The sequence below is a fragment of the Amblyomma maculatum genome, chromosome 11, assembly GCF_055883805.1.
Source record: "Amblyomma maculatum isolate TAMU_Amacu chromosome 11, ASM5588380v1, whole genome shotgun sequence".
In the NCBI taxonomy this organism is placed as follows: domain Eukaryota; kingdom Metazoa; phylum Arthropoda; class Arachnida; order Ixodida; family Ixodidae; genus Amblyomma; species Amblyomma maculatum.
Window position 1 is genome coordinate 3,438,513 of NC_139354.1, and position 72,089 is coordinate 3,510,601.

A 72,089-nucleotide genomic window follows, 5' to 3' on the forward strand; every position below is an offset into this window, starting at 1 on the left:
CAATCTGCGCCGCTTTTTTATTTAAATTTGGCAAGTACACCATGCACAAAAGCGATCTGAATGAGTGCGGGCGAGGTCCGACAACATAGTTTCCGGTAAATACATTAGGCGGCGTGAGAGAACAGAAAAATTTAAACAAAATGAAGCCGACGCGTCTAGTGCCACAGCAGCAGCAAAGCCCAGACTTTTTCTATTTTCTGCAGCGCAGGTTCTACAGTGCTCTCAAATCTTTTTAATATGAGTCATGTATAAGCACGCTCTAGTAAACAGTTCAATTTTGTACATTCATTTCTTGTACGTTATTTTCATTCATCATAATAGCCTAACCTGCGTGACTGAAATTTGCATTTGCCAAATGCCTTGTGACACCCTTTCGAGAGTTCATTACAAGGCATCAGTTGAGAGCGAATTTCATCAAATAAAAGTTTCCAATGAAGGATGTTTTGAAGAGAGTGTAGCGAAGCGTCAACTCCACTGCCAACGGACTTCATCAGCTTTTGCTCAAATAATTGTAAGCGATATGTGCAGTGTGTGAATCGGATTCGTTTGCTGTCGGTTAGGTTGTCGAGAAGGGCCATGGTCGGGGACACACGTGTGCAGCCATCTGAGGAAGTCGCGAAACGGGCTCGATTTGCATGGCTGGCATGGCTGAGGGGCTCGCATTCAGACGCGCCTCTCTACAAACGAACTTGATTTTATCTTTGTACATGTTTTCTTCTTACTTCCATGTCTCCGCGGTTTGCCAACAGTTATGGCCTCCACGAGCGAGATTTATCGTTTATTCACGGACCAGCGCAGATGGCCCCCTTCTGAATTTTCTTTTTCATTTTGAAACGGCAGAAAGTAGAGCATCCGAGAGCGGGAACCACGCCGCTGTGATCGTTTGAGCTACAAGAGGCGCACGTAAAGACGTAATTAGCGATGGCGGACGCTATAGCATTACGACGTAATCGAAGCTTTACACCGCCGCGATGGCTCACTGGTTATGGCGCTCGACTGCTTACCCCAACGACGCGATCGAGTTCGATTCCGTCCACGGCGGCCGCTTTTCGATGGAGCAGTGGCCCCGTGCGCTGTGCGATGTCAGTGCACGTTAACGTTAACTTCTCGTAGTTAATTTCTATGCCAAGTCGAACTTGCTACCTTTGCAAAAGACCCAAGTAAGAAGTACGCGTACTCAGTTATGGCTCTTTTTTTTTTGTGTGTGTGTGTGTGTGTGTGTGTGTGTGTGTGTGTGTGTGTGTGTGTGTGTGTGTGTGTGTGTGTGTGTGTGTGTGTGTGTGTGTGTGTGTGTGTGTGTGTGTGTGTGTGTGTGTGTGTGTGTGTGTGTGTGTGTGTGTGTGTGTGTGTGTGTGTGTGTGTGTGTGTGTGTGTGTGTGTGTGTGTGTGTGTGTGTGTGTGTGTGTGTGTGTGTGTGTGTGTGTGTGTGTGTGTGTGTGTGTGTGTGTGTGTGTGTGTGTGTGTGTGTGTGTGTGTGTGTGTGTGTGTGTGTGTGTGTGTGTGTGTGTGTGTGTGTGTGTGTGTGTGTGTGTGTGTGTGTGTGTGTGTGTGTGTGTGTGTGTGTGTGTGTGTGTGTGTGTGTGTGTGTGTGTGTGTGTGTGTGTGTGTGTGTGTGTGTGTGTGTGTGTGTGTGTGTGTGTGTGTGTGTGTGTGTGTGTGTGTGTGTGTGTGTGTGTGTGTGTGTGTGTGTGTGTGTGTGTGTGTGTGTGTGTGTGTGTGTGTGTGTGTGTGTGTGTGTGTGTGTGTGTGTGTGTGTGTGTGTGTGTGTGTGTGTGTGTGTGTGTGTGTGTGTGTGTGTGTGTGTGTGTGTGTGTGTGTGTGTGTGTGTGTGTGTGTGTGTGTGTGTGTGTGTGTGTGTGTGTGTGTGTGTGTGTGTGTGTGTGTGTGTGTGTGTGTGTGTGTGTGTGTGTGTGTGTGTGTGTGTGTGTGTGTGTGTGTGTGTGTGTGTGTGTGTGTGTGTGTGTGTGTGTCATGCGTTCCAGCTTTGAAGTTGTTCGCGATCTCGACATTCTAGCCAATATGAAATCACCACACATCACTTATTTGTATTTCTTCCAACTCTGAAGATTCTGCAACTGTCCCTTTTAAGTAGCCAACCATCCCGATATAGTAATACAGCGAGTATTAAGTTTACATGCCTCATCCATTCTGCACCTTAATATACTCGAGGCTCCCACTTGACTAGTCTTTTATTTCACCCCTCTCTCGTTATTATAATCGTAATCTCCATCTTCGTCATGATATTTGTAAGCTTGAACTGTACTTGATAAGTGTTACATAAAACCGACTTTATGAGAATGGTCAGTACGATAGGATACATAAAATGGCTGAGGGCAATTGCGAAGTACGGGATGATGGTACAACTTGTGAAACAATGCGAGACGAGATGCTTTTCGACGAAGTGACAGCTATGAAAGAGAAGACTAGATTTCATACTGCTTATGCTTGCTGTGCGGTTATAATTATTTAGAATAAAATGCATCGAGTTAGTTTGGACCACCTCAAGAGCAGTAATATGGCCGTCATAAGAAGGATCCCAAACTGGAGTTGCATACTCCAGTTTGGAGCGAATTAGTGTTTCATAACGTAGAACTTTCGAAGAAAGTAGAGCGTAATGCGTAATAGAAAGTAATGTGTAACAATTCATTACACGTAATGAACTATTATTTCCTATTTGGGGCTGTGTTATCCCTTAGCGTATTCTGATATGCTTTGGAGAAGCAATAGCCGCTTCGAAAGCCCTCAAATGAGCTGCGGGACCAAACAAGTTGGCCTAGGCAGTTGAATGTAAATACGCACCATTATCAGCAGAGCAGCGTGTTCCACATTGCGCTCTAAGGGCTTCTCAAATATTTCAAATTCATCCCTGTCTCGTGCAAGTCGCAGCTATTACGCCCTAACAAATTTAAATAGTACTGCAGCACTGAATTCCGGCAGTTCTTAACGCCCCTTTCATGTGTCAGGTTAATATCACTATTACTGTCGAATTCTCTGGCGCTCCGTTACCGCCATTTATGAATATAGCCGAGCACAAAGCAGGATACGCTGCATTTGCCATATTGGCTACGGAATCGGGTAAGCTCCGCGGGAAAAGAACTTAACTGAAATGTTAAGTTACAAAAATTGGGTGGTACTAAATAGATAAGACAACGTACACTCAAGAGTCGGCGTGGAAGAGCTCATGGAGGTGTTAGCCTCAGTTGAAGTCTCGAGCTGGCTGTAATATGGTCCCGCAGAGACCAAGCACATGCGCAGGGAGCTTTTGCAAAGTGCGTGGTAGCGCAGCGAAATGCACAACAAACACACAGGATCATTTATATCTCTAAATAAAAATCGAGGGAGAAGGCAAAATGCAATAGGCGCGTGAGAAAAGTCGGACCTCGTTATATTTCAATCAATAATAGCAATCGACTTAAACAATTCCAACCAATTGCATCCTTTTGGAAAAGTACATCTCAAACTCTGAAAGCTTTGTATGCAGAGAGACCACGAACGCGTTTTGCATGGTAATCTGGGCCACCCTGTTGGGGTCCACTAATCAATTCTGCTTTCTCACGACCAAGTAGGGAGTCAGAATGCAGTGAGCGACTGATAGCAACCACTGATACAGACATTTCTGGACGTCCCGTGAGAAGCCGAAGACCTATGCGTTGAAACGTCCGGTTCCTGAGGGAACTCTTCTGAGCATCGCGGTCACTGAGCAAGACTGCGTAGACTGGGGTTCTCATTGGCATCTACAGCGGGTGGTGTGCGTACCCGCTTTCAAGCGTGCTTTATTTCAAATCGCGGTTTGCGAATTACGACAGTACTGCAGTAATTACCATCGCGGAATGACCCATGGAGCTTAATGAATAATATTCCTTGCCATACTAAGGTATTTGCAAAAATGAATTCATATGCTGGTGGTGACACCTACACGTCCCTGCTTGTGAAGCGACACGTATTATAACCCACATTGAAAGGCCAAAAAATTAAGAGAATGTTTTCATTGATCCAAACATAGGAAGAAAAAAAACTCGTCATCCCCAAACGCTCAGTAGAAACCGTAGGAATATTTTAAAATGCTAAAATTATTTTTGTGCGAAAGACCAGTAAATATAACTGTAAGGCTAATCAAGTGACAGGGCGCACGGTTTCTAAAATGCGCGCTAAAAGGGCACAGCACACTGCGTCAAAGTCCAGGCAGAAGCGATTGAAGTGAGAGATTTCGAGGCTACAGATATGTAGCGAAAGAAGTTCACTCCAATTTCAAGGCCTATTCGGTGATGAAGTCTAAACGAATAGACGCGCGAACACGCGCAAAGCCCACGCTGCGACGTTGTGTACTCTTGCGTCATGAATTACCATTGGCAACCTTTGCTACATTCGGCTAAGCCTACCGACATAACGCGCCATGTTAACACATCGGAACGCTTCGGCGAACTCCGACATGTTGGGCAGTGAAAGCATGCACTTCCACACTGGTATAAGCTGCGCCATAGCTAGGGTGCCTCGATGCTGCACCATAGACCCCTGTGGTTTTTATTGAACTAGAGAAGACTGTAATGCAGGAAGATGCGCATCGACTCTGGTCTGTAAGTGATAAACACGTCGTGCGGCTGGGCGAGCTCCCGGGACTTGAGTTTGAGTAATTAGAAGGCAAGCCGCAGTCCGTGCACGAGAGCCATATTGGTCGGCAGCTTCTGCAGCTCCTGCAGTGCGCGCAGTACTCGTCGCGACTTTGTGACCTGCTGGAGCATGACAGCAGCAGTGGTGGCATGCATTTGAAAATAATCCGCAGCATTTAATCACTATGATGCTTCTTTCACTTCCCTACCTTCAACTCCTTCATGGCACCCAGCCGAAGAGAAGGGATGCAGTAACTGAGAAGATCAAATTTTTATGGTGCATCACTAACCAATTATAGGATTGTAGAAATAGCGCCATCTTTCGAAAGCACTGTGTACTGCATAACGCGCAGCGCTGATAGGAAAGGAAATCAAGGGGCTCATGGCAAATCATCCTTGCTGAAGCGTCTTTTTGAAATCTGATAGATTTGTTTTTGCTCAAAGTTTATATATCGCATCAGTGTTCATATTCTCCATAATTCTATTCCAGTTCTTCATTTGTGCCAATGAGTGCTGCTGTTTTAAGACATCTGCAGTAGGTGGCGCTACCATACTGTTGTCACTATCGAGGCACCCTAGTTGCCACACGCACCACGGCAGGGACGTGCGACTCTTCGCAGAGTTCTTCATTATCAGCTACGAAAAGCACGTTCAGAGTCGCTGCATCTCTATCAGCCAGCTTGTTTTTACCTTATGCATAACTTAAACCTAGTAGTTGAGCCGCCGGTTCTCTCTTGTGACAGCTGACAGTGCTCAACAAGATCTTGTTCTATTTGGTGCCACAAGTTTTTTGGTTATCTGCCAGGTTAAATAATGGGTCACTATGCGCGTCAAAATTGAAACAGGTGCGTGGATATTCAGGAGGGTATAAACCGCGGCTATTATATGTTTCATTAATTCGAAAGCATTAGTAGGGTATGTAGGCCAGGTCGCGTCTACAGAACGTGTCCGCAGCCGTTGTGTCGTTCTCAGAAGAGTTAGAGTCAAGCATATGGTTCTGGTAGATCGAGGATGATGTGATGATGCTGCGGAAAAAAAGTTATGTCAATAGAATGATTGGTTCATTAATTAGAGCGAAAATGTAAAAGTAAAATCAATCTGACGTCGAAATAGCCATGCGACGATCCTAATGTCGACGATCAAGGGACGTGACGTTAAGCGAGCCGGAAGTAGATGTGTTTCTGACTTAAAGAGCCAAATTAATGCGTTATAATGATCAGAAGAGTGTGATGAGTATCAAATAATAAAAAAAAAAACCCGAGAGCCCTGCAGAATTTAAAATGCTTAAGCTTGCGCGTTGCTGTGTTGTCTGCGAGACGTGCCAGCGAGATTCCGTGAGTGACAAATACCGCGCCTTAACATTCCAGTAACCCAATTATAGACTGCCGGTTAACTTTTGTGTGTTCAACGGAACGCTGATTGTGTTTTACAAGGGGCGCGCGATGTGCCGGGTGCAGCAGCAACGCTGTCTTTCGCATTTCTCCAGTGCAGATTCTGCAGTGCTCTCAGAATTCTTTTATGGGGGGTTGGTTCTGCAAATGTTCTGCATGCCTGCACTTGCTGCACTAAAAACTGTTTGCGAAATGTATCTGGTTTGAAATATCAATCAATCAATCAATCAATCAATCAATCAATCAATCAATCAATCAATCAATCAATCAATCAATCAATCAATCAATCAATCAATCAATCAACGGATTTTATCTTTCCAGAAAACAATTATCGTATGAGCCTATGCAAAATGAAACGAAACTTTGGTAACCTTGACTCTGAAATCGAATAGAATTTTTTACTGCAATATTAGTGCGAGTCCTAAATTCACTCTTCTTTATTTGTTGATTTGAGGACACTGCAGGCTAATACATTCCCACTACTCTTTAGATGCTAAAAAATGAAATCTATACATGCCGTGCAGCAAGAAAAAAAAGTAGAAAAGTATGGTAAATGTCTCTGAAACGCTGTGCTGAAATTAGAAGCTTGAAAAATTTATCCAGTCGGAGATGGTGCGAGGGGAAAAAGCACACATAAAGAAGTGTTTTTTTTTTTTTTTCGCGGCAGAAACATTAGATGCAAGTGACGCTCTCTGATATATGTTGTGTTCGCCTAGTATTCGAAGACAGAAGGAAGTTATGTTTCGTGATATTTAATTTTTGTGGCTTAACCTTACAGAGAAATGGAGTGGGATTTATCGTACGGCGCATTGATCGAAGCGAAATTATGCTATCAGCTTTTAGCATTATATGAGGACCAAACTTATTGTACGTGTAGAAAACTAACCTACCTGTTATGCCCAATGTGCGTGCGAGAGAATTTGTATTTTTTGTTTGAAGATCGCAAATAACAAAGGCGTACCCAAGCTTATTTTGGACGGAAGTATTATACTTGTATATCTAAAAATTTAATGTTGGAGAGGAGCTACTTAGTTTTCTTTTTACGAAGTGCAATGCTGTAAATACGATAGAGAAAATTTGTTTGATGTGCGAGGTACAGTTCAACTGAATAATATGGGTTAACCCTAAATATTTGTTCTAACAGTTCTTGAATGCAGCAGCATTGAAGAGAGCATACAATGCGGGACATCTTGAGGATCCCTTTCCGCATATATGCTCTTTCCACCTCATTTAATTGTTAATTAAATAATGTGTCTTTGTTATCTCACACGTCTCCATTAGCATAATCAGGTATAAACTAGACCAATTACGTTAAAGACCCCCGCCATAGATACCTACAAATCCCCGCTTTATTTAAGGTGTATGCACGAGACTGTTTGGCTAAGAAGTGGCGTGTCCTCTTCCTCGCCCAAGGTTCCTGGAAGATCAGATTTGACTCTCACTTACCCTAAACCTGCGTTGATAGCGCCTGTCATGCCATATGAGATCGTGACGTCACATAACCTATCGAGCAACCATCTTTTTGGCCATGTCCTGTACCAACTACGAACTGCCAGAACCATGCATGTGATGTTTTGCTCAATATGCTGAGAAGCCTGACAACGCCGACAGCACTGACCACAACTTCCTGAAGACGGCACTCTTGCAGAGTGTGGTCGAAAGCGTTAATATGTCTTTTTTCGTCACCCTCAATACACGCGCTCATAGGATATCCCGTAACTCCCACCCTAATGCAGTCGTTTTTCATCAGAACAGCCAACGACTGGAATGACCTTCTATCCGAAGTGGCAACCATCATCAATCCACTTCACTTCAAATCTGCCATCGAAGATCATCTGTATTCACATTAATATTATTTTGTCAGCCCACTCCTCATGTAATGTCCTTCGTGGACCTTAGAGGAATAATAAATAAATAAACTCCAGGTTGGTTGATTGGTTGGTTTGTGGGGTTTAACGTCCCAAAGCGACTCAGGCTATGAGAGACGCCGTAGTGGAGGACTCCGGAAATTTTGACCACCTGGGGTTCTTTAACGTGCACTGACATCGCACTGCACACGGGCACCTTGCTTTTCGCCTCCATCGAAAAGCAGCCGCCGAGGCCGGGATTCGATCCCGCGTCACTGGGAGCAGTAGTCGAGCGCCGTAACCACTGCGCCACACAGCGGGGTAAATAAACTACAGTTTTCGCGGTTTTGAATCTCATACCCCACTCCATACTCCAGTTAAAAATAGCCGTCAAAATGTTCTGGATTATGTCCTGAAAGTTCGTTTCCTTGTCCGGTTAAGCAATGTCATCATTCCTTTCTTCTGTGAACTCTTATTGTGATGCACACAAAGTATACAACAGGATAAGAGCACTCAAATGATATAGCACCCTCCCAACACCCCGTGTCAGCACTAGTGGTGATTCTCTTGAACATTAAGGAGACACAGTAGGGTAGCACTGCATACATATTCAACTCAGCGCACTATACAGATTCCTTTTTGCGGCACAAGGTAACTGAGGATAGGAAGCCTATATGGGATAAAAGACCGTGCACAGGAGGGTACAACAGCCCTTTCACCATGCAGGAGCTGAAGATTGCACTAGGCATATGTGGGAACACAGCACCAGGTCCTGGCAGGATTACATATGGAATGCTCAGGCACCTGCATGTTGACACGCTTGAAACCCTACTTTGCCTCTATAATAAAATATGGGCCACAGGACGCTTTCCTAAAGCATGGAAGGAAGCGATCATTATCCCGATATTAAAACCCGGAAGAGAACCCACTCTTGCTGCCAGTTATCGGCATATTGCTCTAACTAGCTGTTTATGCAAACTTTTTGCAAAAATTGTCAATCATCGCCTTCTACATTTCCTTGAATACAATGGTCTTCTTCATCAAAACCAAGCTGGTTTTAGAGCTGAGCGGTCAACAGCTGATCAGCTCATTGCATTTGAGTCGTATGCAAGGGATGCTTTTGTACACAAACAGTGTTTATCTTTTTCGATCTTGAAAAAGCATATGATGCCCCTTGGCGCTATGGTATCATGCCCGACCTCTTCTCTCTTGGTATCATAGGGAACATGTTGAATACAATACGAAGTTACTTGTCTGAACGGACCTTCAAAGTTCGTGTTGGTAATGCACACTCAAAGCAGTACATACAGGAAAATGGTGTCCCTCAAGGCGGTGTTCTCAGTTACACACTTTTCATAGTCAAAATAAACTTTGTAAAAAGCGTGCTGCCAAATACCATTTCTTGCTCTGTTTATGTTGATGACATCCAGATAAACTTCAAATCTTGCAACTTGGCCATCTGTGAAAGACAGATTCAGCTAGGTGTTGACAAATTGTCCAGGTGGGCTGATGGCAATGGGTTTAAATTTAACTCTGGAAAAAGTGTTTGCGCACTTTTCTCTAAGCAGGGTGGCATCAGACCTGACCCCAACATTACACTGAATGGTCAGAGCCTTGTCTTTAAAAAGGAACATAAATTTCTTGGCGTAGTTGTTGACGAAAAACTTTCCTTCATTGCCCACATAAAACAGTTACGACTGAAGTGTCTCAAAGCAATGAATCTGCTAAATATTCTCTCTCACCTTTCATGGGGCACAGACCGCGACTGCCTTCTGAGCCTTCTGAATAGTGTAGTTCTATTACGCATTGACTATGGCTCGATGGTCTATGGGTCCGCATCATCCTCTGCTCTAAAATTGCTTGATCCCGTGCAGCACCTCGGCCTTCGCCTCGCCACGGGCGCTTTTCGAACTAGCCCAATTGTTAGTCTTTGTGTCGAGGCGTACCGATGGTCACTGCAACGAAGAAGAGAATTTACTCTTGTAACTTATGCTATGAAGGCACTATGCCAACTGGATCATCCATGTCGCCGGCTGCTGCTTGACAAAACTAGCACAGCCTTTTTCTAAAAAAAAAAAAAAACCCTCTGACACCACCACATCCAATCAGAGTTGCCACGCATATTGAACATTTGGGCGTTCTGGCTACCAGTCTTCATACAACTTCCATAAAAAACTTAATTCCTCCTTGGGAAATGCACGCTGTCAGTAGCGACCTGTCGTTTCTTCAAGTGGGGAAACATGCATCCCCTATTGCCATACAGCACCACTTCATATGTCACTTCAGGCGAAGTACACTTGTGATGAATATTACACTGATGCTTCAGTCTGCTCAAGTGTCCTGTGCAGCACATGGACCGCAATTTTCACTTTTAAAAACACTGAACAGACATACAAGTATATTTACCGCTGAATGCCATGGAACCCTACTAGCTGTGAGACATCTTATTGAAAACGAAGTACGTACAGCGGTAATCTATACAGACTTCCTCAGCCTTTTAACCTCTATATCTTCTTCGAAATGGCATATGAACCTAGTCCTAAATTCTCTCTTTTACAACCTAGTGTCTGCCCATAAATTAGAGCTTAAAATTACGCTATGTTGGGTACCAGGCCACCGTTGTATATCAGGCAACGAGTTTGTTGATAGGCTTGCTGCGTCAGCTGCCCTTCGAAATGACACAGAATTCACAAGATAACTTATCATGACCTAAAGCCACACATAAAAACATGATTCGGCAACAATGACAAGAGGAATGGGACGCAGCAACAGAAAATAAACTACACACAATAAAGCCAAGGATAGGCAGGTACACCACAGAAAAACGAGATAGATTTAAAGCAGTAGCTCTGAGCAGGCTGAGAATTGGTCACACATACATAACATATACATATATTTTAACAAACTCTCTTGCACCACTGTTTGAGATGTGGTGATCGGCTTACTGTAATTTATGTTTTAATTATATGTGCACAACTCGAACCAGAAAGGAGACGTCATTTTTCCTCCTTGTACACTTCTTAAATACCTGCACACCCATCCATTTTTATTGGGGACAACCCAATGTTTCCTTTAAAACGTGTGTTTAAATTCTTATCACAAGTAGGCTTTTTACATGGAATTTCTTATCGACGTGGGTCTCAGCCCGTTCCTCCTTGAGAGGACGAATGAGATCTTTTAAAGCATCTACATATACTTTTTTTAATTTTTTTCCGGCTCATTATACATCGCAAATGAATTCTAGGCCCTATACACCACTGTTCGTTATCCCTTCATGGAACATCACAACTAGCACATTACATCAACTTGAGTACACCGTTAACCTTGTGTTTGGCGTTCTTTGGCCTGAGACGCCCTTGCGCCATTAAAATCCATCATCATCATCATCATCATCAACAACAACATCATATATATATATATATATATATATATATATATATATATATATATATATATATATATATATATATATATATATGTCGACAAGTAACTTTGAGGCTGCAAAATTATTCAGAATGTACGGTTAGTCATTTACGTAAATAATAAACAAGAGAGCTCACCAGCCCACTTCGCTGCGAAAAACTAGCTCTTTCGAAACGGTGCCGTTCGTACCAAGAAACTATTTAATTTGGTGAGGGACCCTACAAAGGTCTTGGTGAAGTGAAAGAGCAGCAGGTACACCTGGTGCGAGATGTCAAGGACAGATAATATTTTATGAAATATTGTCGGCACTTGAGTACTATGATTGAAATTCCCTTTTAAACGTCATGCTGGCATGATAGCAAACATTTATCATTGAGAATATCTCTGACGAAGTCCGACATTATATATTGTAAATATTCAGAAGGAATACTCATTGCTGATATAGTCAAGTAATGCGGCACAATAGACTGACTTCCGGATATATATATAGTCACTACTTGCGCTACTTTTCTGTCACCTGATTGCGCACTTTAGCATAAAGAAACTGTGCACATTTTCACTAGAAATACACACCTACATCCAGAGTACATCTTGTAAAATAGTGCTGGTCATATAAGTAGGTTCGCCGCTTCGTTTGCTGTCCTGTATGTACAGCAATAACAACACACCTTCAGCTAAAAAAAAATAAAAGGATTTCCAGGATCTTTACTAAGTTTTGGCTTCCTTAGAGCCCTTTATAAACTGAACACGGTTTAGATATAGTAATTGAACGAATCACTGATCTAGCGATCATCAACCAATATGCTTTCGCTTGCACTTTATCAATTGGTTTCCTTGCATGATCAAACGATGCCAAAATTTGCTAAGATTTTGTAGAAAAATGAACAAAGTGTAGCTTTATATTTGTGATTATTTGCAGTAGTTACCTTTAATCACAACTAATGTTTCACATTGTGAACTTAGGCCTTTTCTCCTGTTTTTCCATGTCCATTTTGGAGCTTACTAAATTACGGTAAAATTCATTATGATTGTGCGCAGAGTGGACTATTGATTGCGAGTTTTCTATCTGTCCGAATCAATGTTCCATCACACGTAACAGATCTGCACGAAAATGCAATCAGAAAGCAACACTGCGGACAATTGTAGCACCTTAGAGTACTAATTCACAATGTGTAGATACAGGGTTCTTTCACGGTCGCTGAAATATCGGTGAATGGACGTTTTCGAGTTTAGCTGTTCACGGGATGATGTCATCGTGGCAGCATAATTCACACAAGAACTTAGAGACCAGCAGTCAAATAGTGCACAAACTGGGCCACCACGGTTAATTTATGACAAAGTAATTGCGATTTGATCGTATTGGTTATGTAAGCGCAAATGACAAGCGGAAGTTGGCCTATACATGTAGGATAGCCTGCATTAATCAAAATGGCCTATGTGAATGCAGCGTTTAGGAGTTTAGAAGCAATCTCAACATAATGGTGTTGTCATATGAGTGCCCGATTTCGCAACAAAAATCACTTTCTGGGCATCGATTTTTGTCCACGTGTCCTAGAGCTTACGCTACGCCTTAATTCCAAACAAAATAGTGTCAATTCAATCTTTCCATTTCGATTAGGGCGACAAGAGCTTTTGGTCGGCTAAATGTATGAGTCTTAAATAATTTTTCCTTCGCAAAATGTATTTTAAGGCAGGACAAGTGTGCACATCAAAAGAGCGCGATCAGCGCCTATGGAGAACAAAATATATTTAGAGTTCTCGTATGATTCGGAACCGAAATTGGTTCCTGCCTCAGAATTGTTCCCGAGAGCTGTTATTTGCTTAAACCAAGGCAAACGTGTTTGGAATTAGCGCTAATCTAACTGGTCCTTATAAAACATCGCAAGCAGACCTCGCCACTTTTATAAATGAAGCAGTAAAGAGAAATTGAATTTCGATTTCATCCAGAAATTGCTGCAATTCTAACATCGACGGCATCAATTTAACGGAATGTTAAACTTCTTTATACAAAAGAATGAAGAAATTAAATGCAGGTGCGATATCGCCGGCTGATTCCGGAAGAAGGTTATGATAAGTAGACTCACAGTTTTTTGGCGCCGACCTCGGAGGCTACCGTAGATCGCGATTCACTTCAAAATATTAGTACAATGTGGTTTTTAGGGCAGATTTCACAAATTTGAAATGAGTGCAATTGATATTTTCCTGTTTAATTTCCCCAGCATTGAATAAAGACTTGTTGCCGGACAAACACCAACATGTTGATGTTTTCCGTATGCATACTAAGAAGAAGCTATGAATGAATACTTTTCAAAGCAAAAAATTGGATGGAGTTGCTTGGAGTATTTTATTGTTAGGGAAGACCTTCTGTACATATGTCTCTAAGTGCCTTGTGAGGTGGGGAAGGGACGCAACTAGCCAGATTAAGCTCATGTGCGTTGTTTTGCTCCAGCATGAGTGCCATTTGTTTACACGCCCGATACAGCCTCTATCGGTGTGAGCTTTATCGCCTCTGAAACATGAAAGGCACACGTGAACGATCAGCTGCTCGATTGCACTGCATGCCTTTCGCAATATTTTAGTCCGCTATCGAATGCATTACCAGCGCATCTAAAATGAAAAAGCCTTTGCCTTTAGTGTGTTACGCAAACACACAACACGATTGAGCACATAAATAGACGGTGAGGACACATTGTGAGCACAAAGAGAAAGAGAACCACTAGTCTTTGTATTCACTCGGGCATGCTCCGTGTGAACAGTCGGCTTGGCAACTAGCCTTGACCTACACTTTACTTCTATATTCGGCTGGCTGGCAAGAAACTGACAATAGGTGTAATCGTAAGCATAGCATGAAAATGCGCTTTTTATTTCTGCAAAAAACTTTCATACGCACAAGAATGGAGCCAGTCAATGAACGAAAAACAAGTCGTTTGCGATGTTTGGTCTTTCTAAGTGGCTCATACTATGGGGGATACCGTGGAAAAATATCTGCATAATTAAGACTATGGGGAGCTACTCAACGTGTAGCGACATCGCACAGCATACGGGCGCCTTGTGCTTGACCTTCATCGTAAGACAGCCGCCGAGGCCGACAGCGACAGAAAAAAGTAAATGAAACTGGGAAAGGAAATGTGATCTTCGTCCTTATAACGATATGACTTGAGTCCCGTGACAGCGTTCGTGGCTTCCTTCTGCGGCTTCCCCTCGCAGGTATTCGTTCAAGTGCGTGAACTATGCTACTCACATCACCTCTCGTGGCCTTTAATTTGTGCTTCTCGTTCCGCACGTGGCCATTAGCATACATTTGTAAGCTTCGAAACATTTTGTGAAAGATCACCCAAATTGGCATAGAAGCAGGTTTACCTTTAGTGGCTACTCTACGGCAAATTGGCTACTTTAGAACCCGGTATGGCAATGAAAAATTGAGTTTGGCTTTCTGGCTACTTCGCGGCTACTTTGAATTTATCTTAGGGCGAATTTACTAGCCACTTTTTAGTAATAGGAGATACTATACTATGCAAACAAAGACAACCCATTGCTCCCAAACTTTGCGATCGTGGTAGGCAATACACGTGCGTCGTCCTCGCCAGCGGTGATGATGTGCTTTAAGAGAATCTTGACCTCACCTAGGGGGCTATCATAATCTCATGGTACTAGTTTTAAAACACGTACGCTTGTTGGCTTCGTGCTCGAGGTGGACGCGGTACCTCATCTGGGGAGCATAGTAAATCCAAAATACTTGCTCCGTAAGGATCACGCATGCTAAGACCAGTGACGGATCTAAGTGGTTGCCAAGGGTGGCAACCACTTTTTCTGGCACTACAAAATTTTGTCGCGCCAGAAAAAGAAATATGCCTTGCGCTTCGTGATGAGGATGTTGTTTCATATTTTGGCGCAGCCATTACTTTGACCCATCTCGAATATGTGAAGCTCTCATCGTTGTCGTTTGCTCATTCATGCTTACGAAGAGTCACGTGCACAAAGGCGAAATGACTACCCTACAGCGATGCAATAGATCAGACATATTTCAATTTGCAGCATGCAACGGCATCGCACTAAGACACTTGCGGCCATTTGCTACAGTTGGCCCAACGCGTAATGAAAGCTTTACCATTTTGTCCTTTCGTTTCTACCCTCAGCGTGTGTCCTTTTGTGTAAACTTGACAAATCAACTAGTTGCACAGAAAGCTGCACTTCCTTATAGCAGTTCTATGAATAAAATTTGATCTATGTTTAAAAGAAAACAAAGCCTGCTACAAATTTGGAGCCGAAGTCAAATTACGTAGACTTTTGGCTGCGTTTAACTTGAATGCCGGCTCCTTATATTACCTGCCCAACGCGAACCCTGAAGAAGCTCTGCTTTAACCAAAACAAGTTAACGTGTCTGCGCGGTTTTGGGCTAGCTTGTCTTGCTCGGGATTAAAGAGACAGGGCGGGAGTATGCGCATGCCATCTCCCTCCTCAAAGGATTTATTGGACTTGGCTGCACCTGCCAATTCGGCTACATCACGTGGCCACGTGACGGCACACAACACGACGAGCAGTAAGTGCCTGGCCATGTCACCTGCCACCTACCACCTGCCACTTACCACCTGCCACTTACCACCTGCCATAACATTACGCTGCTTTTGAAGCGAAAACATCACTACACCATATATCAGCCAAGGGCAACCTGGCAGGCCGCTTGACCTTCAACGAGCCACAGTGTGGCTATATATCTTATTCATGAAACACGCTGTTGTGTACTATATCACTTGACCTTTGACGCTAACCAACTGACCTTCGTCACTAGATACAGCATTACGTGTTACCTCTTGCAGTTGACAGCGTCATTTATTTCATTGTCTGGTGCAAATACGTTGCTGCAAAACCATGTCTGGCCATGTGTAAACCTAAGCCTAATCAAAGACAAACCAAGCAAAACAACGCTTTCGCTTAGCATAACTAGGTTTAGCATGGTCCTTTTGTCACTCTCAAAGTCAACACCAGCCAATAAGAGACACAACACAGGAAGGAGACACGACCATGGTGTGTCCCTTGATGGCTGATGTTTTATTTGAGATGTGAACAAGCTAGCTAAGATACGGGTCATCCTGTAGAACTTTTCTCCCAACGACGTAACCGACAGCGCGCCGGCGCTGCATCTGGTGGAGAATGGGGCCTCTAAAGCGATTACATTAATTCGGTTATCCTCCGACGCAAAGAGAAATGTGACGCGAGTGTCGCAGAATGGTAATTTCCCTCTTGGACTTAGCTATACTGCTCCTAGCTTTGTCCCTTAACCTGTTAATCTCCCCCAGTGGCTGCAGCTCTTAAACGGATATAATCGGAGAAAGGGTGCTCAGGGATGCTTCCCTCTGTTTGCGGCCGGGGTATCGAAATATCCAACCGAGAAATCAGTGCGCTTGGAAAACAGCGCATCTGCAGTGCTAAGTGCCGTGCAAGTCCGAATACTGCTATGCACATGTGGATGGCCTAAGCTTACGATGCATAGCAATGATTTGCTTTTAAAGAGACATGAGGACAACTTCATAGCAGAGAAACGATGGCCACGCCGAGAATCCACTGTGTTCTCTCCGGCTGATCAGCCTGGGCTGCATTTGCCACCGGCAGTAGGGAAATGGAACCCACCGCCTCCCATATACAGGCGTGCTTGTAATGCGCGCTACGCATCTAGTAACAACTCTGCATCTGGGGACAACCCTTTATTAAGTTTTTATATGAATAAAATTCAATATTGTGGCGTCTTTTGTTTGCTTGTTATCGCTTGAAAGTTATTCCCGCCGCTCTAATTTATACGTATGGCACAAAGGAAGACTCGGTGATTGGTGTTGGGCGGCTAGCGGTGCGGTCTAAGAGCAGCCGAAATGAATGCTGCTGTTAGCCGTAGTGGTGCTTTGTTTCCACCAGCCGTATTGTTCCTGAGGTCGACAACTTAGTTTTTGTGAATAATGACAGCCTGCATTTCAACGATCCCCTTCCTAAGAGCGTTCAATTTTTACGAGCACTGATACTACAAGGATATCGAGAATTTCCAACGTCGACATTCCCCTCGGTTGCACTGAGACGATGTGGGAGGAAAAGATACCGATGCCCCAATTGACACTGCCAAGCCACCATCGCGGCTGGTAAGGAGATCCTGCGACTTACGAGTGTTAGTTTAAAGGGATGAATGATGCAGTTTGTCATTAGGAAAGAAGAACACATGAGTTGTATTGTGCAATTTCTTTCACTGCCTTCACTGAATTGTTCTCAACCGAGGTGTGTGCTATCAACTGCGAACACACTCTATCCAGCGTGTTCGCGCCTTAAAATGCTTACTCGCTATTCCTCAGCGTGCATATATGAAGATAAATTGCATATTACGGTTTGGTTTGCTTTATCGGGTTTAACAAATTGACACAAGCTATTAGAGGTGCCGTAGTGGAGTGCTCCGGAAATTTCGACCCCCTGAGGTTCTTTACCGTGCACTGACATCGCGTAGCACATGAACGCCTGTCTCTCCATGTCGTCTCCATCGAAACGCAGCCGTCGGCGGTCCGGTTTGAGCCCGGGTACTCCGGTACAGTAGTCGGACATCTTAACCACTGTGTCACCGCGGCAGGGCTCACATATTATGGTACAATTTTAATCTTTCCAGACAGCTCTCTGTATCACGAATTACTCGCGTTCTGAGATGGACAGAACGGCCAGCACTGACAACATATGCTGACATGCCTGCTATTGCAATGTGTAATAGAAAGAAAAACGTTTCAGCGCGCTTAATAGACAATTGGTTAGCGACTAAGAAAGTTCAAAGCTTGAAAAAAAAAAAAAAAACGCATTGAACTATAATTTCTCTGTCACACATTTAGAGCGAAGCTCCACTTCTCGCATGTAGAGCTAAATGTCAAATCAGGCTTGGGAGTGACCTCTAACGGAAGGCACGGCGCTGCCACAGCTGTGCGCTTCAAAGACACTCCGTCGCAGCACCGACAGTCGCTGCAACCGATCGCTCTCGCCAGTTGTGTCCCGTGGATCGTCCAGTGACTCGTCAGGTACGTGATACACCACCTAGAACAGCGGTGGCAGGAGAGCGCGCAGCAATGGAGGAACAAGTGATATGTGTGAGCGGCATGTTGGCAGATGGAGAATCGAGGGAACGTTGGGGTATTAAATGCAGTGAGAGGCGGCCGGGTGTCTGCCCTGCTTCTTCTATTAGGGTAGCTGAGCTGGTTACGAGGCAGGACGCCGACGGCAGCGACGACGCGAAACGCAGGAACGGGCGCCAAAGAGCAGTGCTCTAAAAAAATTATGTCAGCGTCATCGCCAGGAGCCGAGCCAGTAGCTGTCCCAATCCCAGCTGAACGCGCTGAATAGTGCTCTTCGCCAGGCTCTTTTCTTTATTGTGTGGCTTCGACATAAGATATTTTACAAAAAGAAGCTCCAGTCGCAACCGTGAGTGCGGTTTAGCAATTCTTGGATGCCGTAGGGTGCCGAGGGAAACAACAGGGACCTAAGAAAAAAAAAAAGCTCAAACTGAACCAAAATTTTCAAAAAGCTGCTCCCGAAGATTGGTTGAAGTCAATGGTTTGCTGACATCATTAGACATTGTTACAGTCACACGTCGTGTGACGTCATAGGTAATGTGGCGTCATAAGGCATGTGGCTACCAGTACCAGTGACGGCAGTGGTTTGATATGGCGTCACACAGCCAAAGGCTGTGTCAATTTGTACTCCTAATGCCGCGAAACACCAACGGCTGACTAAAAAATTACACGTCATCGAGCGGTAGCATAGGAAGCCGAAAAAAAGCGGTCAGATCTTAGATATACAAAAGTAGATGTACAAAATTTGTCAATAAGGAGTCAACAACGTCGCGGCAGCGATAATGCTTTCGCATTCTCTCAATGCAGTTTCTTCAGTGATCTCCGCGTTTTTCCTCCGAGGCCGCTGCTATACTGCACATTTCTTTTCCCACTTGTATTTCCTTTTCTCCTAGTTTGTATTTCAGTTGAATACTGACATCCCAGAGGCTTGTCTAGCACTGTGTAAATTGCGTGAATTTCAAGAAAAGAAACATTGGTGGTGGCTTAGTTTGGTTAAGCCTGGATATCAAAAGCGAAAAGCTTCGGCGATGCCATGGCTTAGCTTGTGGTTCCTTGGCGTAGTTGTGGCTTACCTTGTTGTTCATGGGGCCACCTTATAGATATTCCATGGCTTATGATTACGGTGAAACATTGATTACAGCCGTACATCACATAAGATTAAACTTTATTCTGATTCCTCATCATCATCACCGTTACACTTTTGTATAGACATAAACACAGCCCGGTGAAAGCGCGCGGCACCGGCTAAAGGTTAACCGGCGGAGTCGCGGCGGCGGTTGCGGCGGCAGTGGCGGCTCCGACCACCTGCGCCTCTCCTGTGACGTCACGTGGTTTGCGCATGCGCAGCTGTGGCTTTTATTGCGAAAGCAATACTACGCCAGGTCTAACTGCTCGCCGCTGTGTGCCGTGTCCGTGTCCATGACCGTGGTCTCCTGGCAGGAGCTGCCAACTTGGGTCTCTCGTTTCACGTGGGGCGGTTATGTCACACTCAGCCTGCCAGGACCCTTGCATTCATGTTAGCCCTATAGGCCACTAAGGCACGTTCAAACGACTTGGTTAAAGCGGGGCTTTATATGTATTTCTAACGACATAGCACACACGAGACTCGGAGTTGACTAGCCTAGTGAAGCTTATCGCTTCAAAATAATTTCGTTGGAAGGCTTAATTTTTATGAAAAATGTAAGGCAGGTGAGGGTGATGGGCCAAGTGAGTAGATCGTCTTCAATGTTGATGCAGGAGGAATGAATGTTACAATAGTGAGGCTGCGGTATAAGTGCGCATTGATAGTGCCTAGCTTGGGTTAAGTGCAATTTAAACTAAATTTTGTGGTGGCCGCGAACTTTTCCGACCGTAAGAGAGGGGTGCGGCGAATTAAGATCATCTAGGTGTGAACGAAGGTCTGCATTGGGCAGCTTGGTGGGCTCTTCATGGCCATTCATCATCTAATGTAAGAGGACATGCCTATAGGGTCAGTGCAACAGTAAGAACTTTCACGGGCGATCCCACGGGCTATCTCATTACCGAGTAACGCCACATGGTCAGGAATCCCCATATAGTTCACGGGATGTATGCAATTGCTTAAGTTTATCATCTGTGCTTTACGTACTTTTTACAAAAAGGTTCTAGACTTGCATAAGCAAACAGCTACGCTGGCGCGCGGAAATCCGAAAGAGGGCTGAATTTTTATGGCAGTAAAAATTGTGGAAGTAGTCCTGCGGATCTTCCCCTTAGCAACTTTTATTGCTAGTGCAGAACTTGGGCTGCAGTGCAGCCCAAGCTATGGCACCAGCTGTGAAACGAGACATTAGCATTTCGCTGCGCCAAAGGCTTCTGGGCTTGTTCGCACCTGAGAAAAAATCAAAAGCGCCACGTTTGACCGCCCACAATGGTTCTCCTACCGACACCATTCTTACGCCGACACTAGGGTAGGCTTAGATGCCGCGGTTGATAGTAATGCAGTTTCGGCCCGAAATCCCACACAGCGTTGTGTCTATGCGGACGCAGGGTTGCGACAGACAGAAGTGAACACCCAAGGGAAATATACGTTTACCTCTCCATGCAGTACAATGGCTACTTTACCGAAGCAGCTGCATGTTGCTCCAAAAACACCTGTGACATTGCCAAAGCAATTGCGATAGTTCAAACTGCACAGGTCGAGAAAAAAGACGGTTTTCTTTGAAGGTTGCAAGTATTGAACAATGGGAGTAACACGAAAGTCTCGAGCGCCATCAGGAAGCAACTACTGCTAACTCGAAACTGTGGCAAAACGTGCTTTGACCATTTTGCGGTTCATTTATTTGTTATAGAGTTGTTAAGACCGACACCATGAAATGTACTCCAGATAGATAAAATGAATCTGGAGCCTCTCCGCTTGACCGCGCAGATCATATATACCTCGTGCAGCTTCGAGAGCATAAACCTCACATACTGCACTGCAAAAAGGCGACCACCCCTTACGACAGTGGTTGCAATTTGTTCTAGCAGAAAAAATAATTGTGGGGGAACATAAGTTCCGCCATCCAGGGCATGACGCTATAGCGTAAGGCCCGAGTTGGCAGTTCCTGCTAAACGCAACTTCACGCAACCATAAGCCGATTAAATGCTTGGCCATGTCAACTGGCAGCTACTATATGAATATCCGCACCTGTTTTATTTTTCGCGCACAACAACAACGCCGACAAAGTCGATCGGCGCTGTATTTCCTCGTGAATGGGGCCTGGAACGCTATCGCGTCAAAAGAATAATTAAATAACGCGAAAAAAGAAAAAAGACTGCAAGGCGTGTATAGGTCTTGCATCTGTATTGCACGCTGTGCAGTCTCATCGCACAGCTTAAGGCTTTCCGTCTTCGCTTTCTGGCTAAAATGCTTGAAGTCACGCGGACTCCGGTCGCACCTGTTCCATAGACGTCCTCTGTGCGTGGACCGGTGTCTGTTTTGTCTTTGAGACTTGTCGAGCGGAGGAAGCACAATGCGTGCACAGCGCTCATTGTTCGACGAGCGTCTGCTGCGGCCGGAGCCTGGAAGGAGAAAGCGTGACGACGTCCTCACTTCTCACTGCGGCCCTTCAGGGCGGGAGATCCCCCTATATTGGTGCTGCGTCGAAAGCAAGAACAAAGTATGACACTCCTTGTCAAGTGGTGTTTCGTTACCCTTGCCGTCTTCGGAGTACACTTCCAAGGTGAAGTACACTGGCCTTGAGAACTAATAGGGACTGTGGCTGTGCCTGTTCACACCATGAGATGTGATATAGAACAAACTGGTTAGAGCTAGTGTATCAGTGTACCGCCTTGAAGCTAATATATCTGCGAGCCCCTGTGAACGCTGGTTTTGAACAAGCCATAGATACAACTAAATTATTTTTGATTCTGGACAGCGTGCCATCGTAGCTTTATCGCATATGCACCCCGCAAGTGCTGGACCAGAATGGATCGGGCTGGAACGCCCACAACAATGCTCATTCGAACGGGGTACTCTGAGCGTGCTGTTATTGCCACTTCCGTGTCCGTGCCGTGCACAACGCTAATGTGTAATCGTGAACAGACTTATGTCGGAGCCTGTGCTTTGGATTGTCTCCTTGGGTGGGATACTGGCCACTCTATGGTCGGTGTTTGTGTATCCAAGCACGCCCAATGAACTGATGCCAGGATATGTCATGCCAAGCGATTTGATGACCTCAAGATTGGCTACGAAAAGACTTCAGATTTACCATGTATCAGAGCCGCATTAGAACGAAATGTCGAAAGTAGCGAAAGATTACTGTTCTTCAAAGAATTTGGCTGCCCCATTGGCGACGATAGCGGTAGTCTCGCTCCTTCAGTTATGACTATATTAGTAAAATTTGTCTTAAAAAGCTCATATTTCATAAAAATAATTTTTGAATGTATAGTGATCCACAGTGACTTCGCCTTGGTACGTGACCTTAAATGTTTAGCTATATCAGGGGCTAACAGCGCTTCTCTTCGGGGAGATTTGCTCATTTCGTGCGTTAGATAGGCACAAAGTACCTACACTTGACAACCAGTGCACTGCTGCAAATGTTCATTTAAAGCTTGTGTAGAATGTAACGGCAAATATTGGGATTTCCCGCGGGCGGGTAAAGATGTCCGGCAGACTAACAGGATAGTGTTTGGTTTCCTCCTTCAGGCCAGAGGACTAAAAACTATGGGTGCAATAGAAACAACTCTATAAAAAGCATACATAAGCACTCAAAGAACTAAGAGGCAAGTGTAGGATGTTGACCGTCCTGACAAGATAACTGAAAGAAGCAGCTCCTAGGGAAAGCGCAATGTGGGGAGTACATGTTGTTTATTGATGCGACCCGCAAGCTCTACAGTCTACACGGCATTGAGAACAAACTTCAAAGTATTGAGTTTGAGCCCTTTTTTAACATATATGATTCGGTACTGCAAGTTTTGGTGATATAAATATTACTACCATTAACGGCCATCAACCGGTAAACGGTAAGAATTATGCGGATATTGTAACACTGACATGAGCAATGATAAAGTGCATGTTGCCACACTTTTCTGGCTGTGACCCTAATGGGTGAGGCTGCATAGCAACATACACTGCAGCATGAAGGCTATACTTCGTCTCCGAAGCTGTTTGCAGCACTGCGAAAGGCAGCGGACACCAGGCCCAATCAGGATCATGCGACCTATATTGGGTTAATTGTGCTCTGACGCGCCTCTCGCTCTACAAAATGGCGGGGCCACAGTCGAAGCACAATTACCTTATTATAGGTCGCAGGATCCTGATTGGGCCGGGCGTCCCCTGCCTTTCGCAGTGTTGCAAACAGCTTCTGAAACTAAGTATAGGACAACTGCGCCACCTTTGCGGCGCAACCCTGGTACTTAAAGCACGTGTTGAACGCTGATTTTTCGCTCCATTGTTAATTAAAAAGACCCTGTCCTTTATGATGCAGGATGGAGTTATGAAAATAGAGCGGAACATAGAGAAATTGTCTTTTTCAATCGTGCTGTTGATCAAAAAGAATTTAGCACTGTAATCAGTTTATGATAGAGAAGAAATGAATTGTTATGTTGTTCTTTCTGCACGTTCTCGACGTGAGTCTATTTAAGAAAGGTAACTGAAACCATATTGTATCGCGGAATTTGTCGAGAACTGAGCAGGAGCAAAAGTTTAAGACGCAGCTGCGTATGTATTGCAAATTTGTGGGTATTTTTCTCCTGTAGAAAGAATCCTTGCAGTGACACATTGTTGACTTCAACGCAGCAATGGAGCTAAATTTATTCTTAAAGAGTGAACTCAACTTTCATTCGAAATAGCAGCTAGAAGAGAAGACAATATGAAAGAACATATTACCATGTATTCAGCTACTGTTTATTTGAGCCACATTTTTTTTTCTAGTCATTTTCTTCATCGCGCATGATATATTTATCGCTTTTTTGGCACATAAACATTTGTAGGATAGTAGAAACATTCTATTATTATCTAAAAAGAAACGGTAGAAAGGCTTGTACGTAAGTTCTGTAAGGGAAAACATGCTCTCGGTTGTTGAGCCACAACTAAGTGCTCGTTTTCGGCCTCCGATGTAGCTCGGTCCGTGCTGGCCGAGTTGAATTCCAGTAATAGTGACTAAACATCTATGAAGTCACAGCACATTAATAACATACGGTGGCTTGAAATTATTGGAAAGATTTTACTATCATATCCATAAACTTTCACTTTGCAATTCCATCATCGTACTATTATAACCCCACTTGCCATACCAGCGTACTTTCGTCGAGTTTATGTTTAAATGTTTATGTTTATGCCGTGTATGCCAAAAACGCTCCCGCATTTGTCTCTTCCACAAAATGTGTGATCAAAACAGTATTTTACACATTCTTTATGTCACCCCAGCATGTTTTATTTCTTCGCGGCGAGACCATAATGAGAAAGATAGCATTCCATATTTTAACACCGTCGTGGATTCTATCTCATTTTCCCCCCAAAGCTAGCAAGGACTGGAATAAGTTATCACCCTTATTATCAACTATAACTAACCCTGATAAGTTTAGAAGAGCGCTTGAAAATGGTTTGCTTTCATGTATGGTTAGTGTTTATTTATTTCTGTTTTTCTTTAATATCTTTGTTTGCGTTTTTATGCTCCCATTGCACCATATCTGCTACCTTGAATGTCTTAACTTGCGCCTATTTTGTTTCATTGCCCACTGAGGAGGTGATAATCTAGTAATTCGCTGCATTTGTGTAATTTGATTATTGGGATTTGAAATATGAGTGCTATAGAGATTTTCAAAACTGTTATTTTTAGAAACTATTGCAGGGAATAGGATTCTGCGCACTAACCAAAAACTTGTTTTTCGCAGAACACGCACGTGCTCAGCTTCTTGGGTACTTTCGAAAGTGCGTACTTCCGCACGAAGTCCGAGCTCGCATGTGGGAGCGCTACGACCAGTTCTGCACTGGCGGTCGCAAGCTGGAGTGGCGACGCCGCACGGGGCGCTGCATCTGCAAGCCGGGATATTACCGCGACGAAGAGACAAAGAATTGCTTCGAAGCGAAGCGCTGCGGAACGTGCGACAGCTCCAAGCACGAAAAGTTCAATGCCTGCCTCAGCGACTGTGAGATGATCTGCGGAAAGCGAGTTATCCAGCAATGCAACAAACCCTGCAAGCCCGGCTGCGAGTGCATGAGGGGATACATCAGGTGAGGATCACGTTCGCTTTGAACGTTTTTGACATCTGAAGTACAAAAGTGGGGACGAATAATTAATGTATAGTGCAGAACATGTGGACGACACAAAAGAGCATATAGCCTGCGTTGGTTTGAGAGGGAGATAGTCGTTTTGTATTCTTGCGTGCTACCCTTGTCAGTTGTGAGGTAACACTGATACATAGCCACTCCATCTGGCCGATAGTGGTGGATTATTTCAGCGTTAGGTATATATGACTGATTTCACGATGCCTTCGTTAGAACACTTGATACCTGCTTCAAGCCCTGCTCAATAGAGAATATGCTCCGTGGTTTGAGATATCTTTTTCGCAGAGCCTTAGGAGCGAGGCATGCGGCTAAAAGGTGCCAGATAGTGCCGTAAATATCATTTGAAAACACGTACTCTCTATTATAGTCCTATTTTGGTTGCTGCGCGCTTCCGTGCACTGAAATGTTTTCCTTAAGGAAGCTCTGAGTCATGCAGAGAGATCAAAACTGCTCCACTCACTTTGAATATTTTATAAAACTTGCTGATGAAGATTTTCATAATTTTTCTAATCGAGTGGCTCGGGCGTAAAAGAGTTTGAAGTCGTCGTCAATACAGTGCCATAAATTTTTAAAAGGAAAAAAAAAATTAAAGCCCTACAGCGTGCTAGCTGTGTTCTAAATTTGATTCAAATACTCACAAAAGCGTCTGTATGGAATTCTTATATTAGAATGTTACCTCGGGTAACGTTTCATAGGCCGTTTAGATATTCAGGAAGTACAAACTGGTATAACAAATGACTTGTAATCAGCAATCCGAAAAAAAAAAATTCCCATTTTGATCTACAGCGCGTCGTAAAATCATCGTCTAGCCCTTCCAATCTCAAGAGGGACGCAGAATCCGCTTTTTATAAGCGCAGCGAAGAAAGTTCTGAAACTGGACGGCGACACATTCTGGAGAGGTCTTAAAATGACGTTTAAAAATGAGCAATATGACAAGATCTTTGCACTATGAATTCAAGTATTTTAGAACTCGTTGGGAATACGAATTCTAGCACCGATTATGTAGTAACAAATTTTGCTTGTTTCATGGATTGAAAGAAGAACACTGGGTTCCTAAATCACTCTCCTTCTATGCACACTCTACAACTACTCTGCTATACACTGCATGATTGTTGGTGTTACCTGCTGTTCTGCGGAATCTGAAACATACAATCCCGGAACAGCAGTCACTAACAGCATCGAATAAAAGACCAAACTGTAAAGAATAGTCATATAACAAGCCTCTTACGCGCTTGAATGGTGCAGCAGAAAATCAGTCAGCACTAAGACGCAAAGAAGCAAACGATTACTCGGAATCTTCTTGAGACGAGCTTTTTTGGCCGCGATGACGTGCGTTTACCCACGTCCTTTATGTCAAGAAACAAACTAAACACAATTTCTCGCGTTTCCCGGCTCAGCATGCATGCCACACCGATTAAAGCCGGAAAAGCTCAAGAAGGGACAATCAATGGCCGCTGTGAAGCGAACTGCGCGATTGACAAGGGAACACAGATCAGGCACTCACACAGCAATGAGCACAATGGTAATGAGGATTGTTGCTGTAATTCCGAAACGGACACGCAACATTTAAAGAGGCGTAGGTGAGAGCCACAAGCTCGGCAGAGCCGTCACTGCCGCTTGTGAGCGTCGAGGCAGGCTACCGTCCACTGAAACGAACTCCGAGCAAAGACAGTTCCCCAAAACTAGACGCATTTTCGCTAAAAACGCTGGTATATTATATCTCCAAAATAGCGGAGATTTTTCATTACTGGTTTAGAAAGACCGCTAAAATAAACCGCCTTTCTTTCTAGAACTTCTGTTATCGATAAGATGGTCTAAGTAGACAGCGATTAGACCAGACTTGTGCCCTCACTCAATACGAGGTCAACAAGCTCAGCGAAATTAAATGTAATTCCGTCCAACACTTCTGTTGTCAATGAATGGCAAAGAAAACGCGGAGGTACAACTTCTCTTCGTAAGCTTTCCTTTAGCCGTCTTTCTAGGACAGATTGAATCCTGATGGCAAGAGCCTTTCCAAAGCTTTATTAAGGTCGACTTTTAGTATATCTCTGAAGTGGACTTACTTGTAAGACGACGTGCTACTTCGAATCGGATACGGGCATTTTATTACGCAAAATAGTAAACAATTTATTTTTTTCACAGACAAGGTGCTTTATGAACTACACTGCTATTAACGGATTGTTAATATAGGCCCCGCGTGTTACATTCGCAGCTAGAGGAAATACTGGAAACGTTTTACCAAGAAACTTTCATTGTGTCAAGAGAAGCTGCTATCAATCTGTTCTTTATAAAATATTATATCTAGTTATCTCTTGAATATTACAAGAGATCAGCACTACCTGATTTCAGAAACGATGATCACAATCCTAGACCTACTCGTGACTGCCAATGTCTGCGAACTGCCTCTGATCGAATAGAGGAAAACCGCTCACGATACGAACGATGTTTCCAGAGTGAAGGTGCATCGACATTAATGTCTGGCTTCAGGCTTCTTCTTTATATTCGCCTTTTACAGAAAGTGTAGGCCAGCAGGGGGCTCTCGAGCAGGTCACTTTGTGCAAGGGTATACAGCTCCTTCTTTTTTTCTCTTAGTCGGAGTATGAGGACAGGACGGCGACAGCAGCGTCAACGTGCAGCCAGGGATCGATGCTGTTATAGCTAGAGCTTTAGAAGCATCTTAGAGAAAAGCAGAAGAAAAGCTCTCTATTGGCTTTGAACAGAATTCGACGTTTAAGCCAACGGGCCCGCCCCTTAAAAGCTGATGGCTCCAGCGGCCACTGCTGCAGTGCTTGCCCGGTTCACCATCTGGACATCGTTATCCGGGATAACGCAGTACACGAAACATGGGTTCACTGGGATTGCAACGTGACTACTGCGACTAAACTAACTTCACGGGGCACATGACCCTGGGATATCAACGCGAGTGCAGTACGGTAAAAATGTGGCCTTCAGTATTAGGGTCTTCAGAAGAAGCACCTTCTATATATATGTGCGCTTAAGTCCTTCCCGCTTTGCCTTAAGTGGGCAGTCTGGTGCCACAGACAAGTAAAAATAGTATATGCTAAGTCTGGTGCACCTTACCACTTTGTACCAGTATCGTGGGAAAAAAACTTGCGGCATAACCAGGATATTATATCTTAAATTGACTGGAAAAGTCGGGTTTTCACAAATGGTGGCGCCATAGTGTGTCCTTTTGCTGCCCCTAATATTTCTTCTGTTTGGGAACATACCATATTTTATGACGATGCCACCATGGCAAACACACAGATATTGGTATCCATTTAAACTCAAGCCAACCTATTTTTTCTGTGTTAATAAATTACAATAATGTTTAGTCCTTAAAAATTTGCTTGATTCGCTTTTAAAATGCGTTTAAAACAGACCACCACACACTCAAGACGCCGCCATACTTGCAGCGGCGCTGCAATCTGTAGCACTGCTATAGACAAGAACAGTTGCTGATATATGCGCTAAATATCGCCGGATTTATTAAGGTTATATATTCATTTTATTGTGTTTCTAGCTATTTTGGTACTCTAAATTAGTTTTAATAAACTCTGGGCCTCTTAGTTAATGACACACTCTGCACGCGACTTAAAGGGGCGATGTCAGGGTCGATCGATGTATTGCCGTTTCTTACTTCTGTGAATAATATACAGGTCTGTTATTCTACACGCACAACTTTAGTGCATAGCAAGCGGTGCATATTACAGAAAAAAAAAAAGCGCGATAGAAATCGGAATCGAGAAGCTCCTCCTACCGAGCTTCTCGATTCCGATTTCTATCGCGCTTTTTTTTTTCTGTAATATGCACCGCTTGCTATGCACTAAAGTTGTGCGTGTAGAATCACAGACCTGTATATTATTCACAGAAGTAAGGTAGCGAATGATCTAGCCCGAGCTCTCACAAACCGGGCGGATCCCCATCCCTACCTCACCCCTCTCCTAGGACCCTACGGCGACAGGCTGGAACACCTACGGTTAGAAAGAAGAATTTTCTCACCACCACACAAACACCTTCCTTCCTCGGACGCTATAGACTGGAGAAAAATACAAACACATTCCCTAATCTTCAAATTTTAAATAAGATAAGCCCAACAAAATACACGAGTTACTGTCCTTGGTGCGGTGCAAGCCCCACACTCTTTCACATCTCTTGGGAATGCCAGGACAAACCTGACCCAACGTTAATAGTGCCATGCCCGACACACGAGCAGTGGGAGGCGGCCCTGACCAGCGACAACCTGGACCAGCAAGCCTGGATTATCCAGCTAGTCCGCAAGTCAGCTGCTGCCAGCGGAGCCCCGGACTAGGGGCACCGACCACCCAGCTCCTGCGAATATTTACTGATTATATGCTCATTAAAAGTTTTCTCTCTCTCTCTCTCTCTCTCCTCCTACCGAGAGCGACCGCCATCTTTAGATGCTCGTGTGATGTCAGAGATGATACGCGGCGGAGCGTCGTCTGCAATGAAGGCTGCAATATCAAAGGACACGTCTCTCTCTCTTTTTTTTTTTTTTTGACCATTGAAACAGTGGTTGTCCCTCATGCAGGAGTGTTTGATGAAAATGTTACCGCACGAAGGCGATATAGAGTAAGGCACGTTTTTTTTTTCGTTTTTTTTTTTCCAGAAGGCACAGTCACAGTCAGTGGGATACACGCGATTACTTTCCTTAGCGACTTATCGACGCACTGATCTGTCGCATCACACTTGCAACGACGCCAGATCGACCAACTGTCGCCTATCACCGTAGTGTGGGGTTTTCGGCCCCGCGACGCCGACGGAACTGATCAGCGGACGGTCGCCCGAGGTGTTTTGGTCGGATCGCGTTTGGAGGCCGAGCGAGATCTCGATACCCCATGAGTGAACGGCTTGACCGTCTATGCTAGTCTTTAGCAACGTCTTATAAAAAATTAGTTGTGGTTTAACTCTGGTTAACCCTAGTTGAATAGCGATAGCAACGGCGGAAGCTTCTTTTGGCTGCTACATTATTTCCACATATCACGCCCTATCAGTGTAAGGTGCTACATTATTGGGGACACTTAAGCTCATCGTTTAAGAGTATGAGGCGAGAGCGTAAGTTACCAGCCTTCTTCTTCTTCTCCGCCTAGGCTGTTCAGGTCAAGCGTGGCGTACGCCGGGGATATGCGACGGCTCGAAACCCCGAGCAGTATTGCTATGGCAGTAAAAGGAAAACAAGCGGCTCCAGTTTATATGTTTCCCCTTCTCATTCGCAATGACTTGGTCAGAGATGTTAGTCGACGCCGAACTACCGGCGCGGTCCGCGACGAATAGGCCTAGCGCGAGATACGCGTGGTTCGGGTCAAGAGTTTCGGCGATTACGGAGCGCGCATTCACAAGCTTTAGCGGTTGAATGTGGTGTCGAGTGTAGTTATCGACCACAAAGAGACGACTGCTTACATCACAAAGCGCGTGCACATTTAGCGGGAAACGTCGATGTGACCCTGTCTGACGAGCGTAGCCGGCAGCTGTCGGAGCCGCTTGTGGGTAGGGAGCGCAGTCGTAATCCGCGAATCGGCGCATTCCTGTGGGAGGTTAGGGCTCACACACTGAATACTATACTAAATGGTGTATGTTTACTGCGTATATGTTGAAGCACTAACGAGACGTCATTTGGATCGGGAGTCGGTGGCTGTCGCGCGCGCGGCGGCGGGGGAGGCGAGACACAGAGACGGCGGTAGATGAAAAGCTCTTGTTCGGGCAGTGAAGCGCTTTCGAATCGCGATTGGTTTTGCGATGGCGCGACTGAAGAGGCGGCGCATGCTTTCGTGCGCTGGCCGTGGCAAGACTGAACATAGTTTTGCAAAAAAGAACGCTTTACTAGCCGGGAATAATTAAGCTTGTCTAACACGTGCACATAACAAGTCAAAGGGTACCGCTCCGTTTAAAATTTTTGACTGCTTTTTGACTCTAATGTCGCAAGGTATGCTCTCGCGTCAACGTATGCTTATTTGGGATTTCCTCTTAGTTTCGGACCGAAAGAGAGACGGGCAATAGCTCAGCAATCAGCAACACAGCGCTAACCCCTCCCCCCTTTCGCCGCGCTCACGGCAGAAGGAAACGTTGGACATGCGCTTTTTTATATGCGGCAACGATTTGTTGATAAGCTAACTCTCATAACGGAAGAATATTATGCTTCTGATTGTATGCATAATAATACAGCATAAGGCCATCGATTTCGGCCTACTCGAATATCTCTAGAAGAAGCCCAAAACAAGTGTGAGGATCACTAAGGTCGCATATTATAGTGAAAGCTTGTCGAAGAAAAAAGAATATGCGAATAAAATATTGTTGCTGAAGAAAAAAAAAGCTCTAAGTGACCACCATCCCCGGCGTGCATGCAAGAGCGCAGCCGACACCGCGAAAAATAGAGACATGGGGATGAGATCTCGTTGTGACGTCAGCGGCTAATGCTTGGCAGAACAAAAAGCGGCTTTCGACATTATGAATAAAAATTCATTTTGAAACTATCTACCAAACCGAACGAGTCCAAACTTTGAGGATTTTTAATTTAACGTGTGTGTGTATAGTGAAACGCAATAATCAGTTTATGCTCAAATATTAGCTGTCATGACCCCTTTAAGCAGCGGGGCAGTTGCTGTGTTCATAGAGCTGCATAGTCACATTCTAGCTCTATGTTGTGCCCACGACGACATTGTTTACCGACACGGACTACTAGTGAGAAAACGAGACTGGTTCGTGGGGTTTAACGTCCTAAAGCGACTCAGGCTATGAGAGATGCCGTAGTGGAGGACTCCGGAAATTTAGACCACCTGAGGTTTTTTAACGTGCACTGACATCGCACAGCACACAGACGCCGTTCCGTTTCGCCTCCACCGAAACGCAGCCGCCGAGGCCGGGATTCGATCCCGCTTCCTTGGGCAGAGTAGTCGAGCGCCGTAACCACTGCGCCACCCGGCGAGGCGAGAAAACGAGACTACCATATAGAAGTTCTAAATAGTTTTGCCGTGTTTCCCAGCTCCACAGCCAGGTATTTGTTATTGGGGATGTTGCTTTTCAATGAAGGAAAAAAAAATGGTGAAAAATTTAGTAGACTGTCCCATTAAGCACTTCTTAATTGTGTTGCGCTTTCACTAAACTTGCTGTCACAAACATGACATCATTGGACGGTTTTGCAAAGTTATTTTTAGTTTCTAAGGAAAAGCAGATCAAAAATATCTAGATTAATATGTTTTATCTCCATAATACTGATTCATCTGACAGGCAATGTTCCAATATATTATTAACGTTGTGAGGAAATGAAGCTTCGATTTAATGTGTTAAATGACGCCAACCTAAATTTTTGTGGCAGGCCTATATGTGTAGTGTTCTGCATGAAAAGCTCCTTTTTAATCTATGGGTTTTAGTGTTTCCAAAAAAACAAAAACTGGAATTACTACTATGCTCATTAAAAACTCGTACTCGAGTCTGGCGTCCAGCCTTCGGAGCAAGGACAGCAGAAGTAAACCATCAGTGGGCTATTTGCACAGATTAGGTTAGTTAAGCAGAGCATGGAGCCCAGCCGAGGGATGAGAGTTAGCCCCCTTTCTTATAGATGTGAGAAGGAACTGAGCATCAGTGGTTGTCTGTAGAGCAGAAAAAGAAAGCACTTCATTAGTACTTGCTTGGCAGATGTGTTTGTTATGCTCCTACGTTAAACGAAAGCTCCAAAAAAACCCTTTAAATGTTAGTTTTTGTGTTGTGTACCCTTTGCCCCCGTCCTGGCTTCCGTTTGCATTAGCAAACTCATCGAAACAACTACCCGTGTCAAATGCCTTTGTAATGTCTTTAACTTAGCTATTCCATCAACCGATTTCTCTACAAATTCATTGCCTGGGTAAAAGGCTGTATCTTCTCTTCCTTATAACACCCCCAGCGTTTCCTTCAACACGGTTCCTATTTACTACGCACCCTTCTGTTTCAACGTTTTTTTTTGTTTTTTGTTAGAATGACGATCATAACATGAGTCTGTTGACTGCATGCTGATAGCTTCTCAGTTACACTCGTATTGACGGTGTTTCGGCGTGTGTATTAAGAGCATTTTGCACTGAAGAGCAGAGCAGTTGGCAATGCATCATTCTCGACGGAGATTTCACCGATATGAAACAAAAGAGTAAGCGACATGCTGAGAGTTAACTGTTATGTAAGTCCTCTACCGAACTGAAGCTACACTGCTGGCCTGTTTATTGCTTTTTGCAGCTGCTCCACTCATTAAAACCCATCTCTAACTTACACGAGGGCCTATTTTTGTCTGTCTTTTCCTCAATCGGTTCTTCCTGCTCTTTCTCAAGAGAAGCGAAACTTTGTGCTCTAATTTTATTTTTCAGGCGTAGCCGTGTGTGGCTACAAAGAATGTTTATTTTGTCGAGGCAGCATTTTGCTATTACAAGAACAAATAGACATACAGAGGGAGCCAACATGCACTCAAACTAAGTATAGTACAAGGGATGTTTTTTTCTGAACTTTGAAATTCGGAGGTTGCAGGTTTGAATCTCATCGGCAGCGTGTGGCTGTGTTTCTTCCATATACTTTTAACCGAATCACTCAGATATTCTATGATTATTTCACACTGATCAATCCCTCCAACAATTCCTATGCTTTTCTGCCCTTGTAGGCATCTCAAAACGATGCATTTTTTTCTTGCATTTGTTTGCTACAAGAGTACAGGTGTGGCACTTTTATCAGCACAAATGACATGACCATTGATGACTAGGTTTCCACGGGACAAAGCATATTTCAACGGCCTGTGGTGATCATTCTTTTTGCGAGGTCTTCGTGCGTTTAAGCCACAGCCAATAATGTTTTTCGTTATTGGGCATCCACTATGACGTCATTACAGAGGACTGGCTTCCGTCTATACATTTTACACCTTATACATGATGTGGCGACATATATGGCATTTAGAAAACACTGTACCCAGAAGTACCTTGAATGTCATGTTAGCTTTGAAATATACTTCTGTGGTGCACAAGCGGTTGTTTGCATTGAAGTTATCCAGGTTATGCGTGCTGACTGAATAAATGGAAGGCTTTATCCCTGTTTAACCGATTATGGGGCCAAATCACGGGAAGCTGCAGGTTCGAGCAGTACGTGTGGCGCTCTGTAAATGCGGATGTTTAACCGCGGCCTCCGCGATAAATTCCGATGCAACGGTGCGCTTGATCGCTATGATCATTGGTTTGTGGCGCCATCCGGGAACGGCTTCGTCAAATGGGGGACATTTAACCCTGCTTAAACCTGATTGGTGGTTCAGTGGTTAAGACGTTCGGCTACTGCACCGGTATTCGAATCAGACTGGTCCGAATCTGCTCAGATGAATTTTTAATGTGAAAGCATAGCAAGATGGTATGGTCCGTCACTGATCAATCATAGGTTCCATCACGCTCTATTTGTTGGCTGGAGAACCTGAAATAAACGTCAAGGATGCTCGCGCCTTGTAGCTGCAGTACCGGACTTAGTTAGGGTTACCCGTGCGAGAACACGTGGCTGTAACCTCACGAAAGAACTTAGCCAATCAGAAATATGGCACAAAAGACAACAATGGTGGGACAAGATTCTCTGTCGAGTGCGATTGCTGTATCAGTGTTTAGTACTAAAACTTACCATGATTTCTAGATAAGTGGCTTCACACAGAGCCCGCCATCGCACCCACAGCACCATGGTCCACAGTGCTGACAGGGACTTAGAATAATTTGCTCTCCTTGAGAGGTTTTCAGCTTCTTGATCTTTAAGAGTGGACTTAATAAAAAACTTCATAGCTGGGTAGCGAAAGCTGTACGTCGCAGGGGTACTGTCAGCAAAGAAACGATCCGGGTTGATAAGTCGAGGCAGTGGCATCCAATGGCAAACAGATAGTGGCATATTGGCTATACCTGCATTAATAACGCACGTAGGAAAACATTCTGAAGAATAATCTATGCCAGAGTGTTCCATGCGGAAAACAATAAAGGTGGGCAGAACACTGTTATTTCGGTTACTTGAAAAGCACCACTTGACTATACAATTTTCTTTCACCTTATATAATCTTTATGTTCTAAAGCTGTGTCAGGAATGCTGAGTTCGTAACCTGGAAGGAGTTCGCATGTTCTTTAGAGTGCAGCTCCGACAGTCCGAGAAAGAGAATATATTATGTTCAAGTTCACTCTTTTCATTATTAAGTGAAATATTGCTTGACATCAAATAATATTTCGAAAACCGGATAGAAACTGCTTCAGGAAGGAGAGTAAAGCATCATAATTCTTGAATAGGAGGGGAGAACAGTTACTGTTGCGCACTTAGATTAGTTAGCTTAGTTAGCACTGTAACTTCAAGATCACTATGAGAAAAACTGTCTCACGCGTTTATGTTGGCGGGAACAGCAAGGAAAATTATTCCTCTCTTTTTTGGCAGTGAAATCACTGTATAGATAGCTGATCTTTTATTTTCAGTCAGGAGTGAGTAAGGATTAACAAGTTCCAATTGTTTAGGACACTATCTTGCCCGCAGGTGTCGGGCAATTTACTTCGCATTATGAAATCCTCTGCATGTACCTTGTACAGAACTGAAACTCCACACGGATGATAAATTTCGCCGAAGGAATCTGTAAAGATTCACTAACACATACTAATCTTTAAAAACTCATGAAGTTTTCCTTACGCCTACTGGAATTGGTACAAAAGCTTTTGGCAGGCGAGTGTTACAGTGTGATTTCTTATTTTCCTTTAGCAGTCATGAAATTTCCTTCTATGGCTGTGTGTTTTGAACGCAGGAATAATCTAAATGTTAGGAAAACTTATAACTTGACACATTCGAGGTTTACCACAAAGTGGTAGAAATTTGTGTTGCAGGCAGAAAAAGTAATGAGCATATTGTTACGGGGTAGTTCAGCTTGTAGCAGAGGGCGGACACCGAAGACAAGGCTTTCCAACGGACGTTCTCTGTAGGCACCAGCCGACGCTGTTGAACGTCGTCTTCTCTCAAACACTCACGAGAGTCTTCTTCTTCTTTCCTTATGCGTATGCGTTCTTCTTCTTTCCTTATGCGTTGCACCGCCTAATGTGACACTACCCCGGCGGCTGAAAAGCACCATCCCGGTGCGTACTAGCGTCCAAACCAGGGTCCATGTAGTACGGTTTTAGGCGTGCAACATGGACCGTCTCGGTGCGTGGTGTAGAGGCATGGCGGACGGGATGCAAGGGCGCAATTTCGTATGTAACTGGTGTCACTTGTCGTAAAATACGGTAGGGTCCTGTATACCGGGGCAAAAGTTTTTCCGAGAGGCCAACGCGGCGAGCTGGAGTCCAGAGCAGCACGAGAGAGCCGCAAGAATACTCGGTGTTGCGATGACAGGAATCATAGCGACGTTTCTGGGAGTGCTGAGAGGCTGCGAGTCGGTTGCGAGCAACAACGCGGGCAGCATCAGCTCTGGCTCTGGCGTCACGAGCATATGAGCTGGCAGTGGTGACAGACGGGAGCAGGCTGTCAAAAGGAAGCAGAGGTTCACGGCCGTATAAAAGATAGAAGGGGGAGTAGCAGGTAGTGTCGTGACGCGACGAATTGTAAGCGAATGTCACAAATGGCAGCGTTATGTCCCAGTCGCGGTGGTCATCAGAAACGTACATAGACAACATGTCAGTCAGTGTCCGGTTAAGGCGTTCGGTAAGCCCGTTCGTCTGTGGATGGTAGGCAGTCGTGAAAGAATGACGAACGTTGCACAGCCGTAGGATCTCGTCGACTATACGAGCCAGAAAGCAATGGCCACGGTCGGTGAGCAGTTGGCGGGGAGCTCCATGGACGAGTATAACGTCGTTCAGGAGGAAAGCAGCGACATCAGTTGCACAATTGGTTGGTATTGCTCGAGTGACCGCGTAGCGTGTGGTGTAATCAGTGGCCACCGCAGTCCATTTGTTCCCCGATGCGGACAGTGGAAAAGGCCCTAGAAGATCCAGACCCACTCGACAAAATGGGTCTATGGGGATGTCGATCGGCTGCAGAAGTCCAGCTGGTAAAACTGACGGCTTTTTCCGGCGTTGACAGCGGTCACAAGCAGCTACGTAACGGCGGACTGCGCGATATAGGCCTGGCCAAAAGAACCGACGACGCACACTGTCGTATGTGCGAGAGACGCCTAAATGACCCGCTGTAGGAACGTCGTGAAGCTGTTGAAGGACGGCTGAGCGTAGGTGCTGAGGGACTACTAGTAGAAGGTCGGGGCCATCAGGTCGCATATTGTGCCAGTATAAGGTGCCGTCGTGGAGCACAAACAAACGAAGGGAAGGGTCATCGCGATCGGCGCTGAGGCGATTGATAATTTCGCGAAGCTGAGGGTCCTGGCGTTGCTCATGGCGAATGTTGGAAAAATCAGAAATAGAGAGCACGCAAGCGTCATTGTCACATTCAGGTTGGCTTGGCGGGTCGACTGGATGACGGGACAGGCAATGGGCGTCTCGATGCAACTGGCCAGACTTATAAACTACTGAAAAATTGTACTCCTGAAGGCGCAAGGCCCAACGTCCAAGGCGGCCAGTAGGGTCTTTGAGTGTAGAAAGCCAACACAGTGCGTGGTGGTCAGTGACTACTGTGAATGGCCGCCCATACAAGTAAGGGCGGAACTTTGTAATGGCCCAAACTAAGGCTAAGCACTCACGTTCAGTGATTGAATAATTTTGTTCGGCCGCAGAGAGGAGTCGGCTGGCATAGGCGATGACGCGGGGTAACCCGAGCTGACGTTGTGCGAGAACGGCACCAATTCCATGACCACTTGCGTCGGTGCGTACTTCTGTGGGCGCTGACGGATTGAAGTGAGCCAACACTGGCGGACCGGTGAGGTGGGCAATAAGAACGACGAAGGCGGCCGATTGTTCGTGGCCCCAGGTAAAGGAGACCTCTTTTTCCAGAAGCTGCGTGAGCGGACGGGCTATTTCTGCGAAGTTTGGTACAAATCGCCGGAAATATGAGCAAAGTCCGAGGAAGCTACGCACGTCGCTGCTAGATTTCGGTTTAGGGAAATCCCTTACAGCGCGAATTTTGTAGGGATCCGGCTGGATGCCATGGGTGTTGACTAAATGTCCTAGGACCTTGAGTTCCCGGCGACCAAAGGTACACTTCTTGGAGTTCAACTGAAGGCCAGCTCGTCGGAAGACGCCAAGAATAGCCGAAACACGATGGAGGTGGCCTTCGAAGGTTGATGAAAATACGATGACGTCATCGAGGTAGCACAGACATGTGGTCCATTTGAGCCCGCGTAATAGGGAGTCCATCATACGCTCGAATGTCGCAGGGGCATTACATAAGCCGAAAGGCATCACCTTGAATTGGTAGAGGCCATCCGGGGTGACAAAAGCCGTCTTTTCACGATCTCTTTCGTCAACAGAGATCTGCCAATATCCAGAACGGAGATCGATGGAGTAGCACCATGCAGGCAGTCGAGAGCGTCATCGATCCTTGGAAGAGGGTACACGTCTTTCTTAGTTATCTTGTTTAGGTGTCGATAATCAACGCAAAACCTCCAGCTGTTGTCTTTCTTTTTGACGAGTACTACCGGAGACGCCCAGGGGCTGCTCGACGGCTCAATAATGTTGCTTGCCAACATTTTCTCTACTTCTTCGTGAATGATCCTGCGTTCGGAAAGAGCAACTTTGTAAGGCCGTCGATGAATAGGTCGGGCATCTCCAGTATCAATACGATGTGTGACGACGGACGTTTGGCCCAGGGATCCGTGACCGAAATCAAAAATGTCGCTGAATGACCGCAAAAGGCCGGCAAGGGCGATGGCATATTCGGGACGCAGGTCAGAGGCAACCATGGCTGAGATGCGGTCCTCCGGACTATGTGATGGGACAGGTTGTGCAGGTACGTCGGCGTGACGGTCGGACAGCACTGCAGAAATGGTAAAGCTGGACAAAGGCGACAGCTCGGCAAGGAAAATGCCCTCCGGGAGAACTTGTGAAGACATGCTGAAGTTGAGTACGGGAATGTAGGTGAGGTTATTCTCGACGTGTACAATGTTATGAGGTAGGACGATGTTGCGCTGTAGAGCGACGTCGGTGATGGGGTTGACAACGTAGTCGCCGTCAGGAAGGGAGGGAAAAGGTGACATGGGCACGTATACTGCCGCCTCGGGAGGTAGGCGAGTAAATGTACTGGAGCGGAGGCGAGGCTGGGATTGGTCAGCACTGGGGTCGTGAACACAATAGGGCAGGGCTAGGCGCAGAAGTCCGGCGGAACAGTCAATGAGAGCGGAATGGGCTGTTAAAAAGTCTAGGCCTAAAATCACGTCTTGAGGACAAGTATTAAGGACGGCGAAGAGCACAGGGACATGGTGGCCGGCGATGCTAACGCGTGCAGTGCACATTCTGATGATGGCAGCAGTTTTTCCATCAGCAACGCGAACTGTAGAGGTGTTAGCGGGCGTAAGAACTTTTTTGAGGCGCTGGCGGAACGACGAACTAAGAACTGAAATATGGGCTCCAGTGTCAATGAGAGCGGGCACAGGGACTCGATCTACGAGGACATTGATCAGGTTGCGGCGTGGTGCGATGGTCGAAACACAGTTGGCTGTCCGGGTTGGTAACGCAGCGTCACGTCCGGGCGCTGCGTTGCCTAGTTTCCCGAGTAGGTGCCTTGGTACGTTGGGGACAAGCTGCGGCGACGAGTAGGTGATCAGGAATGGTGGGCTTGAGGCAATGGAGAACGGCTAGGACGACGGTCTTGGTCTGTTTTCTCAATACGAAGATGTGCTGGGGTGACAGAAACGCGTCGTGGTGCATAATAGTTATGGCGGACAGGGCTGTAATAGGGCTGAGAGGGGGGAGCCGGACGGCTGCGGCAATAGCGGGATGTATGGCCAACTCGACAGCAGACGAAGCAAATAGGCCTATCGTCAGATGTGCGCCACTCCGCAGGATTGCGGGTAGGGTAGCGCGGTGTGTAGGGCGGGGTTGTGGCAGCAGCAGCAACCACTGGGATTGGCTGTGGTGCAGGGGGTGGTGGGGCAGGATTTGAAACGAGGCCCACATTAGCGAATTCTTGGCGGACAACAGCCTGTATCATAGCTATTGTTGCCTGTGCAGGAGGTGACGTATGTGTAACAGGAGTCAAGGCCTCGATTTCTCTGCGGACGATGGTAGTGAGGTTATCCTGACTTGAAGGCTGCTGTAACGTGGGCAAGTCGTCACATGAGGATGTAGTCGCGGTGTTGGGAAGGCGCTGAAACCGATGGACGATGCGGCGCTGCTTCGCCTGTTAAATCCTGGTATGAAACGTAAAACGGCATTGTAATTTGTGCTAAGTTTTTGTTCAGTGCGACATTTATTATCCTTCATTGTCGTAAAACGTCGCAGGGCATAAAACAAATTTCTGTGATGTGTACAGGAAAAAGAATAAAAGAGTTTCCACGACCGCGAAATCTTGGGCACAAAACAATTGTCATAGCCAAAACGTAATTTTAACGCTGCATTATTATGATAATAATACGCAACTTGCATTAAATGTTTCCTCGATTATCAGCAATAATGACGATAGCAATATTTCCGGTTTCTCTCGTCTTGACCCGCGCCCCAGTTTTCTATGTCACTGAGCACAAAGACACGTGTCATCATTTTTTTCTAGTAACACTTAATGGCCCGGCTAGGGACATTATATACAGGGGGAGTTGTTATAGCTATGATCTCGAGTCACATATAGCAAAAGGAAGACAATAACAACAAATAGCAGTAACATTCTCTTCTGCAGATCCAATGGATTTCAAGATTAAGTCAGAAGTAGTATAAGTCTAAGAAAGGTCCACTCTACAATTAATTGAAAGGTGTCTCCTTAAAAGTAAGGCGAGTGAATTTGCTATGATTCATTGGACAAGAGAACGTCTATCTGTTGTTATTAATCATCTATATCAGGCGTGTATGGAACATCGGCACGCGGGCTACGCATTGGTTTTTATATAGTATATTTCCAAGATGTTTCTTTTGCGCGGGTGGGAGGGGGGGGTGGATATATATTCACATGCTTACCGCGACGCGGCCTCGGTGCTCAGCCGCAACGAAGGCAAAGCGGTTGTTAGCGCGTCAGGAGCGCTGGGGCTAGAGCGCGTTCGAAGATTAAAAGGGTTTCTCCTTGGGTCCATCTGCACGTCCCTGTATGTCTACACGAGCCTATGCCAACTCACACGCCCACGGCTTTTTGGGTCACGACAATATACATGATACATCCAATGCTTGAAGTGTGGCTCCATAGGAGGGAGGTCGCTTTGAGCACAGGTGGAAAGGGAAATAAAGAGGAAAGAGAGAAAACGGCTGGTGACCTGCTTCGCGCATCATTTTATAGAATGGGGAGAAATCATTTTTCTCCATCTCGTGTTTTACAATATACTAATATACTACTGCACACGATACGTACAGACAGCTGCTCTCATTTCTGCCAGAGCAGGAGAGGTTTCCACCCTTTTGCTGCACTCCGTCATTCTTCGCCACGGCGCCCCTCACGGTCATCATCAGTGATGGTGGTCGTCAATTCACTGCCGCTATGTCGTTCAATTGTTACTCCGGCTATGCCACTGTGATATTGGCACTCTACGCCCTATCATCCACAGACGAGTGGCCTCACAGAGCGCATATATCGCACCTTGAACATGTTGGCGATGTGCGTTGACACTGACCATAATAACTGGCCCACAATGCTGCCCTTAGTCATTTACGCGTACAATGCTGCCCAGCACGAGACCACCAGGCATTTGCTGTTCTTTCTTCTTCACACTCACTCGCCACGCACCTTTCTCTATACGATTCTGCCATTTTACATCCATCCTGATACATCCGTTTCAGAGACGCTATGCCGTGCAGAAGAAGAGTTCCGACTTAATCGTTTGAGAAAACTAAGCGTGCAAGGTCGCACTAAGGCATGGTACGATGACAGCCGCATTGCAGTCAAGTATGCTCCCGGTGACTGCGTTTGGCTGTGGACCCCTCTACGCCGACGAGGCCACTACCAGAAATTTATCTGCACGTACTCCGGTCCCTTCGTCATCCTCGAGTGCCTCTGTGACGTAAATTACGTTATTTCTAAAGTTACTTCGGGTCATCGCCGATGCTGCAAGTCCCAGGCCGTCCATGCCACTTGCCTAAAATTAGTTGTGGTTTAACTCTGGTTAACCCTATCAGTGTAAAGTGCTACATTATCGAGGACACTTAAGCTCATCCTGTAAGTGTACGACGCGAGAGCGTAAGTTACCAGTCCTCTTCTTCTTCTTCTGCTCCTCCTCCTTGGCTGTTCAAGGGTCAAGCATGGCGTCTGCCGGGGATACGAGACGACTCAAAACCTGGCGCAGTATTGCTATCGCAATAAAAAACCTTGCCGTCGGCCTGCTGATTAATGTAGTTGCTCGAGGACGAGCTTTGACTGAACCAGCGGAAGTGATACGTTGCGCTCAGCAGCAATGGGATGAAGATGAAGAGGTGAAGAGCGGAGGCACACGGGTTGAGTGACTGACCGTTCACTGACCGTTCCGCGACGTCTACATACCATATAAACAAATTAGTTTTACGAATTACTACTTTGTAACAAGATGTTCATTGATCTTATTAATACTCGCCCTCGAATTGCCGAAACAACAAAGAGGTGTTCTCACAACCACTGATAAGAATAAATATGACAGCTTTCTTCGCATTCATAGACCCCTTTTACGTGCGTGTAGGGTTCTCAGAACCCTTCTTAATACTGGTGGGGGTCTCAAACCACCCTAGACCTCTTGACTTTAAGCCCTGGATACAGGGTGATCTGTAGGCCACATTCGCCTTGTTTAGAGTTCCTCAATGTGTGCGTCTCCGGTCGCATCGAAGGCACTCTCTATCCTGCCGCCATCTGCCGCCATCTATTGCGCCGCGGTACAAGCGCGGTGGACCTCCTGCGCTAGGTGCAGCCGCCGCGGCTCCGGTTAAACGACATTGAAGACATGCTTCCGGCGGCGCTGCGATGATGGTTCATCATATCCATGCTGAATCTTCTCTCTGCATAGTTTACACCTTCCTTCCTTCTCATACGGATAGAATGGAGCGGAATTTACGCTACACGTAAATTACAGCATTACACGTTGAAAGAAGTTGTTCATCTATTGTTTTCTCTCTGGGTTTGTGGTGTCAGCACTTAAAAAAGGGCAACACTGACTAGAGTTTGTCAATATCGTTTAACCGGAGCCGCCGCAGCTGCACCGGAAGCCGCTCCTGCCAGAAGGTCAACCGTGTTTGTACCGCGCTATCAGATTTCAGCAAAATCTGATAGTGTGGTATTTCGGCACATTGTTGTGACTCGTCCGGCATCAAAAGGTACATTATGGATATATTTTGATTGGAAGTGTAAGTGTTTTTTTTTTTCTGCCGCTGTGATTCATACCAGTCTTGTAGGCGTTATCTAAAAAAAAAAAAAGGAACTAAATACGTTTTTCGTTTTCCTAAAAAAAAAAAAGCAATGCATTTCCACCCTATGTTGGCTACAAATAAAGGTGAAGCGTTACCATTACCTTTAGGAAACAATACCGCACTTTACTCTGATGTTACACCATAGCTATAAGTTTAATTTGTGCGTCTTCGCTGCAATAACTCCTGAGAACAATTTTATGAAGCTCATATTTCACATATAACTTCCCGTACAATCAACGATCCTATCCAAAATCTTGATTTAACGAGAATACTTCACATAAATGTACAAGAGCTTAGCAATATTACAGCGGGCTAAAGTTGCCTGTAGAGTTACATTTTATGCCTTCTAGCCCTGTGGCACATGGTGAATCCTTTTTCTGAATGTGACATTAATACAAAATGACACTTCATCATCAGTTCTAACTTCATAAAGAAGACAGCGCTGAACTCTTGACAAATTTACTTGAATGTTGCAAAATGTGACGCTCCAAAAAGGTTGGTGTGCTTCTACTTCCAAATAGACGCGCAGATTGAGTAGTAATAATGCAATACTTAAGCGGCGTAAATCCGGAAAAATATATTTGCGCACATAAATATTTTCTTACTTGAACATTCATAATTTCTGCAAAAAATGCGAATGTTTATGTGAAGGTGTTCAAGGACAGCCTCGGTTGCTCAGGAATTCGATAACCACAAACGTAGCCGCAATTGCACTGCCAGCAGCTATGGCATATTTTAGGCAAGGGGTACGTCGCGTGTCATGTTGACCATCTTTGTGGTATCACTCTTGGCGACCAGGGGTAGGACGGGGGGTGGGGAGGGATTTAGAGGAGAGGAAAAGGATGGAGTGGAGGGCAGTTGGCTGTCACCGCCTAGATACTCACGTTGCACTATAGGCCCATGCAAGCCTACAGGCAGGGATGGAAGGTAGGTGAATGCAAATGTGAATGCGTGTTTGTGCATGTGTTCCGTGATTGTGGATGCGTCGTCAAGGGCAAGTGTTTTATGGCATACATTCGAGCCGCAACAAGGGTCATTGAGAGCACCTGCACATTATGTTTATTTGCAATATCAAGTTTAGGTGCTCTGCGCGTTTTTTAAAGAGGTTGGTTGGTTGGTTTGTGGGGTTTAACGTCCCAAAGCAACTCAGGCTATGAGAGACGCCGTAGTGGAGGACTCCGGAAATTTCGACCACCTGGGGTTGTTTAACGTGCACTGACATCGCTAAGCACACGGGCGCCTTGCTTTTCGCCTGCACTGAAAAGCTGCCGCCAAGGCCGGGATTCGATCCCGCGTCCTTGGAACAGTAGTCGAGCGCCGTAACCATGCACTGCGCCATCCCGGTGGGGTATTGCGAAAAAGGGTACGGAGGGAGGGGCAATTGGAATAACTAATAACGTGACCACCTCACTATACCGAAATATATTAACGTAAGTAGGTTACTCGTTACAGTTCCGAAATGGTAACGGGTATATTACTAAGTTAACCGAAAAAAATAAGGCGGTACCGATAACGCTGTTACTTGTAGCGCGTTGCCGCCAACACTGTTGCACACTCAGTTTCCCCTATAACGTCATAACGGAACGTTAACTCCATACCTACTAGTGTGCACTAATTGGTGCATTTCAGTCGTATCAGAAACTTAAGCTACCGCATGTCATAGCCATCATTTTGTTTGCACAAGCCATAGATCCCTATCCCGAGGTCGACAACAAACTTCTCGCGACGAACGCCGGCCTGCCCTTCAGGGACCTTAGCCACGGAGAGCATGTTATGCTTTTGAGAGCTGTGGAGGCTGAATTAGGAGGCCATCAACAATGTCTGAGCACCAGCGAGGCGGCAGTGACGGCAGCAAGCAAAGCTATAGGTGTGGACACTGACATCGCCGAGCCACCATCAATACTGCTACGTGTGGTCATTTTGAGGCGAAAGCCTTTAATGGCTCATGCTGTCGTCGACAAACTGTGTCCCGCTTTTGCGGCGTTCTCATTGGCCGAGACAGGATTACGTCATAGAAGTCTCGACCAATCACAGAGCACCACCACAGTATGCGCGAATGCGTGCCTTATATGGCCATATGTCAATCAATGATCAATTACTAATTGAATAATGACCAACGGATGAGTAATTAGGTAATCCATTAATAACTAAGTAATGAAATATTAATTGCCTAATAAATATATTAGTTATCTACTTAATTACTAAGAGTTAATTAACTAACTGCTTAAATAATTGCTAGTTAGCGCCAGTTGCATAGCAGAATGCGGTACTTAAGCTTTCGCCTTTCACTACTTTAGCTGCTAAAGTCCCTCGTAATTTTTCAATAGTAGCGAAAGGTGAAGCATACATTTTTGACAGAATTAAAAATGAGACCATATAATCTATTTTACTCGACTTCCTTTTTCTCCTTCGCTGTTGTATTTCTTAACTGGACCAACAGAGATGCACTTTGTTCGACTCTTCCTTGGTTGTTTACATCTGCAATTTCTTACTTAAAAGGTGTCAGTGTCACATGCTGTGCAGAGTGCATGTGATGCTAACGTATGCGTTATGCGGGGACCTAATGTACCACATAGCTCTGTGCATGCAACAAGTATTGCCTGCATACAGAGGCGACTACAGAAGAACGAACATCGAGAAATTAGAATATTTCGAGGGAAAAAGGATATGGCGTAACGTAAGGAGACAGGAAACATGTCAAGTGGGACAGGTATCAAACTTTAGTTAATAACAGTCTGGTCGAAATCAAGATGAAATGGGCATGGACCGCACACGCCGTGCAAAGAGAGGATAACCGATGGTCGCTGAGGGTAACTAATTGCACTCCAAAGAAAATAAAATTGTAGCAGAAGGTGTCAGGAAATTAGGTGGTTGGATGAGATTAAGAAGTTTGCAGAGGTCAAGTGATGGAGCCGCCACAGGACCGGACTAATTGGAGAGATATGAGCGAGGCATTTGGTCTGCAGAGGATGTAGTCATGTTTATGAGAATGATCTTTGCAAATCCAATGCTTATGAAGATGCGGGGCGTCGGTGAAACCACCTAAAAGCCAGTAAAAAGACTAAACACACTTAGTGGTCAATCGTTTAGCAGGGATCGCAATTTAAATTTGACCCTCTCTTGTCCCGTCCTGCGTACCATGTACCAACAGCCCATATTCGCCCTGTTCTGACTTTGCTATTTCGCAGATCTTATTTATGTGTATTATTTTATGACGAATTACCGCTGGAACACAGGTACGCTGTCGCGCAGCCATTGACGAGTTCCTAAATGGAGGCACTTCATTACTTTTGGTCATAATTGGCTTTCATGCAACCACTGGGTATGACGTGATTCTCTGTGAAATATGCCGTAGGCACTACAATATAACAGTTCATAATAGCCTTTTCTATTATCTGGTCCTGTGAAGGGCTGCTCACTATTCCTTGAAAGCAACCTCCAGAATACGAGTCTATTGTTTTGTGAATAATTCAATACCATTTATGACGATGTTGTGTTCTGATCTTTCGTTTCAGGAAATACAAGAAAGGGCCATGCGTCCCAGTCAAGTCATGTCCACCGAAGTGTCCGGCTTACATGAGGTTCGTGTTGAAGAGAGAGCGCTGCCCTCGGGTGTGCAACGAGGCCCGAGAGGACACGTGCTCTGATGCCAACGAAGGCCCCGGATGCGTGTGCAAGAAAGGCTTCGTCCTCAGGGCCACCTTTGGAACCATTCGTACACGCACATGGTGCATACACGAGTCTATGTGTCACTTCCCCGATGAAGAGAAGAAAGAGACCAGAAAGGATGGCAGCGGGAAGGGCGTTAAAGACTCAACGACTGGCTGGGGTAGCGGTAGTGGGCATGACTACGGTCTTGGCCCTAAACCTACGGAAGGACAGAACCCTTCAGAAGATTCTACCTCGAAAAAAACTGGCGGTGACTTGTACTTGGGGTCAAGTGGGTTTCCTAACTTCGGCGACCTAGACAGCGCAAAGGGTCGCGGTCCGAAGACGTCCGATGATTGGTCCTCAGGCCAAGCAAAAGTTGACGATTCGCATCAATCCGACGATTGGTTCAAGAAATACGACATATTTAGTGGCTGGAAGCAAGATAAAATGGATGCTAGCTTGTCACCAACTAAAGTCGTTGATAGCTGGACTCCTGGTGCGAAAGGGAAGTCACAGGCAGAAATTGGTACAAAAGGTGGCTCTTCTAGTAAGGGAAAAGGGAGCGGAATCCCCGGTGTTGGGTTTGCGAGCACAGATGGGCTTCCAGATATTGTAGACGAGGGTGTAAAGGGGAATCCATTCGGTGACTGGAATGCCGACGGAGGTGGAGATCTGGCGCCGAGTAAGGTCAATGATGAATGGCTTCCTGGTAACAAGGGTTCTCACAAAGGAGGCAGTATAAAGGGGGGTTTCCGCAGCCAGAGCAAGAGAGGCGGAATTCCAGAAAGAGTATCCGCGGTACCGGATGGACTTCCTGATCTAGGAGACGGTGGTTACAAAGGGGCCCCTAGAGTCAGTGCCACACGACATACTGTAAAACATGCAGGTATCACCAAAGGAGTAGCTAGTGCCGACGGCAGCTCCGGCATTGCAAAGGGAATCATTATTGCAGGTGTTAATCTGGGTAAGAAAATATTTAGCGGCCTGGGAAGCATAGCCTCCTTCGGAAGTCTTTTAGATTACTCGCGACCTGGACTAGGTAAGGCAGAAGGTTCTGTTGGAAATATTAAGGACAACCACGACGTTTCTGGGAAAAGTTTACATGGTGAAGGGTTAATATCCAGGAGTTATGCAAGTCGAGACCTGATCAGCGGCGCGCGAACGAAGACTATATGGAGACGGCGTCGAAGAGCGGCGATGACAGCATCCACAGTCTTCGGACTCGAACAACGCAGGACCGAGGATTTGAAGATACCCCTAAAAACACTTCTAGATGGTGACAACAAACTAGAGGAGCGCGGCGACCCCGAGGTGATGGTAGAAGCAAAAAGCCTTTACTTTAATTATTTGAGTCATAAAAATCCTGTTGGAAGCGCCCCAACAGAAGAACAATACGTTTGTGATGAGCTGAATCTGATACCGAAAGTACGCATTTTTAGTAGACTATCGATAATTTCCCACCATCCCGCTGAGCTGTGAGTGGGCGTAAAGGGGTGTATTGCTGCAAGCATTGTTTCACAAAAATGATAATTCAGTGCATCGCGTTTAGTGGTCAGCCTACTTCATAAAATTATATCGGAGTGGTCACATCGAGGAGAAGAAGATTATAAATGAAATGCTAGCTAGAAGTCTTAAATCACTGGGATACTTTTCAGGGAAGGCATTTGCAAATTAGGTAGAAAGTGCTTTGACATAAGGGGCCAGTATAGATTTTTGAGCATTATTTTCAAGCAAAGTATAGGCTTATATGAACTCATGAAATAACACACTGTATATAGATCGTTGCGGCGCGTTCTTTTAGAACAAGTTGCGGGATGCGTTTGGGCATTATGCTTACAAACAGAACGATGACGAACAAGGAAAATGGAAGGACAAACACCACACAGTGCTTTTTAGTATGCCCTCCCGTTGCCATTGTTTGCCGTCGCTCTGTGTATATAAAAGTTCTTTCGGGACTGGAACATATATGACGCGAGAATGAACCCGTCAACAGATTTTCTTTACTTATTGATCTTTCTTGGATACAGAGGCTTCTGTTTTAGTCTAAAATCAAGGCCTAAAAGATCTTTATGTAAAATTTAAATTCTAGTTACATATCGGCAAGCATTCAATCAAGCCTCTGACGGCCTCAGGGGAGCCTGGCGTGAAACACTGGCGGCATTCATAAATTTGCAAAAAAGGGATGGAAAACGCTTAGTTTATAAACGTTCTAGCTAGATTTTTGTCAATATGACCGTTTAATTAAATGTTACTTGGAACTAATTTAGATATATCTTCGTTCACCAGAAATTCACTGCGCGTCAGGAAATTTGCATTCTTAACATTTTTACGTACGTGGAAACACGTCCAGGACACATAATATTTTTATGTCCTCTCTTATACGTTCTATTGCGATGGTTCTGCGATTACGCTTAAGAACGAAATACTAAAGGCGCGTATCCAGATGCCTTTTTGGTACCGCCAGAGTCCAAATGCTGCTTCCTGGGACTAAATAAGACCATGCCGCTTCTGGCGTATCGCAAAAACCACTATTATAGTCCCTACTCTTCGATATCTTGGTAAAAAATTAGTAAGACAATCATAATTAGAAGTATAGAACTCGAGAAGGAACCACACATTCATGTACCGGTGCAGACAAAAGTAAACGAATTAGGCTTTTTCCTTCTACAATTCTTCACGCGTTGCATAATTGAAACCTGCAGTCATTGTATATATGAACCGGTTGTAGGTACCCCTTTCCTTTACACGAATAATGTTTTCTTACCTTTAGTGCACAAGGCATGGCTTTAATTTGAACGGAAAAGCGGGCTCCGTTTACTTATGTCCGCACCTGTCCGTTATAAAGGTGCTAGCATTAATATCAAGACAAGGAATGAAGAAAGAAGATGCACAAGAGACATTCATCGGCGGTAAGTTCTTCAGGAAGTATCATTGTGCTCATTTGAAATATTGTGCCTGCATGCGCCAGCAGGAACAAAACTGTTACTATACAAGAGAAAAACAAAATAGGGTCGTCGACGTGCGCTAAGATCTTTTACTAAATGTAGCGGTTTTATGCATCGTCTTTGGTCGCCCTATGACGTCGTAAGACACCGAACAATCGCAAAAAAAAACAACAAAAAAGCTTCGTAATGCATTGACATCCCCTCACCGCTGCGTTTTCTTTGGCTAGGGTAGCATCGAACGGCAGCTGCTTATCACGTTTGTTAGCGAGCTACGTTTCCTGTTCATAACTGTAAACCAGCAGAATGCGCTGGTGAAATCACATTTTATAGCCTCTTTGAGTAAGGCTTTTGATGTGGCAACTGCAGCTCTGACGTTATATACAGGGTGTCCAAGCTAAGTTTAGCCAAAGGTTAAAAATGAAACATTCGAGGTAGGCCAGAGAAACCGCTTGTACACTGCAGCTGCCAGCCATCTGGCGCACCGCAGGCAATTTTTTCTTTCGTAATTAAGTAATTAGTAATTACGATAATTTTCTAATTTACTATCTATCGCCTTTATACACAAAATATACACAAAATTGAAGGGCACATTCTGAAACGGCCTTTACATTTATTTCCTATAAAAAAGCCTCATGTGTATCTTTTCATCAAGGTTTAGAGAAAGTCCGCGAAATACAAAAATATCCCGTGACTAGCGCATTCGCGCGCCCCGATCGCGCTGCTCTAAACTGGGGCTTCAGTGAACGAAAGCAACTTTGGCCGTGGCTCCAGGGCTCCATTGCTGCGACAGACAGATAAATTAGTGATGGTTTCTTCGTCCACTTCAGGCTGTTGCAGCGAACTCACCCGCCACCACCGAGATTTTAACAAGGCCAGCGCACACCAGCAGCCTACGTCGCGACAAGAGAGGATGGGAGGTAAAGCAGCGTCAAATGAAGGTGCGAGCGCGGATCTGAGTCCCGTGATGTCCTCTCGCTACTTTATCCAAGACCGTACGCGCGGATTCATTGGCTTTCTTTTTCGCTCTTCCGCTCGTCGTGATGTTCGCTGATGGGAGAGAAGGTCATGAAAAGGCCTTGCTAGAATCTCGGTGGCGACGACTCACCACGTTCAATGCAACCGTCACTTTACATATCAGACTAACACTCGAACTTGGCTGTCGAATCAAGGCCGCAGCTAAATTCGTTCACTCAAACCACGATTGAGAGCACCACAATCGTGGAGCGCGAATGCGTTAGTCACGTGATATTTTGTATTTCGCGGGCTTCTTTAGAGCTTGGAAAATGGATACACGCGAGGGCTTCTTTATAGGAAATAAATGAAATGGGGTTTCACATAAGATTCTGTCCAACGTTTCACATGGCATTTACTATCTGTAGCAATAGGTTCTAAATTCAAAACATTATCCTAAAATGATTTGTTAATTGCAAAGTGCATCTGGTGCAGGCAGTGCACCAGATGGGTGGCAGTTGTATACAAGTGGTTTATCTGGTTTACCTGAAATGTTTTGTTTTTCAATCCTTTAATAAAGTTAGCTTGGACACTCTAGAATTCAGCGACAGAGCATGTTTTCTATAACTTTTTTAACCTCAGAACGTTCCACTTTTTCTATGCAAGACTCAAATGCCCATTGGAAGCTTACGTTTCCCAATGCAACAGCTGTGAGATGCTTGTGCGTCATCGTACTTGGACATTATCAGCGGTTAATAACATGCACAGAAACAAACGACGGCAGATACAAGAGAAACCAAAGGCGCCGTCGACAAGCATGGGAACTATCAACTTTGGGAACGGCTTTGGGAACTACCAGCAAGTCAGATGAATGTGCGATGAATATATATATACATATATATATATATATATATATATATATATATATATATATATATATATATATATATATATATATATATATATATATATATATATATATATTATAGTGCGCTAATCGTCGTCGCCGCTGCAGCCACCAGCATGGTTGAGCCGTTGGTGCTGCTGATGAGATATATATATATATATATATATATATATATATATATATATATATATATATATATATATATATATATATATATATATATATATATATATATATATATATATATTGAATGTGGATTTAATAGTTGGTTCGAACGTCTAGCGCTGGTAGTAATTAAGGCACAGCAGGATCGAATTACCGGCCGCAGGGCACAGCTTCAGCGCGAGAGAGATGGGCGCCGGAGACAAGCGATGGGGATGACAATGCCGCAGCGTTGTTTGTTATTTTTTTGCTTTACAATATATATATATATATATATATATATATATATATATATATATATATATATATATATATATATATATATTGTTTGTTGTTTGTGTTTCGTATTTGCTCTTTTTCTTCAGAGATACAAGTAAATACGTTATAACTATGCCAGCAAAAGCAGCTGTGATAACATTGTGCACATCACTGAATAGCATAACTAGGCTCAAAAGATGGTGGCTGCCTTTTCCTTTTCTGTGCCGGCCTTTTCGCGTGCACAGACGGGAAAATGCTAAGTTACTCTTGGGTTCCTCCGATTTCCAATTGTCGACAAAATGACTACAGATGCCCGAGTGCAGCTTCGGCTACGAGACTCCCGCGCCTTCACTGCGGGGGATGAGACGGCACAAAGAGTCCGGTTGCAACAGGTTCCTAAACAGTTCCGCCCTTTCCAAGACCACGCAGTAATAATATGTGTAGACAAGTGCCTCTGTCTTTGAAGCAACTGTGTCTAAGTCACCCGCCGCTCATCGTTGCGTGGAACCGCGTAGAAATGAATTGTTTCAGAAGCGTCCGACGAGTTCGCCTAACTGCCAGTGCAGCCAACAACGTGACACGTTTTCTCAGACTTCGTTTCACCAGACATATATTCACACAACTTGCCAAACGTTCTGCTCTTCTAAGGGCATATTCAAGGAGAACATCTGCTAAACATTAGGAGTACAGAAGCAATCTCCACACAAAACAAACCAACGAGAGACTGCGCACCGACGCATTCCCGCAATGAGCGAAGTGCCGAGAGGCGGCGCCACCCATACGGCTTCCGGTTTCTGTATAAGTGGCATGTGCCATACGAGCCTGATCAGGTGTAATGTAGAAGGCCTGAAATCTTGCTCTTAAAATGTTTTTAAGTAATGCCAAATTCTCACTTGCAAAAGCGAAACAGCGAAACTAATACAGCCCAGATCTCTTCATACGTCGCGCGTCGCACGAAGCGCACAGTAAAGAGAGAGAGAAAAAAAAAAGCAGATTTAGGCACACTGAACTCTTTCAGTTGATTAAGCATTTACCTCGCATTTTTTGAGCTAGACCTAGATAGGGAAACCAAAACCGATTAACAGCAAATAAAAAATGGTAAAAGTTCAGCTAGCCTTCATTCAAGTTTCACGAGCGTAAGCCTTCGGCCACACCAACTGTCAATTCTAATGCTTTGATATTAACTCGCTATCGCGATTGGTAAGCTTCTCAGCAAAGGGCTAGTCTGGCTGCTCGTTGTTCGATGGTCTCTGTAGCCTGTCGACACGGCTGCGGTCTTTGTTGTCGCTTTGTTTACGCTGTTTATTTATTCGGCAGACACTAGCTAAGCTCGCGACCTCACCCGCACTCTCTCAGATGGTGTAGGTGTATGACGTATTTAACTAGAGTTAAATTAAGAAGTGAAGCAGATGAAACTTCATCGAGACGACGATGTGCACTGCATAGTCGTAGAGAACCTGTTGAAGACGGTGATGCTTACTGCATTGTGCGAGTTTCAAGGTTAAGTATCCGGAGCGAAATGACCTTGAGGCTTGGCATGACAGCAGAAGAACTTATAGGTGTTCCGCAACCGTTAGTCGTATTCTCTATCAAAAAGCACCAATCTATGCGGTTTGTTGATTAGCAGACATTTTCAAGTTCTTTAATGGCACCATATTTCGTGGCCTTTTCCTTTCCTCAATGCTTCGGGAAAAAAAAGAAAAAAAAACATCTTTTTCTTTTCAACATTTCCTGTTCTTTTCCGACCCCCCCTTACTAGCGTTCACACAGGGCCTCATCGTACCACAAACCCCCGTTTACCGGACTCTGTCAAGAGCGCCAACCTTTTCCGCTACTGGCCTCTACTTTCCAAGTCTAGTCGGTCTTATCACTTTCGGCTCAATGTATCTCTATTTTGAATGCTAATGGCGACGCGAGAGGTCATCATACAGTTCTTGGCAAAAATATGCAGGCAAACGTGTTTACTTCTAAGCCTTGTAACAAGGTCGTGTCTTATCTCCGGTGTTCATAGTCTTTCAGGCGACAGAATATCTTGTTCTTCCATTCTCGGTATTACAGATCTGCCTCCAAGAGCCTCGTTACAGGGCTTAGGCTGCATGTTTTTGACAAAGACTGTACGTCTCTAAATGGACCCATTTGTGCCAAGCACTCCATGCGCTGATTATCACGATTTTAGCCTTTGTGCGCAGATGTGCCTATAGAAACTACAAAGTAGAGGGTTGAGATCGAAGGCATAGTGCGCAGAACTTACTTGCCATTCCGTGCCTATAGCTCATAGCTTATGCATAGGCTGCGCCGGTTTTCTGAAGATACGGAATCTAAATATAAAACAAGGGCCTCCGAAAAGATGGGCTGCCGGTATCCGATGTTATGTTATATATTTATATTTTGGTGTTCGCTTCGGTATTTGTTTCTGGATGGTGTTTGCGCTGTTGCTTGCAGAATTGAGCAAGCACCTGAAAAGTGGCAAATTTTGGTAAGGAATGATTCCGAACATGGTAAAAACTACTACCTTACTGAACCTGTGATGAAGAATAAAATATATTCAAAATATTTTTTCCAAGAGCCTTGAAATCTCTGGCGTTGAAAGACTGACATGCAATCAATCAACGTTCACATGTGAGAGAGACGCAAGAAACGGAACCTGCCAGTTTTGTGTTGTTTGAAGAACAACGTTCACAATCGGAGAGGTTTGTAACGGGTACCTTGGGACAACAGAAAGGAAATTCACCACCAGTAAAGAATCCACATGCACATTGTAATGCGGACCTTTAAGCGATACTGTAATTATCTGATAGATTTCCTGAACACATAAACAAGATTTAGTCGAGTTTGTCCCCTGCGGGGAGTCAGAATATACCTTTCACTGAGAAAAAGGCCAAGAAGCCTATTTTAGTAGCTAGAAGACTCTGCAACTTTCAAAACTTTTCGCATTCATTTATTAACCAAAATTTCTAACAGGCGGGGAAACACATTTGCTGGGGTTCGAACATATTTAAGGAAGGGCTACATTTGTTTAAGGTTAATAAAAAGAAGCGAGGATATTACAACTCTTTATTTCTCTTAAGCAACCTCTATTTAAGGTTCTCTAAATTTGGTGTACAGGCTTGTAAAACATATTGAATAATAAATAAAACCAAAGGAAACACGTTTGATGCAATGAAACTATTTTTGCCGCTAAGAGCCTTCCAGCAGGCGAACACAAGTGGGAAAACAATTTTAAATGCCATTTTCAGACTGCAGTTAGTAATTATTCGTTTTCAGTAAAGCATTTGACGGGATGGTGTCTATTGCATCCACAGTGATCGTCGAGTTCTTATTATGTTGATTATTCACGCATTTGTATTTTCCACAAGCTATACTACCGCAACGCGCAGTTGAAGGCTACCTGTATAAGAAAGCCAGCTTTTATCTCGCCTCGCATCGACCACAATCAAAAAGTTGCTGTTCTCCCCTGTAGGACAATGACCTGCTTTAATTCCTTCCTTCCTAAAACATGCAATGACTGGAACCATTTTCCACAGGAAGTTACTTGCATCATCGACCCTGCGGGTTTCAGAGCCGCATTAATCGCACGGTTGGAATCCGATTAATCCCAAGTTGTTTCACGAATTTATTTTGAATGTTTTTGTTTGGTTGCTTTTCGTTGACTCATGTATACTATATCCCCTTTTTTTAAAATTTCGTTTTGAGCTATTTTCAATAGAATCGTTTTGTGTCACGCTTCCTCTTGTACTTGATTTTTATTTTGTTTTACTACTCCCACGCCCTCTGTAATGCGAAAGTCCTGAGGGTACAATAAATGAAAGAAAAAATGAAATGAAATGAATTCCGATTACATGCCGAACTGTCAAACTTGAAATCTTTTACTCAGCGAACACCACAACGTAAACAAAACATTGATGGTCAACGCGAAACCCCTCTCTGATTTGACGCAGCAGTTCTGTGTGGCGCTGCTTTAATTTTGATAGCCGAAGGAGAACTGAAAACATTTATCAAATTTTCCTATCTGGGTGTTCATTTGGCATTTAAAATTACGCACATACAATGCAGACTAGACGTGGCCCTCAGCGCAGATGTCTATCTTCGTGCATAGATAATTACGGGGATTGAGTTGAAAATTTAGAGGCGGGTAAACGACAAAGAAGGCCTGTTCCCAATGGTAACTTCACGCAGAACTGCATGCCTTGAAGCTGCGGTCGTGCCTTACGTTTTTTGCATGCATGCGGAGTAATAAAGATTCTTAACAGTTTATCTGCTGATCTAATTTGATAGTTAGATTATTGTACTACTTTGCGTCCACGCGATGCACAGACTAGGAGCAAAACGGCTTGAGTATTCTAGCCGCCATCATGACCAATTTCTTTTTATTGTATTACTAACGGCTCTCAACCATCCCTCCATTTCCCCTATCGAACCTCATCCAATGCTAGCGGCGAAGCAGCTTTTTAAAAACGGTTAAATTAAAAAATGATAATCTTGTACGTGCTATTCATTCAATGCATTTTATACCTTCGAAATAAATATACATATCGAGTACATTAATACGTAGATCCCCGAGTAGGTCGATCGCAGGTTTTGCCAAGTCCAGAATTTACAGAACCAAAAGAGGAGCGAAAGAGATAAATGCTTGCTGAAAATCGAACAATATTTGAATTGGAATCGTCGAACTGGGATCTGCAAGGGGAAACGGTAAAAGAGAAGCTCTTAGAGCTGTCGCGTCATATCCTTAAATGTGGAGCTTAAGTGTCCTCCTAACATTTTTTCCGGGTAGATGCTTCTCAAACTTGACCAGGCAATAAAAAAAAGCAGGTGAAGGAATAGTTACCCGCTTGCCTTGTCCAAGTTGATTGACTAGCGGCCCGGTAATATATCCTCAGTGAATTCGCAGCGCGTCCTTGTTCCGGATCTCATTTCCTCTTCCCCATTTCACTTCTGTGGTTCCCTTCACTTTAATCTATTGCAGGGTAACCAATCAGATCATCTTCCTTTTTCACTCCTTTGCCATCCTCTCACACTCACGTTCGTCTCAGCATCACTATGACATCAGAGATACAGCCGCTGCGTCTGGATAAGAATTCAATGTATTTCCGGCGTTAACTAGATTCATAATCTTAACTTTTGAAACCTCTTTTGTTTTTCCTGTAGTTTTCAACTACACCAAGAAGCAAAATGTTGACGCGATAGTGTTTATCGTCATAATCTTGAGAAAATGCGTCGTAGGCACTTTGAGCGAAAAATCACGAACATAATTCTGACATATGGTATTGGTCGATGAAATGACGGGGAACAGATTGGTTGGAGGGTTGCCTGGCATTACCTTGCCACATGACACGGCTGATTAGGCAGCAGCTGCCAACTCGGGCCTCTCGTTTCAGATAGGAAGATGATATCAGAATCCGCCTAACAGGATGGCTTCATGCACGTTAGATGACGCAGGCACGTTTATACGGAGCGGGGCCTTATATGTGGGGTGATACGGCCTACTCTATCGCGTCATACGCTTAAAGGCGGACCCTATGTGCCACCCACAATTTTATGTTTTTATTTATCAATATGCCTTTGCGAGATTGCGATCATGTGAGGAATGCCCCCCAAGTAGTGGACGTGAAATCGAACTTACAAATTTCAAGGGCAAAATCCGATTTCAAGAATACCTCATTGCCTAAACACAATGAAGCCTTTGTGAATCTGCTCATCAAGGTCAGGAAAGGACACGCTTATATATGATATGTTCTCGTTGTTTAGACCGATGCACTAAATGAAAATAAATAAAAAGCATAGTTCTGAATGTGAATCACTCGAACAGCTTTGTGGCCACGCTACCTTTTAAGCCATGTCAAACTGGTTTGACGTCCCAGTGATGTGCGTGCGACACATTGTACTAGAGCATTTCTTGCATAACATCTTTGAGAGACAGTTCGGCTCCCCAGTGAGCTCGTGGAAGGAGCGAGCAAGAAGATGAAGGGGCTCGCCTTTCTGAAAACTTTGAATACCTTGCTTATTATATCTGTACTCACGGATTTTACCGCTGGTAAGTGCCGTCACGAATATCTCGTTAATTGCAGAGTAATACGTATCGAGTAAGATGGGATGGGTAAGAGGTAGTATGGTTGGTTGGTTTGTGGGGTTTAACGTCCCAAAGCAACTCAGGCTATGAGAGACGCCGTAGTGGAGGACTCCGGAAATTTCGACCACCTGGGGTTCTTTAACGTGCACTGACATCGCACAGCACACGGGCGCCTTGCTTTTCGCCTCCATCGAAAAGCTGCCGCCGAGGCCGGGATTCATCATCTATTCGATGGAAGACTATACATACAATGATATAGTTGATCCCATCCCACTATCACGTCACATCGCTTTATTATTACCGTAAATGTCCCCAGTTTTGGAGCTTTGTGTAAGGCTCCGCTACAGGTTTAAGCAATTGCATGTAAAAAATACTCTTGGTTAAATATGGCTGTTTAGCAGATAGGACATGTGGATTGGCAGGAATTGTTGCGAAGTCGTATAGAAGGTTATTTCAGTCAATGGCTGAACGAGGGAAGAATGAGGCAGCAACTTCATTGCGTCGCATCGGCTTGAGGACGAAGTACTTGGATCGTGTTTGCTATTTTTTATGGAATAATAGTTATGATATCTAAGTCCACCAAATGGATCTAACATCAACGACTATTTTACATCCTGGAGCCAACAGAGTCGAAGAAGAAACGAGACCTTGACTCTGTGGCACCGCTTTTGTTCAAGCTCCGAAACACGGGCCCCGACAGCTAGCAGCAATATCGCTTTCTCTCTCTTTCAGACAATCTTCACGTCAGTAGCTAAATTTTGTAGTTAGCACTCGACGACTAAGTACATTAGGAGTCGCTCACGCACATGCATGCAGTTTTTGCTTGTGTAAGGACTATAATCGCATAATTACGGTCTCTGTTATTTACCATATATTCATTACTATACAAAACCTCGTAAGTTAACATGTTACTTACAAGATAACAAGACATAGATGTAATGTTCCACATTGACGAAACCGTTGGACCTACCTACCTGGAGTAGGGCAATGTTTCTCAAACGGCTGTCTGCAAAACCGAGGCCGACCAACAAGAAAGATCGCGCGACAGCTCGCGCTAGGCTAAACACAGTTTTGGCGGGTTAAAACCATGGAGGTGCGAAGGCGACTTGCGTTTCTCTAATAGAGAGAGAGAGAGCCAAGACAGGTGTGCGGAAAAGGACAGCGTATGCGCGAGAGAGGGCGAGCATTCACGGCTTTGCTGGTGCCCACATCCATGAAACTGGAGCCCTGTCTGCACTGCTGGACGAGACTGAAATGAAAGCCTCTTCGGTGTCCGACGAGCGAGCCGCACGGTTTTGGGTGGAGTGGAATTCTTTCTAGAGGCATGCATACCGGCGCCGACGCGTCCCCTGTTCAAAACCTCTCCTACAGGCCGTGTCACGCTGCCTGATCAAGTTAGCGTTTTTTAGAGGACAGTGAGCCTTGACTCAATCCCAATTCTGCTAGCTGCTCGGATAACCGCGGCTACACAAGATTACCCCTCCAGCTTCTACCGTTCCAAACGGTTCCACTCGCTTCTCTTGGTCCAAAAGAACCGGGCCCTCTACGAATTCATGTCGGAGAAACGCTGGACCACCATGCACTGAACTAGAGGGTAGGTATTTGTCGCTATCCGAGAGTCCTGAAGGGTTAGATGCCACCCTCATTCTCCCATCTCAAAGGCGAACTTGAGCTGGCAGGTCCTACCAGCTTGGTCATGCTGTGTGGTCTGGGAACGGCGCACAATCCGAAGATCAGTCAGTTGGCTGCCATGTCACCTGCCAACCTCTTCCTCCATAGGCCTGCGTTTGTGTCGCTCGCAACCCCGATGTCGGCGTCGACTCGGCATTTTCAGATGAAAGAGACCTTTGCCGTGGTCGCGTGAAAATGATAATGAAGCTGTTTTTAGTGTATGCGCGCGTGTGTGTGTTGAAATTCTAATTGTGATCCAGGCTCAGGTGTGTGTGTGTGTGTGTGTGTGTGTGTGTGTGTGTGTGTGTGTGTGTGTGTGTGTGTGTGTGTGTGTGTGTGTGTGTGTGTGTGTGTGTGTGTGTGTGTGTGTGTGTGTGTGTGTTGCAATTCTAATTGTGAGCCAGGCTCATGGAGAGAGAAGCCCGATACAAAATCTTGTCGTCATTACGCATGTGGTTTTCTCTGTTTCTCTGATTCTTGTCTGTCCCATGGGTTAAGCACGCAGCGTTCCTAATGAGGCCAGGAGAGATGGGCCAAGTGACCAAGGCGAAAACGAAGGAGGCAGAGGACGTTTTTCAGCAGGTAATGCCTAAGTTTATAAGGCACCCTGAAAAACCGCTTTGTTTAGTTACGTAATCAATAGCGCTGTGCCGGGATAGTAAAAACGCATTGTATAAAGATTATCGACAACCTTTGCGGTCCTTTATTATGTCTCTTATCAGTCTCCAGATGACATCGCGGCTCAGCTTTGCGAGAACGTCTGATAGAATAAAGAGAGTTAAAATCTACCAGAGGCATTGTTCATTGTTGCGCTAATTTAAAACTTAATTCATTGTTTATTAAAGGTCCCCAGAAAGGGGTCACCAAGAAGGGTAAACAACGCCATAACACTGATAGTTATTGAACCACCCATCATTCTCCCGCAAAAATTTTCGATCTAGCTCCTGCAACACCAGAGATATCGGCGATTAAAAATGACCCTTCCAATTTTCCCCCTCAACTCGTACGCCGAAGGGAGCCATAAAAAAACAAAGAATACAAGCAAGTTCAAAGCTCCGCCCAGACATACGTCACTTCGACGAACTTCCGGTTGCCGCGCGCTCGCTCGCTGGCGTACTCGCGCCAACCCGTCCTCGCTCGCACACGCCTGAGGAGTTCGCCAGTTCGCGCAGCGACGGTTAGTGTAACCGCGAACCCGTGGTTATCCTATGTTACACGGCGGACCAAACCATGGTTGCACCACTAACCGCGGTTACCGCAAACCGAGCTTGACGACCTCGGTTTGCGTCGTTAACCGAGGTTATGACGGCGTCTGTTGACGGAAGCTACTCGTCTGCGCCCGAGTGCGCGAAACGTACGAGCGGGTCTGCTTCACAAAGTTATTCATTTGCCCACTGTATCACGTTTAAAGATCGGTGTATAGATTATGGTGCCGCCCGACGTCTTCGATTACGGCCGACAGCGCAGCGACTGCGTACTGAAGCCTTGTCGTGCCTACAGTATCGTTTGAACGGCTTGTTGCTGAGCAGAACGCCAAAAAATACGCGGCCTTAGCTATGATAGTACACGAGTTTGCAACGCTTGCAGCACGGGATGCCGCGAGCAGGCTGAGGTACGTTACACAATTACCGCGGGGGTCGAACGTGCGAGCGCGGCGAACGCCGGCGCCGTGCGTGACCGTCCCTAGTCGTCGCTAGGCCTATCGTTTCGCTTCGAAGCCGCGGCGGTCGACGCTTTGGAACATGATCAACGCTGTCGTAAATCGTCTACTTATGAAACTGCCTTGTAGTGATTCCTATCCTGCCATAGTAAAATAATTATATGATTAACTCTGCCGACGCATTAATCGCAGAGCTAGTACGAGCAGATCGGATCAGCCGAAATGCACCAGCGGCAGCTGGCTTGAGCAGAAACTAGCTTGTATCACGGCTGTCGCTCTTACCAGCAATTTGCTGCTGGTCAGCGATCCTCACGAGGGCTTCATACTTGATATTCGGCTCAGTATTCCAGACGCCAACAAATTTTAGCACGCTTTATTTCGGACATCGGTGCTAACGATCCGCCGTGTGGTTCGCGAACGGTATGCGGGAGGAGGGGCCACAGCGGCGATGTTTGCGGCGGTCAAGGAGGTGCTGCCATCGCGCGGTGCTTGACCGTGCTGTTGATGCCTCGTCGGACGACACTCCGATACTCCTGAAATCACGTTATATAAATAAGATATTTGTAAATGCAGCTTCGTTCTGTCGATCCCTGCGTCGGTTCAGTTGTTGCACTTAATGGGCAATGGCCACCTAACCGATAAGGGCGGCGAGCTGTAACAGCCCGCACAGAGTTCGAGCAGCGCACGAGCAGACGACTTTCGCAGCTACCGGAAGTGTGTTCGTGACGTCATGGTTGCAGTGACCGCAGCGAATGGCAGCTTCTAGCAAGCCTTGCCAGTCAACCGACCCGTGACGTCACGGGATTAGGAAATAGTTCCATGCGACACCGCCAAGCGACACTTCCTCTGCCCGCGAATTTCAAAAAACGCTGTTTTTAAAAATTAATAATAAATCGCTGGCTTTGTTCCAAGGAGTTATACTTTGCGTTAATGCTCAAAAGGATGTGTTCTACACACTGAACACGTTTATCAGTGGTTTCTTGGGGGCCGTTTCCGTGGGCCTTTAAACTAAACATTGCTGCTGACTCGCACATGAATATAAAAGCACAAATTCATTCAGGGTATTTTTTACTTTGGAGTATCCGTCCTTCCTCTTTAAGTGCTAACGTGAGCTGATCACTGTTATCATCTTGAACCTTGCTATGCACACTGCAAGATAAAGCTTTATTTCATCCATTTTGCAATTAATCCTCTCTTGTGAAACTGCGATAACCTCCTCCCCGAAGGCTTTCTGAAGAGTTTCTAGTCTTTTCCGCCCTTTGATCTCCCGCTTACCACTGCGTTTCTTTTCCTTTAGCGCCATGAAGTCGAAATCCATAGCCCCCAAAGGTTTGTAACCCTATATGAAAAACGTTGCCCAAGTTGTCAACTTTGATCATGCGGTGCCATGTTATAGGTCCTCTTGACGCCACAAAATTCAACGACCAATCAGCGTTCAGCCATATCACTTTCCAACTACCTCTTTAGAAACATGCCAATGATTGTGGCTTAGGATTCCGACGCCGACTATGCCGACTTGGAATTTTGGTGAATGAGGTATGTAACGTTGACGGTTAAAAATAATGAAAAAAAACACCTATCGGGTGCTTTGAAAGGAGTCAAGTTGTGCTGTGTATGTAAGATAAAGCTAGAGAGTTGCAAACGCTCTGCTAGGAAACTTACTTCAGCGTCACTTGTATAACGGCCACCGAAATATAGTACACGTTCTCTAAAATCAGAATACTTTGTCACAGAAAAGAAGTTTAACGCAATTGGCGTCGTTAGTAAGAAAATTTGTTTAAATGCTGGGATAGAGAAAGTTGGCGTTAGAAAAAGCTCAACTCTTTAACGAACCAAGCCATCTGTTTAGTTGCAGTGCTTCAGTTAAATGGTGCTTCAGTTTTCAAATGAAATGTGTCGGCAAATTGGAATTTGATGCTGTTCTCTATTCCTGAAAATGCAATATCAACAAGCTGTTGGCTCTGTTATTGAGTGGGGATGTCTGTTTATTGAAGGATGTTTCTTGCTTTCATTCCACTCTTGAAACAAAATTGAGATTAGTACATGGGCCAAATTAAGTCTGTCCATTTCATGACAAGTGACCTATCCTCAGCCTTCTTATAATGCCTGATTCTTATATGATTGGTTCCTGCTAGCGTTGCATTATATCACATAAACACAGATAAGGGAAAAAAGAGATGAAAGTAATCGCCCATTTTCAAGCACAGGTGCTCGCGCCGCACAGTAACAGTCGCATTAAACAATTTTTAGGTGGAAGAGCGGAACAAAGATTCGGCGAAAGAAACAACGGCTTCGTCGGACTACCGTGGAGCATAGGAGCCCGAGGTATGCAAATATTGTGATTTTTCGATAGGATGTCACTCGCTCTAAAGTCTTAGAATGCACTTCGGCGCAGCCAACTCTCAGTTATTTTGCGCGTCTAGTTAAAACCTACTTTTCTTTATAGAAAAGAGACAAGAAGCCTTCGCTGATTTTCATTAGTAAATAAATTGGCTCGCACACCAAATACATTATTGCGCTTTGCATTGTTTTTCTTTTTTATTGTTCTCTGCGGCAGACGTAGATTACTGCATGCCGATTTGCGCAGCCAATTATCTACAATCAAGCATAGTGTATTGTTTCTTTAGTGATTTTATATTGGGTTTCAGAGCCGAACAACGACTCCAGTATCAATTCTTGGCGTGTATGTTAGTTGAGGCGATAAAAGAAATTGAGAAAGTGGCTCCATTTCATTGTTTGATTATATCCTTTAAACATATTTTTTTCCTGTACAGGGCCGAAAACAGGCTATTTTTTCCTGTTAACCTTCTCGCCTCAATGCATAGGTAAAAATAATGGGAGGTCATGGTCTGCAAGAGGAAGATTTCAATGCTCTAAAAAACAGTTTACCACACTGCTGGGTTACTAATTAGGGCGAAAGCATTTCTTGTCTAATGAGTGGCGTGACCACGAGCTGTTGACAGAATGTGCCATCTCATACTATTATTAATAAAAATAATAGTGTCTACGTCAGGACTGGAAACATAATCCTTCAGTGTCCCAGCCGGTGCGCCTACTTTCTACAAACGTGCCCATAATTTTCCTTGTCTAATCTAAGGAGGATAGAGGCCCGGACATTTAAAAACAGGCTGATAATACAGATAAAGTAAGTACAGAAATTGAAAAAAGAACAAAAACGGAAAAAAGAACAAAACAAGGAATAAAACAAAAAGACAAAAATACAAATAAAAACGAAGGGCTCTAAAACACAAACCAATAATGAAAATGTGAACATAAAACATAAAATAAGTAGAGTGAAGAGAAGTGATTTATTCCAAGCATGAATACATACTTGAGAGGGAGGGCAAAATGTATAGTAAGCATGACGAGCCCCTCCCCCCCTGGTGCACATGATACAAGCAGGTCGTATGACATATGTACAAAGTGAATTAACATGAACAATTCGCACATTCAGTAATTGCACTGGGAAATTTCCATAAATTGTTTAGGATCTAAAACAAAACGAAAAATCACATTCGTTAGAAGCAAGGAATAACATTGGTCAAGGCTCTACAAGCAGCATTTGTGTCACGTTTGTTCCGAAATTGCAGCTGATTAAAATATTTATATATCAAACATTTATCTGTGTTTGAACTTAAAGTAACAATTACCTAATACTGTGAAGTATGAGTACCATAATTTGTTCTTAATCTGGATGGTCCGCAACTGGAGGTAATGGTAAAGTTCTACATGACGGAAAAGCGACGAAACGAATAACAAGACCATAATGGAACTAAGCGGTGAATTCGGAATGCTTTTGAATTTTCTCACATAAGGAGACCTGAGTGCACCCCTGTAACATTTTTTTTTTTTTTTTCAAACCGCTACAAGCACCTTTAGTTGGCCATTGCAAGCACCCTGTTTTATTCGCTCATGGAAAGACGTGCGGAAGTTTCATAGGCGAGAGCGCTGTAGCTTTGTTTGGAGTTAACATGCCTCCGCGTCTCTTTTCGCTCACGCCAGATTCGCGGACGTCATGGAACGCTTCATCAACTTTGCAGCATCAGCCTCACGGGGTCATTACAGCCATGCAGTTCCGTACTGGCTTTGCACAAGAAATTCCTATGTTCAAATTAGCTTCCATGGAGACTATTTCTGCGCTTTTTCTCTGTTTCTTCACTTGAAGACTATAAGACCTTTGCTGAAGTCACTCACCACGGCCAGTAACGGAAACGAGGTAAAAATTTGTGGCATTTATTAGTAGTCATAAAATGCGGCAGATATTTCCTTTGTTTCTTGTTATTACTGCGTTACGCACTTGAATGTTCAGAAATGTGAGCGAGAGTAATCATTTATTTTCATTCTGCATGTAAGCATGAAACCGTACTAATGGCACGTACTTTTATTTCAGGCGGAGGAATGTGGGATGCAAGACTGGAAAGACTGCTCCGGTTAAGCGCCTTTAGACATCCTTTTGGCATTCACCCATACGGTTGGTAAAAATACTAAATGTTTCACTTGTTTCGACAATCATCGAAACTACGTATTTGCATATACCAGCATCACAGCGTTTTTCTGCATGTGAGTAGGCATTAAACAGATGAACTAGCATCTTTATGATGAACATTGCGAAGTGTACAGTCCCGAAAGTAGATAATTTCGAATATACTGAGGAAGCTGCGTTAATCTCCGTGTATATGTGTGCAATCTAGGTGCAGGACTCGGTTTTGGCTTTGGAAGAGGCAGCTACGGTGCTTCCTGGTGGCCATACGGTGCCGGTGGTGGGCTAGGCATGTTTGGAGGCCATGATCTACATGGTGGTGCCAGCGTCAACCAAAGGACTGGTTTCCATTACTCTTACCGTGGCGGCGGCCGCGGTGAGGGCCTCGGTCGAGGATCACGTACAGGCGGCGATTTGTCCAACAATGTGGAAGAAGAAGGTAGTGGCTCCATCACGAGAGGAGGTGAGACGCATCACAAGCGAGCTCCAATAATTCATTTAGTGGCGCGATGTGGGGCATAAAATGTCTCATTATGTGTATCCAAATGGATCTCGGAACCACTTTGCACTTTCCATGCGTTTGTAAATAACTGTTACACCATCCTAACAAAATAGCTCCTTTGAAGGACAGTCGTTGTTGAAAACTCACGGTACTAGGACCGTTGAGAGAGAGAGAGAGAGAGATACCCTTCAATGAAGAACAGAGATTTTAGCCGGCGTTTAAATTTCGCTGACATGCTGCTCTGTGTGGAAAGGGGAATTGGGGAGGAAAAGATTGAAAAAGAATTGTGAGGAGTATAAAAGAAATGAAGGGGGAGATAAAATATGGCCATTCAATGCGTTGTAAGGTGCATCGTGGAGTAATGGTATAAAATGAAATAATGAAATGCATAGTCCGATAAATGTGCTTATAGAGTTCACAGCGTGAAAAATGCCTGAAGGTAACATTCAAGGGGAACCTAAAGTTTGTCTAAAAGTCCAATTTCTTTCGTGTTTTTTTAAATTTTATATACGTAAATAAAAAGTTTATTGCGAGTCTTTGTTGCCTATAAGGCAGGCAGGCACCTAAAACAATGTCCATTGTTAAAGGCACTGGGGAGAGTTTTTCCATTCTATTTTCGTAGTACGCACGCTCGTCAGCGTACGCAGTACACGCAAGTAGGATATATTGCACAGTTTCAACCGAACCACAGTTGTCACAAAGCGGACTGTTCATTTGAGCGAAACGGTATCGCAAGCTATTTGTATATGCACAGTTCAGGCGAAGTCTGTGATAAAGAGTTTTTAGTTGGCGAAGAAAGTTCGAAGGGAGCCTTAATCTTAGATGTGGGTCAATCTAGTAAATAAATTGATAGTGATTTCTCGGCAAGCTCCAAAGTCGATACTTTGCTCCGGCAGCAAATGTTTTAGCCAGTTGGGATGCATCAGACTTACTGAATAAGGTCCGAATGTATCTTTGATGTTGGTAGCCTTTACGAGCCGCTTCATCGGCTTTTTCATTGGCTTTAATGCCAGAGTGGGCTGGTATCCACTGAAATATGATGCAGTGGCCTGCCATACCAGAAGCGATGTATGGAATGCGTCCTGTATGACTCCGAGTCACATGCACTGTCGTGCAGGCTCAGCATCATCGCTGGATCTCGTGTGTTGCTGACAACTCATTCAGGGCACTTTTGTGTCCTTTAGAATCACTTCCACCACGCTGGGAAGCCTATGCCGTTTGATTCGGAATGCCCATATTTAAATATGAAGGAAATGTTTGCATCGATGGGAAAGAACAGCAAGGGGCACGTGGTAATCATATAGGATAACACAATTCACTGCAGCAGCACTTGTAAAATGTATTCAAGTTCTTCATTTCTGTTCTTTCCTTCTGTCCATCTCTGCTGCTACAGCAGATGAGTTTTGAATGCCTTCCATGAATTGCTCTTGACATACCACACCACTATGTCAGGCGCATACATCGTTTTGGGTGTGGATATCGAGTTATCCCTTGGAAGGGGTCAATGCTGCTTTGAGGGGGGAGTAGTGCGATGAAGAATACGTGCTCCTTGATAGCGGTCAATCTCGTTGGGACATGGCGTTATGACTTTTTGTTTGTGCTTCCAGATGCGTCGTCATTTATATAGAATAAGCTGACCCACGAGCGACTAGTTGCACATGAACTGTTCATGTTAAGTTTGACCTGTTTGTTGCGATGTTGCTTTGGTGGTTTTGCATTAAGAGCTACCGAGAACAGCGGGTTGTCTGTAGTTTGGCGTTGGCCAGCAAGTTTGGTGGTATCGCCGCAGCGAGTTGTGCTGCTCTTTCGTGGGCGAAATTGAGCGCAATAAAATTTCTTTACGAAGGTCTGCGTTGTCTGCATGGCTGCTGTGACACCGTGGGCAGTACGTGAAGACTCTGTTCGCACGCCCTTAATATTTTCCTTTTAATAGTTTCCTGCGTTGTCCTCGATTTCGGGCCTCCTAGCTTCTTCAGTGTTCAGATTTTAGTGTTTTAAGTAAGCATTTGTATTCTGAGAGACTTTTAAACTGTCCTTAATGATACTGGCGTACCTGGCAAATGAATTGAACTCCAATTTATCTTCCCTAGTTCTTTTACTGTGGTGGTCCAGATCTCAAGTTGCCACCTGGGCGAAGTCTGTATATTCCCAGTGAAACTGCTGTTTAGCTTACACCTAGCAAAATGAAAGATGCATGTAATTTTTCCGAGGGCACTAATTGCATGTGTATGTCTCTAGTTTTATATTCATGTACGTCGAGGGGGGATAGGGTTGCACTGTAGAAAGTATACTCTCGACAACATGCCTTCACTACACTTCTGCGCAGAAGTGAGGAGAGGAGTGGTAATAAGACCGGATTAAGGTGGAATATGCCTTACAAATGTTAACAGGAATATCTCCCTTCTGTAGCCTTGATTCAGAAAAAAGTTGCCAATCTTCCTACTCTATGAGGATTCTCTATAAACATTCTAAAGTTTATTAACGCACATTGCTCAGTGAGCCTCCGAGGAACTCAAGTCAGGAAATGATTATCCGTCACCCATCTAACAAGCAGGGAAAGCTGCACGTTTGCCGCTGCGGCAGTTTCTGTCTACAGAGGTGGCGATGTGCGGCGGACCGTGCCGAGCTAGCGTGTTCACAGGTAGGGAATAGACAATGGAGGGTATTTCTCGCTACGATAATACAGTCTCGCTTACATAGTGTGAAGAAACACTTAGCATGGCTTCAGCCGAATGCAATAATATACGTAACCTTGACAATAAAGTGAAAATCACGTTTTCTGATTCTTCGCTCGCACTGAGACGAGGATAGAAAATAACGTCTGTACACCTGGACTGCCTTGTTTGGCGGACACTATTTCTTGCATTGTGCCTCTAAACATGTAGACCGTCTTCTTTTACCAGCAAAAAAATGTAAAAAGAGTCCCCTGCTTACGTTGGCGGTCTTGGTGGCGAGACATCGGGCGGTGAGTGGAGCGGTTAATTTTGTAGGGAGAGGTACATTACGGCAGGTTTTCGAGCTGTCAGTGTGGCTGCATACTGAAGAAGAATAATAAGAATAAGAATAAGAAGCAGCAGCAGAAGAAGAAGAAACCGCTGGCGATAACAATAACTCGGTACAGCGAGTTGCCCGCAGCAAAAGCTTTCGCTCCACATCCGGTTCAGCAGCGTTGAACCCTTCAATTTTTTTTCTGTGGAATATATTTCATTTCATTTCATTTATTGATCCCTTAAAGGCCCGAAGGCATTACATAAGGGGGGGCTTATTGGTTTACAACGGCGATGATGGGAACGTGCAAAACAATAAAAAGAACAAACATAGAAACAAACATAAAGGGGGTTGTAGTCATATCAGGGTTTCCCAGCAAATGATACATCATTTATTAAAGATATGTCAAGCAATACTCGCTACAAAGAGCGCAGAAGTGATCAAGATCTATGCGAGGTGAATTTTTATTTTCTCGCGGAATGTTTTGTGATCAGTGCATGCAGCGATGTCGTTAGGCAGTGAATTCCATAGTGCTATTGCGTTGGGGAAAAATGAGTTGTTGTAAGCAGACGTGTGGCCACTGATGCGTGCTATCGGGGTGCCGTGATATATGGCCGGATTGCTCCAAATCATAAACTAAACCTGTGATTTTAGGATTTTAATTAGCGCCCTTGAGCCTGACCGTCTTGTGAGTTCTTTCCAATTAGTGTATCATTTTTTTTTCTTTTTTATTTTTTTTTCTAGGATAATTCTCAGCTTTCTCATACCTTATACAGCTTTCTCATACAGTTTTCTCATACTGAAGTTGGTTAAAGGCCATTGTGTCATAGACAGTGCAGTAAAGACAATTTTTTCTTTTTCTTCTTCCTTAGTTGCTGATATTTACAAAGAGCCGTACTCCAGAAAAGTTGCAAGGGTGCTTAATCACTGCCGCTGTGATGGCGTTTTTTCTTTTTTCTTTTTTTTGCATTTTTAAGAACTCTGCTTCAAAGCATGAGGACTACAGGCATATCGCCGAAATCATCGCTGCGGTCAGTATTGGTAGCACATTAAAAAATATTGTCATCAAATGGACATCATGAAGTGCTGCAAGGTGTTTCTTGTGTGCCTTGAGTCAGCAAGTATGCGGCTTTGTAAAGGTTTTCTCTGCTACAACACGTGACGACTGCAGGAACAATGCTGGAGTTGCTCACGACGACCAGTGATTCTGGCCCATTAAAATGTTGCGACGTGAAATGGAAGCCATGAACTACTGCAGAATGTTTGCTTTTTTCGCGGTCACTGTTTGCTAACGCACATGAAGTGCAAAAACATAAGCGGGAGTCACAAGTAATAATGGTGCGTATTGTTTTCCTGAGGAGCAGGGATGAAGATCTGCAACTGCTGGCCGGTGGAGGCGGCGCTGGTGGCCCTTCCATTATGCGCCGATGTTGTTGATAACATTGCTAATTGTTTCACTAGTTTCATCAAGCAATTGGTACACACACTGGCATCGGTATGACAATGGTTTGTCCTGATAAAACAAAGATTAAACGATTAATTTAACTTTTATTATAATGAATACTTCGAAGTGTATAGCCCTTTATACTGGTAATTTTGGATATTCTCCGGAATCGTCGTTGATCACGAATGTTTGGAATCGCAGTCGCAGGAGCAGGCGTGGGTATAGAAGGAGACGGCTATGGGGCTGGCCGGGGTCTAGCTGGAGGCGGTGGTGGGTCAGGCATGAATGGAGGCAGAGACCGGGACGGCGGTGAGGGTTTCAACAGCGACAGCAGCGGCAGCGACTCCAGCATGACTGATGCTCGTCGCGGTTCCCGTGGCCGGGGTCGTGCCCGAGGGTCACGCAGAGGCGG

The 72,089-nt window shown here is 44.7% G+C and overlaps 1 protein-coding gene across 1 annotated transcript; it reads left to right on the forward strand.

Moving 5' to 3' along the window:
• The first annotated feature begins 18,239 nt into the window (after positions 1-18,239).
• LOC146172677 (uncharacterized) lies at positions 18,240-49,943 on the forward strand. The gene is made up of 3 exons (XM_084583904.1): positions 18,240-18,302; positions 25,188-25,527; positions 47,504-49,943. The coding sequence occupies exons 2-3, from the start codon at positions 25,256-25,258 to the stop codon at positions 49,116-49,118; spliced, it is 1,887 nt and encodes a 628-aa protein (XP_084440030.1). The 5' UTR covers positions 18,240-18,302; positions 25,188-25,255; the 3' UTR covers positions 49,119-49,943.
• Positions 49,944-72,089: the final 22,146 nt, after the last annotated feature.

Coding starts and splice junctions, on each gene's coding strand:
- LOC146172677 (XM_084583904.1), top strand. CDS start 25,256: ATGTGGGAGCGCTACGACCAGTTCTGCACTGGCGGTCGCAAGCTGGAG. Junction 25,528..47,503: donor TGCATGAGGGGATACATCAG/GTGAGGATCACG, acceptor CTTTCGTTTCAG/GAAATACAAGAAAGGGCCAT.